At 36.3% G+C, this 62036-nt stretch overlaps 13 protein-coding genes and 1 long non-coding RNA gene across 19 annotated transcripts in view; 3 read left to right on the forward strand and 11 right to left on the reverse strand.

The window, feature by feature from the left end:
• LOC103856248 (gamma-tubulin complex component 2) overlaps nucleotides 1-1211 on the forward strand; it is a 4943-nt gene extending 3732 nt beyond the window's left edge. Inside the window, exons 17-21 of the mRNA XM_009133346.3 lie at nucleotides 1-107; nucleotides 248-310; nucleotides 391-465; nucleotides 585-724; nucleotides 871-1211. The exon at nucleotides 1-107 is cut by the window's left edge and continues 1 nt beyond it. Coding sequence (XP_009131594.1) covers nucleotides 1-107; nucleotides 248-310; nucleotides 391-465; nucleotides 585-724; nucleotides 871-994 — 509 coding nt within the window. The 3' untranslated portion in view covers nucleotides 995-1211. The remainder of the gene's footprint in view (nucleotides 108-247; nucleotides 311-390; nucleotides 466-584; nucleotides 725-870) is intronic.
• A 16-nt stretch (nucleotides 1212-1227) lies between these two features.
• Nucleotides 1228-6153, reverse strand: LOC103856249 (cellulose synthase A catalytic subunit 7 [UDP-forming]). Of its 2 annotated transcripts, none has more exons than XM_018657714.2 (12): nucleotides 5926-6153; nucleotides 5294-5489; nucleotides 5010-5209; nucleotides 4826-4916; nucleotides 4436-4553; nucleotides 4070-4336; nucleotides 3646-3991; nucleotides 3076-3552; nucleotides 2790-2991; nucleotides 2493-2683; nucleotides 2047-2400; nucleotides 1228-1973 (listed from the first exon to the last, which is right to left on the reverse strand). In XM_018657714.2, the coding sequence occupies exons 1-12, from the start codon at nucleotides 6148-6150 to the stop codon at nucleotides 1392-1394; spliced, it is 3249 nt and encodes a 1082-aa protein (XP_018513230.2). In that variant the 5' UTR covers nucleotides 6151-6153; the 3' UTR covers nucleotides 1228-1391. The 2 variants fall into 2 exon arrangements, with proteins under 2 accessions (XP_018513230.2, XP_009131595.2); XM_009133347.3 differs by having other exon boundaries at nucleotides 2493-2689.
• A 2700-nt stretch (nucleotides 6154-8853) lies between these two features.
• On the reverse strand, nucleotides 8854-9957 carry LOC103856251 (putative F-box protein At4g38870). The gene has a single exon (XM_018657574.2). The coding sequence runs from the start codon at nucleotides 9955-9957 to the stop codon at nucleotides 8854-8856; it is 1104 nt and encodes a 367-aa protein (XP_018513090.2).
• A 4492-nt stretch (nucleotides 9958-14449) lies between these two features.
• Nucleotides 14450-16628, forward strand: LOC103856253. Of its 3 annotated transcripts, none has more exons than XR_004456181.1 (7): nucleotides 14450-15090; nucleotides 15167-15214; nucleotides 15293-15449; nucleotides 15551-15621; nucleotides 15702-15797; nucleotides 15895-16009; nucleotides 16112-16628. It is a non-coding gene; the product is annotated as an uncharacterized LOC103856253 (long non-coding RNA). The 3 variants fall into 3 exon arrangements; XR_004456180.1 differs by having other exon boundaries at nucleotides 14456-15090; nucleotides 15338-15449; XR_004456179.1 differs by having other exon boundaries at nucleotides 14457-15090; nucleotides 15167-15260; nucleotides 15338-15449.
• A 5882-nt stretch (nucleotides 16629-22510) lies between these two features.
• On the reverse strand, nucleotides 22511-24997 carry LOC103856254 ((Z)-3-hexen-1-ol acetyltransferase). The gene is made up of 2 exons (XM_009133350.3): nucleotides 23980-24997; nucleotides 22511-23537 (listed from the first exon to the last, which is right to left on the reverse strand). The coding sequence occupies exons 1-2, from the start codon at nucleotides 24445-24447 to the stop codon at nucleotides 22587-22589; spliced, it is 1419 nt and encodes a 472-aa protein (XP_009131598.1). The 5' UTR covers nucleotides 24448-24997; the 3' UTR covers nucleotides 22511-22586.
• A 2632-nt stretch (nucleotides 24998-27629) lies between these two features.
• Nucleotides 27630-28997, forward strand: LOC103856255 (protein BOLA4, chloroplastic/mitochondrial). Its single transcript, XM_009133351.3, has 3 exons — nucleotides 27630-28014; nucleotides 28220-28287; nucleotides 28723-28997. The coding sequence occupies exons 1-3, from the start codon at nucleotides 27679-27681 to the stop codon at nucleotides 28862-28864; spliced, it is 546 nt and encodes a 181-aa protein (XP_009131599.1). The 5' UTR covers nucleotides 27630-27678; the 3' UTR covers nucleotides 28865-28997.
• A 569-nt stretch (nucleotides 28998-29566) lies between these two features.
• Nucleotides 29567-29923, reverse strand: LOC103856256. The gene has a single exon (XM_009133353.3). The coding sequence runs from the start codon at nucleotides 29921-29923 to the stop codon at nucleotides 29567-29569; it is 357 nt and encodes a 118-aa protein (XP_009131601.1).
• A 1868-nt stretch (nucleotides 29924-31791) lies between these two features.
• On the reverse strand, nucleotides 31792-34721 carry LOC103856257 (RING-H2 finger protein ATL52). Its single transcript, XM_009133354.3, has one exon. The coding sequence runs from the start codon at nucleotides 32870-32872 to the stop codon at nucleotides 31883-31885; it is 990 nt and encodes a 329-aa protein (XP_009131602.1). The 5' UTR covers nucleotides 32873-34721; the 3' UTR covers nucleotides 31792-31882.
• Nucleotides 34722-34967: 246 nt separating this feature from the next.
• Nucleotides 34968-38979, reverse strand: LOC103856258 (glycine-rich protein A3). Of its 3 annotated transcripts, XR_004456174.1 has the most exons (4): nucleotides 38430-38979; nucleotides 38280-38340; nucleotides 36460-38188; nucleotides 35899-35931 (listed from the first exon to the last, which is right to left on the reverse strand). XR_004456174.1 is itself a non-coding variant. In XM_009133355.3 (3 exons), exons 2-3 carry the CDS (start codon nucleotides 35890-35892, stop codon nucleotides 35217-35219), a joined length of 528 nt encoding a protein of 175 aa, XP_009131603.2. In that variant the 5' UTR covers nucleotides 35893-35931; nucleotides 36460-36715; the 3' UTR covers nucleotides 34968-35216. The 3 variants fall into 3 exon arrangements, 2 of the variants coding, with proteins under 2 accessions (XP_009131603.2, XP_009131604.2); XM_009133355.3 differs by lacking the exons at nucleotides 38280-38340; nucleotides 38430-38979 and adding an exon at nucleotides 34968-35458 and having other exon boundaries at nucleotides 35607-35931; nucleotides 36460-36715; XM_009133356.3 differs by lacking the exons at nucleotides 36460-38188; nucleotides 38280-38340; nucleotides 38430-38979 and adding exons at nucleotides 34968-35458; nucleotides 36113-36414 and having other exon boundaries at nucleotides 35607-35931.
• Nucleotides 38980-39101: 122 nt separating this feature from the next.
• On the reverse strand, nucleotides 39102-40259 carry LOC103856259 (chromo domain-containing protein LHP1). The gene is made up of 3 exons (XM_033287166.1): nucleotides 39507-40259; nucleotides 39304-39329; nucleotides 39102-39207 (listed from the first exon to the last, which is right to left on the reverse strand). The coding sequence occupies exons 1-3, from the start codon at nucleotides 39786-39788 to the stop codon at nucleotides 39102-39104; spliced, it is 414 nt and encodes a 137-aa protein (XP_033143057.1). The 5' UTR covers nucleotides 39789-40259.
• A 1558-nt stretch (nucleotides 40260-41817) lies between these two features.
• LOC103856260 (AAA-ATPase At5g17760) lies at nucleotides 41818-47125 on the reverse strand. Its single transcript, XM_009133358.2, has 2 exons — nucleotides 43627-47125; nucleotides 41818-42537 (listed from the first exon to the last, which is right to left on the reverse strand). The coding sequence occupies exons 1-2, from the start codon at nucleotides 44584-44586 to the stop codon at nucleotides 42031-42033; spliced, it is 1467 nt and encodes a 488-aa protein (XP_009131606.1). The 5' UTR covers nucleotides 44587-47125; the 3' UTR covers nucleotides 41818-42030.
• Nucleotides 47126-47344: 219 nt separating this feature from the next.
• On the reverse strand, nucleotides 47345-49704 carry LOC103856261 (NADH--cytochrome b5 reductase 1). Its single transcript, XM_009133359.3, has 10 exons — nucleotides 49602-49704; nucleotides 49355-49482; nucleotides 48999-49140; nucleotides 48730-48820; nucleotides 48555-48632; nucleotides 48392-48472; nucleotides 48206-48295; nucleotides 48032-48097; nucleotides 47790-47876; nucleotides 47345-47603 (listed from the first exon to the last, which is right to left on the reverse strand). Exons 2-10 carry the CDS (start codon nucleotides 49473-49475, stop codon nucleotides 47511-47513), a joined length of 849 nt encoding a protein of 282 aa, XP_009131607.2. The 5' UTR covers nucleotides 49476-49482; nucleotides 49602-49704; the 3' UTR covers nucleotides 47345-47510.
• Nucleotides 49705-50417: 713 nt separating this feature from the next.
• Nucleotides 50418-53386, reverse strand: LOC103856263 (zinc finger protein VAR3, chloroplastic). The gene is made up of 5 exons (XM_009133360.3): nucleotides 52734-53386; nucleotides 52540-52651; nucleotides 52150-52430; nucleotides 51881-51979; nucleotides 50418-51794 (listed from the first exon to the last, which is right to left on the reverse strand). Exons 1-5 carry the CDS (start codon nucleotides 53156-53158, stop codon nucleotides 50561-50563), a joined length of 2151 nt encoding a protein of 716 aa, XP_009131608.1. The 5' UTR covers nucleotides 53159-53386; the 3' UTR covers nucleotides 50418-50560.
• Nucleotides 53387-54727: 1341 nt separating this feature from the next.
• LOC103856264 (4-coumarate--CoA ligase-like 5) lies at nucleotides 54728-57170 on the reverse strand. Its single transcript, XM_033287165.1, has 7 exons — nucleotides 56964-57170; nucleotides 56812-56879; nucleotides 56548-56707; nucleotides 56266-56374; nucleotides 55916-56162; nucleotides 55714-55816; nucleotides 54728-55598 (listed from the first exon to the last, which is right to left on the reverse strand). The coding sequence occupies exons 1-5, from the start codon at nucleotides 57024-57026 to the stop codon at nucleotides 56125-56127; spliced, it is 438 nt and encodes a 145-aa protein (XP_033143056.1). The 5' UTR covers nucleotides 57027-57170; the 3' UTR covers nucleotides 54728-55598; nucleotides 55714-55816; nucleotides 55916-56124.
• Between the last annotated feature and the right edge of the window lie 4866 nt (nucleotides 57171-62036).

Consider the following 62036-nt stretch of genomic DNA (forward strand, 5'->3'; position numbering starts at 1 on the left):
GGATCCGGTCTATGAACTCTAACGGTACAGCAATTCGTAGATCATCACTTCTCTGTCGTAGCATGCTTAAATTCATCAGTAGCCTTCTACATTATCTTACTTTCGAGGCAAGTCGTGAACTTTCTTTTTCTTGTGTTTGTTTTAATTAGTTATGACATGATTTGATTGTTTCATTTAGCGCATTTTATGGCTCTCCAATTTTTTCCAATGTTGCATTTGCATGCATTTATGTGGAATAAATTTTCAGGTTCTCGAACCAAATTGGCATGTGATGCATGATAGACTACAATCGACAAAGAGCGTAGATGAGGTAAGTGTAGGAGGAGTCTGCTTTGTCATAATTGTATGAGAAAACATGCTTTATTGAAATAGTGTGCCCTCATCTTACAGGTGATACAGCATCACGACTTCTTTCTTGATAAATGTCTGAGAGGATGCTTGCTTCTTTTACCTGATGTCCTCAAGGTTCGTTGCTGTTCCAGTCAATTTATCTTTTCTCAGGATCAATCTAATGATATACTTCTCTATATAGTAGAAAATTTTGGATGCAGTAGTAACAGTGTGATGTTTTTCGATATCGACAGAAAATGGAGAAGTTGAAATCGGTGTGCCTGCAATATGCTGCTGCTACACAGTGGCTGATATCATCGTCCATCGACATCAATAGCCAGTCTCATTCCCAGAAGACAATGATAAGAGACGCAACCGTCACAGAGTCCATATTGTAAGTAGTAACCAGGAACTGTTTCTTTATTTTCTTGGTGAATCTTTACCCTTTTATCAACCTCTCCACAAAAGCTGTTTCCATCAATTACTTTCGAACTTCATAATACGGTTTGTTCTAATATACTGGTTTCGCATTTTTACCAGCAATTTCGAAAGGGAATTCAACTCGGAGTTGCAGAGCTTAGGACCAGTCTTGAGCAAAGGCTCTCAGGCTGAGCCATACTTGACTCATCTCTCCCAGTGGATCCTTGGTGTTTCGAAAGAATGAGACTCTTACTAAAAAAGCTCAGACAATTCAAAATTCTAAATGTTCTGTGACTTCTGTCAAATGATATTCAGGTTGAAAGTGTTGAAATGTGAGTGTGTTTAGCCTTTTGATGTGACTTTGTTTTTGTGAATTTACACGGTTAAAAAAAAACAACAAATTTCTCAGTCTCTCTTAAAGCCCTGCATTCAAGTACTTTCTCTGAGAAGTTATCTGTGAATTTTCTAATTTGCAACTCAAAAAGTAATTTTAGTCGAGCTTCTTTACCACAAATCCAGATGCATCTGTTTTGCTGGTTAATATACAATAAACAGAATCCATTTAAGAAATCCAAAACGAGAAGTGAAAACACTCTGGACAAAAGTACATAAAAGTTTCAGAAAAAAAAAAAGATTTTGCCTCAGCAGTTGATGCCACACATGGAAGTGTCAGGTCCTTTGGTCTTCATCACAAAAGGATCAATTCTCACCCAAAGCAAAGAGAAGATAGACGCCAACAAAATCGACCAAATCACCACAATAGTTGGTGTTCTGTTCTGTCTTCCCATCAGACCTTTGAGGAACGGGTAGAGATGAACAATCACCCAAAAGGAGAAGAAGAGTTTACCAAACAGAGGTCCCCAAGACTGATACCCATTGTTGATGGCATCCGAGATGCCTGCAACGACGCCAACAATGTTTATGATGAGGACTGTTGTTGGAGGGATAAGCAGAGTTGTCCATTTGAACGCGTAAAGTTCTCCAAAGTCATCATCATCTGTTGCCTTTGATGTGACTGTGAAGTTTGTGTCAATGCCTGCTAAGATTTTGAGGAGACCTTGGACAACCGCAAAGAGATGAGCTGAGATTCCTCCAATGACCCAGAACTGCTCGTTTCTCCACCATTCCTCAATGCTCACTCCGCTCCATCTCAGTTCCAAGATTCCCGTTGCAATGATAGACCCGAACAATGCGATGAAGAAGAGACTAGCAAATGTGCTTATCTGAAGGAAAAAAAAGATTGTTAGCAAAGTTAATGCAGATTTGTAAACTGATTTTGTTAAAAGAGTTACTAACCGGTGGCATGATGAATTTGTCGGTAAGGAGACAGATGGCTGGAAGAATACAGTAGGCAAGGAGTGGAATAGATGTGAACGGATAGATTGTTGTATTGGCGTAGGCGAAACGCTCAAGCCATTTGAGTTTGCCACCTTTGTAGCCATACCAGAGAGGGCTGTGCCGGCTGAAAAAGATTTCAACAGACCCGAGGGCCCAACGCAAAACCTGGTTTAACCTGTCTGATAGATTGATTGGAGCTGAACCTTTGAATGCAGCTCTCTTTGGCATGCAGTAAATAGATCTCCAGCCACGGCAATGCATCTTGAAACCCGTCAAAATATCCTCAGTGATAGAGCCATAGATCCAACCCAGCTGCATTTAAGAGATACACAAAAGTTTGTTAACAATGGCCAGCTTCGAAATCATAAATGAGAAGGTGACACCTAACGGTTCAGTGTTATTACCTCAGTTCCCCACTCAGTCTTGTCTTCATAACCGCAGCTTATGACGTGGATTGCCTCCTTAAGGAGCACTGCAGGACTTGATGACGGAGGAACACCACCGTCTTCCATCAAAGTTGAGGTTACAAAGATAGATGATTGCCCAAACTTTTTCTCAAAGTTCATCTCAGACATCAGATGCTCCTTGTCACCTTCAGCTCCTGCTAAGCAAACACTATCAGATCTGCAGCATTCCCATAGTATACTAAACCTACTTTAAGATTTGGAGCCATATTCTAAGTTTATGTTGGGATAGTTTACCTCCAAGGGATGCTATGTCGCCATTCGACTCATGCTTGGACTTTCTCCGGCGCCCAAAACAAGGACAACAACCACAGCTTATCATCTTGGGACGTTTAGGACCCTTTGGTGGTTCATAACCATACAGAGCTTGTCGTTTGAAAACACACCCAGTACCGACGTAAACTGGACCTTGGATTCCATCTAGACCTTTCATATTGATCTGTAACAAACACAGGAGTGTAAGAAAGATGATGCATTTATGTCATAGATCAGAAGTTGAAGAAAATGTAGATTGCGTCTTTACATCAAAGAAGACTGTGTTTCTGTTGGCGTAACGATCGTGCCTGTCAATACCATCGAACCTCTGAGGGAATTGAACATAGCAGACCTTCTTTCCAATCTGAGGATCCATCAAAAAGCACATTGCTTCCCTCACGGCCTTGCTGTTGTTAACATAGTGATCACAGTCCAAGTTCAGCATGAATGGAGCATTTGTGAGTACACCTGCTACTCTAACCAGAGCGTTCATGGCACCAGCTTTCTTGTGGTGCTGAAAACCAGGCCGCTTCTCACGTGACACGTACACAAGCCGTGGGAGCTCGTTTCCTTCCACATCAAATCCTCCGTTGCTGCCGAGGAAGACTTGGATCATACCTGGATGGTCCTTCGTGTTATTCCCTGGCCATGGCGTTCCGTCCGGCATGATCCAACCTTCTATAGGAGCCTTTGAGGCTTTCGCCACGAGAGCATTGATCCTCACCTTGAACTCCTCATACTCTCTCTGCCAAAAAATCAATTTACCGATTGGAAAATTTAGATTATAGTGAAGGCCTGAGTGATGATATAACTTGATCTCAAGTGAATAGACACTGACCTTCATGGCTCGGCGTTCCTTAACGAATGTTGGCTGGACTTTATCCTTAAGATAATCAATCTTCAACGTGAAGTACATCTCCGGTGCCCTTGGCTCTATGGAAAATTTCTTACAGAAGGGAACCCATTTTCTTGCAAACTCAGCAGTTTCTGCTAGAGAGTCGAATGTGAGCATGGAAGCACCATCGTCAGATACGTAGCAAGAGATTTTCTCAACTGGGTAGTCCATGGCCAAGATTGACAGCACGGTGTTGGATGTGACGAGGGGAGGCTCCTTCATCGGGTCCACCGTACTAACAAAGACATCCACAGGGGCAAGCATGTTTGGTTCACCTTCTCTCTCGTATCTGTATAAACAAAAATTATATTAAAACTCCAACTTCATAGATTTTATGGCGCTTCCATTTGTAATGTGTAGACTTTACCTGAGGGAGAGACGGTCTAGATAGGTCTCACGATCAATGGGGAACCACTTGGGAAACTGATCAAGAATCCAAGAGACAGCGAACCAGATTTCACAGATCACAGAGGTCAGCCATAACCCCAGAGCATCGTGCACGGGGTTCAAGAGCCTATACCGTAGGAAAACTGCTAGAATGACAAGCCTAGCGACGATGACCATCCGGTATGGATTGATCTTGCTTGAGGCAATGGGAACTTTCCGGGAGAGTGGCTGCCGCGCCTCGTCGATCCTGCATCCAATTCCAAAAAAAGCCAAAAGCTAATTGTAAGCATGAATACGAATCATTAAAAAAACTGATGTATTAGAGAAACGTTTGTGGAGGCATTACAGTCCCATCTCAGGATCATCATCTGGTTCTGGTCCTCCAAGATTTCCTTGCTGGAGCTTCCAGTCATCCATTCTTTCCCGCCATCCTCCCTCCTTCTTGTCATCCCATCTCTCGCTCCCTACCAAAATAAAAAGAGAAGTGTCGTCAGAAACCTCTACTTCATTTGATTTTCGCTTGTATCAGTTTCATTTTATATAAGCTAGAAAAAGTAGCTCGTTCTCAATCAAATAAGGCTCTCCTGATGAATTTCATATAACAATGTAAGAGCGTAAACTCCTTGTTTATAAAACTATGTACATATCTACTACTAAACTGTTCAATACCTAGCTGGCATGCCTCATAACTTTGTTTTTAAGCAAGTTACAGAGAACAATGAGTAGAGAGACTCACCAGCTTCAGATGATGCATATGGATGGACACGCTTATGAAGCCCATGTTCTCCATTCACATACCCTCCTCCAACTGGAAATTCTCCACTTACCTGCAGAGACCCAAAAGATTAACAAAAACTACACAAACTTGATCTCATATATGTATAAGAAAAAATAATCCTGTAAAGCATATATTATTGTACATGTCTACTATGGCCACCAGCTATAACAGGTGGGAATCTCCCGTTCTCATCATCCTCAGGGCCTCTTCCATAGCTCATCTTCCCATAAAGCATGGACTCAGCAGAATGCTTCTGCTTGTCTTGCCCATCATCGATGTTAAACTCGTCCTCAATATCATCAATATCCTCTTCATCCTCATCCCCTTCAACTCTCGGACTTCCTTTAGAAACCAAAAAAATAAATAAAAAGATTTAACTTTTTTGTTTCGTTCAGGCATTTCGTCGAACAACATGAGAGCAGTTACCTCTGAGACGCTTGTAACGAGTCTTGCATTGAGGACAGTTCTGTGACCCTTCTCTTCTCTCGTACTCGTAGCAAGGCCTGCACGCTGGAAAACCACACTCATTGCAAGCTACGAACAGGTCTCCTTCAACTGTCAGACCAATCTGGTCTCCGCATATCTCGCACACTTGTCCGTCTAGATTCTTTAGAGGCTTTGGCTGTAATAATTAATTAATTAATAACACTAATTTGTAAGTTTTATTTTTGAGAAATTTTTTTGTAAGTTTAAATCAACAAAGAATCATTTTTTATTCTATAGTTTTTAGGACGTATCTTTAACATGTTACAACTCTGGTTCTTTGTTTCTAAATATATTTAATTTGTTGTTACAATAATCATATAAATCCTAAATAATCAATTAGATAGACTAATTAAAATACTCTTGCAAATCAAACTATATAGTTATCAAAAATCAAGAAAATAATATAAATAAATAAATAGTAAACAATTAAATCCAACACTATTCTACATTTTTTTTTAAAAAAAGTTCACTATTCTAGATGTTATAATGATTCTGGACTTTAGCCTTGTGAATCTCTCTAGTTACTGAGTTAAGTCTTATTGTATTAAATATCAGACAACATCATCAGTTACCTCTTCGTGGTTGTGAATGACGACAAGTTCGTTACGGTTATGTGAACCGGCGACAAGACCGGCGCTGGCTTCCATGGCGGCGACGTCGGCAGTGAGAGAGAACAAAACCGTAGCTATGACATTCACGGTAAGAGGAAGGAGTTGGTTTTTATCAATGAAGATGATGCAAACCCTTTGTAAAGTTTCTCTCTCTGTATGGTACGTAGTTTGTTGTAGAGTCTCCATTGCCTTCAAGCTAAGCTTTCATTTTTATATTAATTTTATTTAATATATAGTTTCATGCAACAAACTCACTAGCATTTTTCAGCTGATATGTCTTCCTTTCATCGTTGCGGTTTACTTAAGCTTCATGACTCTCTCATTCATTCTACTGTCCTAATCTCTTACCCACTTACTTCTCATTCCTTCTGTTGACTAAATCTGTATACTAATAATAATAGTCGTAGATTAAAATTAGTTAGAAGATTTGGTGAGGTAGAGAGTGCAAGCCAAGTTACGTTCCCTGTCTCCTAACTCCCAAGTATAGCTCACAAGTCACCAATGATATCTAATCCATTTTTTGTCCAACACAAACTTGGCCTCTCTAAACTTAATTAGTTCTACCGTAAATAACAATTAACAAGTAATCCAGAAAAAGGCATTAATCAAATTTGAGCGTAAACCAAAAACATTCTACGATTGGTCAAGATCACAAAAATGCTTGCATGAAGCCCAAGTTTAGCCCGTAAAATTTCAAATCTAAACCCAGATTTGTGTCCATTCGAGTGGCGAAAACAAACCTTGTTGGGCTTTTTCCGAGTATTATTGTAAACATCGACTTATTTGTAAAGTTTCCTCGTTTCACACAAAAACCCCGATACGTTTAAAAAGTGACAATAAAACCAAAAAAGTTAGGGGACAATCTCAAACTTCTATAAATAACAAGGGACTATAATTATTGACCAAAAAAAAAAAAAAACAAAAAACAAGGGACTATAATTGTTGCTAATTTGGTTTATGAGTAGTCTTTGACTTTTTTTGTTGTTGTTATAATCAGAAAATGGATATTGGCCCCTGCCCAAAGGTGCACTCTTTGCAGCTGAGAAAAGAGTAACCTTTTTTTTAAGTATGGAGCTTGGCTAAAGATGCAGAGCAGTTCTTTAGTGGAGCTTTGCTTCTTTCATTGTACTGCTGTGTTTGTTGCTTTAACTCACTCTTTAGATATAAAGAAGCAAAGGCAAAAGGTGTTGACAACTACGATAGGGAATTGGAAGACGCGATAGATAGGCTTATCGTTGAGTGTGATAGGAAGATTGGTAGGGCTCTTAAGCGTCTTCAGGAGGAGGATGCCAAAGCTGCAATTGCTATTTCAGTCACTGAAGTTACTCAGGTGGATAATCTAATTTTGAATTCGTTTGTTTTTTTTTTTAACTCAGGGATTTTCCTCATTGTTTTATTGTTTTACTGCAGTCACCTGACATTCTCGAACTATCAAAGCAAATCAAAGAGAAGATGAAGGAAGCAGACCTGCATGGTAATTTTAAATATAAATTTTCTTTTTAAGCTGATTAATTGGCCAGTGCTTCTATAATCTTTAGAAATGATGCTGTCAAATTTTCTTCTGTAGTATTTGTGTTCGTTCTCAGTGTAGACTGTGTAGTTATCTTCTCTCTGTTTTCTTCAGGAGGAAAAGAACAAAGTTCACAAAGAAGGGGTCGAAGAAAGGAGGTTCACTTTCCTAAAGCTTTTAGATGAATTCTTGGTTTACTTCAATCCTCAATATTTTCGATGAAAAGCTACTAACCTCAGATCAAAGGAGAGGAGCAGAGAGCGAGAATCAAGTAAAGAGAGTGACAGAGGAGATAGCCGTGACCGTGGTAGAGATATTGACCGTAGAAGTAGAGATCGTGACAGGCATCATGACCACCGTGAACATGACGGACACTATAACCAGTCACGTGGGTATGACTCAAGAAGCAGGCGCAGTTCGCGTTCCCGGTCTAGGGAAAGACCAAGAGATTATGATCGCCGCAGGTAACTTAAGAAAACAGTCGCATCTTATTATTTACTGCATTTTCTAATTGCATTTAAACTATATGTTTTAATTATGTTACAGACGCCATGACCGCTACTAAGATGCTGCAAGAAATGGTTGCAGCACGAGGTCGTTACAGATGCGTTTAGGATCACTCTGGAGTTGCAAACACTCGTTTTTTCTTGTGTTAAAGATCTTTGAGTTTGTAAGTTGCTAAGAAGAGTTTCTTCGGATGTTTTTGTAACTTTTTTTTATATGTTGAGTAGAATATTGTCGTGACGGAATAGGACGGCGTATAAGTCCAGAATCACTCCAATGGAAAGTTGTTTGATCACACGATTATTTACTGGATTGGCATCAGGATGAAACAGTAACAAGAAACTTGAATCATTCTTGTCGAAGCTGTCTGGTGTGGTTGTCTTAGGATTTTTTTACCCCTTAAACAAGCATTTGTTTACCCCTTGAACAGCATTTTTTTTTGCTGAAGCTGTCCTTTAAGTACTATAGGTTCAGTATCTCGGGTCCACCTTTTATCATCTTAATATTCAGATCATAAAATAATGTTTTCCAACGCTCCAAATCACAATGTCTATATCGTGACCTTTGTTCAGTTTCTTCAGCGCGTTCTCAACAGCAAGGCCACTTTACCAAGTGAAAGCTCCTCAGGTTCATTTTCAGATTCAACAGCTTTGAGAGCGTCCTGTACTTTGGCTTTCATTTTTATACATATATCCCAACGAAGCATCTGATAAATACTAGTATAATTGACAATCATGTATAAAAATGAAAGCAAATAGAACTCAACAACAACTCAAGAATAAAGTTATGTTTAGACACGAACATCGATCATGGAGATTTTAATCATTGATGATCGTTTCCTCCGCTCTATTAACTAATCAAGTAAAACAAAACTCCTACAAAAACATGAGATTCTCTACCAAATTAGAGGAGACCGACTCTACGTAATAACCCTTATTGCCCTCTGTGTTTACTCGTATATAAACTGTTTTCTTGCTACTTGTCTTCATATCAAAATATACAAGGTCGTTAAATACTGATGCATGAAGAAATTGTGGTACAGTTATAGCCTCACCCGTGTCAGTCTCAGTGACCCAAGACTTGGATATATACCACTTAATAGCCGGGACTATTTTAGACAAAACAAAAGTCTTCGTCGACCATTCCTCCTTAGCAGCATCTTCAAGAACACACAATCTAAAGTTATTTTCATAGAAGACGACAGCTAGCTTTCCCTCGTAGCTTATCACCTTTGAACATAGCCTGCGCAGAAAAACACTAGGTCCTTTGATATGATAAAGTTTTTCTGACCTAACATCAAAACACATGATTACTAAATCATTCATCTTTGTGCCAGTAAAAGCTTGATAAAACAAAACACCACTTATACACAGCGCGTGTCCGAAAGGAGCGTGAGGAGTAATATTGTTTTCAGTAATCATCTTCCAAGAGTTCTCGGTTCCCACTGTCAAAACCCGAAACTCCTTAACTGAATCATGCGTACCTCCTAACATGGCGCACAACACTTTATAACCATTCTCCAAGGGATCATACCCCAAGTAGTAGCGTATAGGTCTCCTCCATGTATCGATCTCGGGCAAGGTAATGGATCGTCTAGTGCAAGGGTTATATATCACAAGTCTAGTGGCTTGTGCATAGCAAATCAAACCGTGGACAGAAGGAGAAACGGTAGACCATTGTGGAGAGTAGCAACTCACACGGAAAGCTGTGAAAGAAGATGTTTCATGCGTTTTTGGGGAAGGAACCAATCCGCAGTATCCATGTCTCAACAAGAAGAGGAGACCTTTTTGTCGAGTCAAAGACACGTTGAGGAATAACTTCATGAAATCTCGACTGCGGATGGTGGAAGCCCATAGCTTGGATACAGAGAGGAACCGGATTAGGGTTTTAACCGTCAATCTTTTGAGTATCTCTATTATGAGATCAAGTGGAAGCGAGTCTGACTTAATGTTGATAAGCTTCATCCTTTGTGTTTCCATGGCTGAGAGAAAAAAACGAATGAACACGTTTTTATTTTTGCGTTTTGACTTATATACATCCAACAAGGGTAATGCCCTAGACTCCTAGAGATTGTAAACGTGCTGCCGTTTTGGAATTGTAAATCGAGGATAGGTTCGTTTTCAGGGTTTACTTAAAAAAAGTTAGCAAAATCCGGTTTTCAAAAACTAACCAATCCAATACATAACAAATCTACATTACTAGAGTATATATAATCTCCTAAACATTATTTGCAAAGTGATTTTGACACATATCTTTTGCACAATCATTTTCACTAAAATAAATATGACATGACACGCTAAAAAAGATAACATGATTTATGGTTTAATGTGATATGGCTTATGGTTAAATATGACATGGACAAGTACATTCAATGCTTATTTATATTTTTGATAAACTTTTTAAAATATGATAGTAAATTATATATTATCATTAAAGTAAATCTATTCAAATATGACATTAAATAATATAATAATAAAATAAATAATATTTTAAAATTTTCAAAAAATTATTTACTTCTATTTTTATAATTAAACAATTTTATCATTAATTTTTTAAAAATTTTAACATTTTCTCAACAAACTATAAATTTTTAATCGTAATATCATAGTTTCTTTTATATATCTACAAATTTTAAAAATATTGTTTAGTTTACTTTTTGACAATTATATAACGTTTATATCAATTTTTTATTAATTTTGAACAAGTTGATTGAATATATTTTATCCAAAAAATAGATAAAAAAATATCTAAGATTATAATTTTGCATATATGCATATGTATTTTTAAATATAATTTAAATAAACAAAATTGTTTATTTATCTTAATTTTATGTTCAACTAAATCAAAATTTATACTAAATATTGTTAAAAAATAATAAAGTCTAAAATAATAATAAATTTTATTTTAAAATGTATTTAAATTTAAAAAAATTACTACTGCAAACACACATGTTCTTAGCTATTATAAGTTTTAGAACCTGAATCTCTTAGACCTTTGACAAGATTGGCTTATTAGATAACAAGTCATTCCATCTCCATGTATAATATGAAGAACTCTTTTCCTTTCAGGACTATGTTTAATAAAAATTAATACATATCTAATTTAAGATGCATAAACGCTAAAATCGATAAGTTTCTGAGCAATGCTGCCTTACTTCGCTTAACATCTGGTGGTTCAGTTATAGCGGCAGAGCCTGATCAACCCAGGCATATAACAGCTCAAATCTAGTTTTTATTGAATATCTGTGGAGCTGCGATGCAGGTAAAGCCATTTCATCGACTCTTACACTTGGCTGGTAAATGAGAGCTTTTTGGACAGATACTCGGCAAAACTCACTTGGAAGGTGCTTCGCCAACGTGCTCCTCTGCAAAGTTGGGCACCAAGCGTCTGGTTCAAGGGAGCTATCCCAAGACATGCATTCCTAATGTGGCTGGCACAGCTAGATATAGACTGCCTACTTGAGCTCATCTTGCTTGGACTGCATTTTCGGATTGGGAATCTATAACGGATTCCATGGCTGTTAAAAGCATATGCAAATGGAGCAGTCAATTAGGACCGGAATCTAAAAATATAAAAAAATTAGAATTTCTTGAAAATACTCAAAAAAAAAATTATGGTTTAAAACTTCAAAATTTTAGGTATAATATTTAATTTAGAGCTTATAAATTTTAGTGAGGCGTCAATTGTATATATAAATAGAGCTATAAACTTGTAAAACTACTCTATTGTATCGTTAAATATACTGTTAAAAAAATTGAACAGGACCTATAAATAATTTGAGACGGCACTGACGGATTCTGTCTCGCCAAAGCTTCTCAAGCGCCTTGTATCTCAATCTGGTCTACTGCATTTGGTCTGAGCGGAACAAGAGACTCCATGACAACATCTCCACTCCACCAGGGACCGTCTTCAAGCTCCTAAAGAGAAATCAAAACAGAGTAGAAGCCTCATGCAACACTGGCTGGTAATGTCGAAATCAAAAGAAGTGCCACATTTCTTTTTTAAAACTCTGTGCTTTACCTTTTTCGAATAGGTAAATCTAGTTGAGATTAAATCTTTTGTAACAAGTTACAAACTCTTCCCATTTTAATGAAATTCACATTTTTTTTTGTAAAATGAACTATGATTTCTCTATCTCTCTAAAACAGAGAGAGTTAAGAGAGAAAAAACTATTCACGGCTTAAATTCCATCTTTTTACTTACAAATAACTCAACTCATTATATATACTATAGTCGACCATCATGAAAACTTCTTAACCAGTTTGAATAACTGCAAGGGACAAAACTAATATTACATGATGTAGTTTTGGGCATGAAGATTACGGGTTTCGTCGCTGTATTAAAAGAAAACTGAAAAAGACGATTGTTCAAAAAACAACTTCTAAACAAGAAAACAAACTAGCTGAAGAACAAAGACAAACATCACGGAGTATTTAATCACTGATGATCCTTTCCTCTGTTCTATTAACTACTGATCAAAAACTGAACTCTTACAAAAACATGAGATTCTCTACCAGATTAGAGGAGACAGACTCTACAAAATAACAACACTCATGATAACCCTTAATACTCTCTGTGTTTCCTTGTGTGTTTCCTCGTATATAAACTGTGTTCTCACTCATTGTCTTCATATCATAATAGACAAGGTTAACTACTGATGTACGCAATAACAGTGGTGCAAGTATAATCTCACCGGTGTCAGTCTCAGTACACTTTCCATTCCAGTTAATAGGTGGGACTGCTGTAGACAAAACAAAAGTCTTCGTCGACCATTCCTCCTTAGCAGCATCTTCTAGAACACACAAACTAACGCCATTCTCTATATAGAAGATTACACCTAGCTTTCCCTCGTAGCTTATCAACTTTGAAGACTTACTGCACATCAAAGTATTAGGTCCTTTGATAGGATAAAGTTTTTCTGACCTAACATCAAAACTCATGATTGTCAAATCCTTCTTTCTGCCAGTGAAAGCTTGATAATACAAAATACCACTTATACACAACTCTCGTCCGAAAGGAGCGTGAGAAATAATATTGTTTTTAATCATCTTCCAAGAGCTCTCGGTTCCCACTGTCAAAACCCTAAACTCTTTAACTAAATCGTGCACCCCGCCACCTAACATGGCGCACAACACTTTATAACCATTTTCGATGGGATCATACCCCAAGTAGTAGCGTATGGGCCGTGTTCTCCATGTATTGATCTCAGGCAAGGTAATGGATCGTCTAGTGCACGGGTTATATATAACAAGTCTAGTGGCTTGTGCATAGCAAATCAAACCGTGGACAGAAGGAGAAACGGTAGACCATTGTGGAGAGTAGCAACTCACACGGAAAATTGTAACAAGAGATGATTCGTGCGTGTTTTGGGAAAGAACCAATCCGCAGCATCCACTACGTCCGAACAAGAAAAGGAGACCTTTCGGTCTAGTCAAAGACACATCCATAAATAACTTCATAAAGTCTCGACTGCGGATGGTGGAAGCCCATAGCTTAGATACGGACATGAACCGGATTAGGGTTTTAACCGGCAACCGTTTGAGTATCTCCATCATGAGATCAATTGGAAGCGAGTCTGTCTTGACGCTTCCCTTGGTAAGCTTCATCATTTGTGTTTCCATCGCTGAGAGAAGAAACGAATGAACACGTTTATTTTTGCTATCTGCCTTCTTCTTTATATACATCCAACAGGGGTAAAACCCTAGAGGATTGTAAACGTGCTGCCGTTTGGAATTGTAAACCAATAAAAGCTTGACGTTTTCAGGGTTTACTTAACAAAAGTTAGTAAATACGATTTCTAAAAACGACCAATCCAATAATCTACATTAGTATCTACTATCTTAAATAATAAAGTAGAGTTTTGTCTCTCATTCCTTGCGCCACGTCATCAGGTAGAGGAGGGCAAATTCTGACACGTGGCACTCCCAAATAAACGAACTGGGCTTTTATTAAATTTTGTTATTAAACCCAGAATTATGTCAAGTCCAAAATTATGTGACTAGGGTTATTCTTCTTCGTCGTTCTTCTTCTTCCCTGCCTCTTCGTTTCCTTTTCCCTGCCTCTTTGCTCTGACATTTATTCTGAGTTTTCCATTCATTTGCTCCTTCATCACCAAGTCTGAGTTATAGGTGAGAAGTAGAGTTTTGTCTCTCATTCCTTGCGCTACTATCTTAAATAATAAAGTAGAGTTTTGTCTCTCATTCCTTGCGCCACGTCATCAGGTAGAGGAGGGCAAATTCTGACACGTGGCACTCCCAAATAAACGAACTGGGCTTTTATTAAATTTTGTTATTAAGCCCAGAATTATGTCAAGTCCAAAATTATGTGACTAGGGTTATTCTTCTTCGTCGTTCTTCTTCCCTGCCTCTTCGTTTCCTTTTCCCTGCCTCTTTGCTCTGACATTTATTCTGAGTTTTCCATTCATTTGCTCCTTCATAACCAAGTCTGAGTTATAGGTGAGAAGTAGAGTTTTGTCTCTCATTCCTTGCGCTACTATCTTAAATAATAAAGTAGAGTTTTGTCTCTCATTCCTTGCGCCACGTCATCAGGTAGAGGAGGGCAAATTCTGACACGTGGCACTCCCAAATAAACGAACTGGGCTTTTATTAAATTTTGTTATTAAGCCCAGAATTATGTCAAGTCCAAAATTATGTGACTAGGGTTATTCTTCTTCGTCGTTCTTCTTCCCTGCCTCTTCGTTTCCTTTTCCCTGCCTCTTTGCTCTGACATTTATTCTGAGTTTTCCATTCATTTGCTCCTTCATCACCAAGTCTGAGTTATAGGTGAGAAGTAGAGTTTTGTCTCTCATTCCTTGCGCTACTATCTTAAATAATAAAGTAGAGTTTTGTCTCTCATTCCTTGCGCCACGTCATCAGGTAGAGGAGGGCAAATTCTGACACGTGGCACTCCCAAATAAACGAACTGGGCTTTTATTAAATTTTGTTATTAAGCCCAGAATTATGTCAAGTCCAAAATTATGTGACTAGGGTTATTCTTCTTCGTCGTTCTTCTTCTTCCCTGCCTCTTCGTTTCCTTTTCCCTGCCTCTTTGCTCTGACATTTATTCTGAGTTTTCCATTCATTTGCTCCTTCATCACCAAGTCTGAGTTATAGGTGAGAAAGTCGATGCTCTATCTATTGATTTATGTTTTGATTCAGATCTAATCCGACTTCTTTTATGGCTTCTTAGATAAGGATGAGAATTAGGAGAAGCACAAGCCAAGACCAAAACACTAAGGTTATCTCTCTTTGAAAAACCCTTGCAGAAACGTCTCACCCATTAGGTATATTGAAACCCATTTTCGCCTTTTCTTAGAGCATCGAACTTGAAGCTTGGATTTTTTTTGTTACCTTTCTTAAGGTTCACACAACAACTTAAAGGAGAGCCAGTGCCACAAGAACTGCTAGATAGACTGTGCGAGCTCATAGCTGTTCTTGCTGGTGGTGCAGCTGCAAAATATGAAGCACTGAAGGTACAAAAACTTTGCTACAAGCCTACAACTAAACTTTAAGTCTTCTTTATGTCCTTAATTTGTATCAAGGCTTTAGTTTGAATTTCTGCTTTTTGTTCCAGGAAGAAGTATTAGCAATGAGCCTTCTCGTAGACAATCCCCTAGCTAGCTGACAATAACAAACAGCTACCCGGTACCCCTCTAACCTTGTATAGCTACACTATCGCTTAAGCATATCTCTACTTAATTAACAGAGCTCCACTTTCATATTAGGAAGATGTTATTGGTGAGCTAAGTACAATCAGAAGAACGTTCAACACGATGGCAAATACCGGAAAATCGTATAATGGCAACTCTACGTATAGAAAGGTCCTTTGCATTGTTGATTCTATAGTGGTTGTCATTTTCTTCTACTTGGTATGCCATTTTTTCCCTCATGACGCCCTATATCATTGATTCTTTACAGGGATGTTACTCTGTGTGTTAGGGACTGGCTCTTGCATTCCATAGAAAATTGGAGAGCTATGAGTCGGAGCCCAATGTTGTGCTAGCTACCAGCATAATTTCCAAGACAGTTGGAGGTGAGAAAACTATAACATTCTTATCTCTGACATTTAGGAATAACTTATCCACTTTTTCATACACCGGTTGATTGTTATATTTCTCACCCTCTTTGTTTCCAGGTTCATCCAAAGATTGATAAGATTGGGAGAAAGGGTTTATGCAAAACCTTGGGCTGCAAGAAACTATCAGTATAAGCAAGCAAGAACGCTGCACAGAACCAGATGCTTCCACTGAGATTGATGGTTCAAATAATATTCTGGAGCTAGCACGAGCTGCGATACCCAGAACAACTAACACTGTTACCAAGAAGGAAACAACAGTTTTGAGAAGAAGCTTTGCAACAAAAAGAGAAGAAGACGATGGAGAAAGAGTTGAAATTCAACCTAACGATGATTTCAGAGCATCACTCCTTTGAGGTTTATGGCTTTGTGTTTGATCCCAAGGCAACCTATGAAAGCTATGGGTCTGAGCTGAAAGTAGTGTTACTCACTAGCATCAATTCTAAAGTTGTTGGAGCTAAGAAAACTGAATATATTGTCACATGTCTTGCATATCTATACCTAACGACGACCGCTATACGTGGATATGTTTTGCTTTAATAAAAAAAACACTACTATAAACTAAATTTCCATGATGCAGGCCGGTTATTTCTCAACGACACATCTGGAACCCATAACTACTCAACATATTTGTTAAACCTTTAATAAATGGTCCACCTCCAGTGCGTAAAATATTTGCCAATTGATATCATCATATTGGTACTGTGATGTCACCTTTAATATATTATATCTTCTCCAAATAGAAAGATTCACAGGAAAACATATAAACAATTTATTATCTTCTTTCAAACAAGATAATAAAAAAAAAAACACAAGCATTTACATTTTCTCTCTCGAACATCAACTTTACTTTATGCTTAAATTCCAATTAAATTAACTTTGTTATGACTATTCGGCTTTTTATTCTATTTTTATTGAATCGATTAGTCACAACCACTTTTGTTATTCTGGTTTGAACTAAGCAATTTCAAAACAAAATAATATACTTTAGTCGATAACCATTATCAAATAGATCACAAAATATAATTTTCTTTCAACATATTTTTATCTTCATATTTTTAAATATATTTTCTTTACTAATACCATAAAATAAATTATAAGTTCATTTAAAATAAAACATATGAACCCGGCGCGTAGCGCCGGAAGACCACTAGTAGTATACATAATCTTAGCTAAATCTGAATCTCTTATCTACATTAATAATCTCATAATCTACTAATCTACATTATAAATCTACATTATTAAATCTCATAAAATAAATCTTATTAGATTTATAAATCTACATTTATAAATCTAATAATGTATAAATCTCATAATCTCATAATTTACATTAGTAAATCTAATAATGTAGATTTATAAATCTCATAATTTACATTAGTAAATCTAATAATGAGATTTATAAATCTATAATCTCATAATCTACATTAGTATCTACTATAGTATACATAAGCTTTAGAACCTGAATCTCTTACACCTTTGACAAGACTGACTTATTAGATAACAAGCGACTCCATCTCTATGTGTATTGAAGAACTCTATTCCTTTCAGGGCACTATTCAATAAAAAAAATTAATACACATCTTACAGCATTCCTATAAACTCCCGACAAAAACTCTATACCGAAACTTACCAATTAGATACCGACAAAATTTGTTTATTCTCGGTAAATTGTCTGAATTCCATTGCTATTTTTTCGATAACAGAAATTTTCGGAAAGCTTTGTCGGAGTATAGATAGTTTTCTTGTAATGAAGCTACATAAACGTAAAAACCGATAAGTTTCTGACCAATGCTTACTTCGCTTAACATCTGGTTGGTACAGTTAGTGCCTTAGTGGCAGAGCCTGACCATGCCGGGCATGAATCTAGTTATTGTAGATCTCCAGTGATTGAAAAGAATCAGCGAGACACAAGCGATAGGATGTTAGTTAGTGCGTTTAATGTACCACAAGCGATAGGATGTTAGTTAGTGAGTTTAATGTACCACACAAGCGATAGGATGTTAGTGAGTGAGTTGCATCTCTGTCTGAGAAGAACTCAAAATATTTTTGATTTAACAGTCATGCCTTCTGTTTTTTTTTCTACTTCTATTTTTCCTCCTCTGTGTTCGATACATGAACCATGATGTAATTGCCATCGGTATAACTACTCACATACTCATACTTGTTGTGGACTTGTAAGTTACCTAGGAAAAAACTAAATATCTAACAATTTTTCTTTTTTGTCACTGAATATTTGTTTAGAAAACTAAGAACAAGAAATGAACCCAAAACGATGGCCCAAATCGTGATGTCCGTTACAAAGAGAAATATGCTTGAAGAACCTTTTTCCTAAATCATGGACAACCAAGTTGTCCGATCTAGAAACATATAGAAAGAAAAATATTGCAAACCCAGAAAGATCAGATGTCATTTACAATTCCAATGAATTTTTAGACTGGAGGTTACCGGAAATAGCTCTGATTAGGCGTGGGCAATCGGGTGACCATTCGGGTTCGGGTCGGTTCTAATCGGGTTTCGGTTTTTCGGGTTTACAAAAATCAGCCCCAATCGGGTATTATAAAAGTTCGGTTCGGTTTCGGTTCGGGTTTTGTCGGGTTCGGGTCGGATTCTGTAGCACATCCTAAACCCGGTTAAACCCATTTACTTTCCGGGTTCGGTTCTAAACCGGGTTTCGGTTATCCAAACTACTAATACTACCCGAAATACCTATCCCTACCCGAAAGAATGAACCTGTTATCTTGTTTCATGAAACACTTATAGACATAAACTAAAACACACTTCAAAAAATCAATCAAAGCATAGCATGCATTACACAAACACAAGTAATGGTGACGAAGAGTCTATAAGTGTTTCATCTTTAAGCAACACAAGTTATTTACACAACTATATCCAAATGGGGACGAAGACTAGAATAAATAATCAACAGAACAGTTACAATGGTGAAAATAAAACATATAAGAACCTTTATTAAACTTCAAAAGAAAGCAAACTTGTTCATAATGAACCTTAAAAGCAACACTCGAAACAGAGTACATCTCTAATGAGATCAAAGTTGAAATATAAAGCAAAGCCAACACCAAAACAGAAACAAAAAGACTTCCAAGTTCCAAAGCAATCTTCAGTCTTCAATCCTCACAGTCCCAAACTCTGAAGCGACAAACAAAAGCTTGGTTAAGTACACCAACAATCAAATGAAATGGTAAGAGAAACCAAGATAAATAATGCATACCTTTCTCAAGCTTGTCTAGCTACTCAATTTCAGCTAAAATCTGCTCATTTGTTTGGACTTTCTCAGAGAACTTAATATCAGCTTTCAGCCACTGCTCACTGCACATCAGAACCTCGATCAAGTAATGGGTTAAACAGCTCCTATATGGTTCCAAGATTCTGCCACTTGTGCTAAAAGCACTTTCTGAAGCCACTGATGAAACCTGCATCACAAGTAAATCCTCAAGTCAGCTAAGCATTCTAAAAAAAAAAAAATTAACTACCAACGGAACAACAGAAGTAATTAAACCTGCATCGCAAATAAATCCCTCGCCATCTCTGCTAGCACAGGAAACTTCATTTTGTGAACCTTCCACCAACCGAGTATGTCAAACTCGAATCCCATCATAAGCTTTTGATTCTCAACTGGTTCCTTTAAGTACATATCCAGCTCATCCCTTGGCTCATTTCCTGAATCAGCAACAAGATTCTTGTACTCGGAGTCCATTCTCAAATACCCAAAGTCTTCAACAACCAACTTGAGCCTGTCCAAATGATCTTGACTCTCCTGAACAGCCACCGTCTCAGTCTGCTTCGCCTGAGATGATTCGCTATTAGCCCCTTTGAACCGGCTAGCATACTCGTTGAACATTCTTGTAAGGAGATCAAGCACAGAGTCACTCATTTCTTTGGCTTCTGTACTGTCTTTTCCATACAGTGTCTCAAAACAGAAGCTTGGGTAAGTCATCTTCTTCCTGGGATCGAGTACTGCTGCAAGAATCAACATCTTGTTCACATTCTTCATGCCATCCCAATACTTCAAGAACTTCTGCAACATGTCTTCAGCTTTCAACTTTAAATCAAAGTCTAAGTTGCAAGCTAATGCGTTGAGATTCCTCTCAATTGTCACAATCTCACCATAGCATTTGTAGGAGTTCACCTTTGAGGAAGCTGAGACAACTAAAGTGCTATTATAAAAGATGACCAGGAACCTCCTTAGCTTCTCCACAGCATTCCAGTCACTAAGACCAGGCGGTCCACACCTCTTAACACCATTTTCTACTTCTAAAAAGTAGTCATTGTACAGTCTATCCTCTGCTTCCATCCTATCAAACGCCACTCTGAACTGCAAGGCTCTTGATAACATGAGAAAGGTTGAATTCCACCTAGTCTTAACATCCATCGGGAGACTTCCTCGTGTCATCTTACCAGTAGTAACCCTTTGGTCAAAGGCGTTTAACCTATTGGTAGAAGACCGGACATACTGGACTGCATTGCGGATTGCCAACACATTGTCACCTAAATCACCTAGACCCTCCCTAGCTATCAAGTTGATAATGTGTGCACAACACCTCATATGAAGAAAGTTACCATCTAATACCAAAGCATCAGGCGAGACTGACCTAAACTGACTATGGAAACGCCTAAGAGCAGAGGTGTTAGCAGTGGCATTGTCTACCGTAATGCAAAACAGTTTCTCAATTCCCCAGTCAGCTAAGCATTCTAAAAGAACTGTGGAAATCGTCTGACCTTTATGATCCATGACCAGTTTGAAACCAAGGATGATCTTCTTCAGCTGCCAAGTCGGGTCAACAAAATGTGCAGTTACAACCATGTAACTTGCACCTGAATTTTTTTTTTAAAAAACAATGCTATTAGTATAAATAAAAAATTAGATTGTTTTCACTTTTCAGAAAAGAAAAAACCTTACCTGTCACTTGAGAAACCCAAATGTCAGTAGTGAGAGAAACTCTTTGTTTGTTAGTCTGCAAATAATTCTTCAATGCTTCTTTCTTCTTCAGAAACATCTCCACAATGTCTCTAGTGGCAGTTCGCCTTGAATGAGGTTTGTAAAGGTTCACCTTCACGGAAAAAACAAATTGACGTTAGTTTCATAAATCAGAGAAATAATTTACAATTCAAAACTTTACCTTATTGCAGAAATACTTCCATCCTGTACTGTCTACGAAAGACAGAGGCAACTCAGCTAACACCAATAGCTCATTCGTAGCTTCTCTGACAACTTTCTCAGGTACCTTTAATGGCTTCAAACTCCCTTCATCATCGATGGAAGTTTGACTCTTTCCTTTGCTGATTAAGTGCGCCTGGTACTCTTTGCAGATGAGCAGGTGCTTCTGGAGATTGGAAGTTCCTGATTTTGTTGCACATGAAAACACCTTCTGGCAGTAGTGGCAAATGCACCTGTCACGGCTCTGCTTTGTCCTGGTGTAATGATTCCAGACATCTGATCTTGGCACAACAACTTTTTTCACCTTTTTTGCCTCAGGACTTTCTTCGCAAGGTGTACATGTCTCCTTCCTCTTTCCACACCTATCTGGTGTTTCAAAGTTCTCGTATTCGACCCCATCTTGCTTGTCAGCTCCACTGTTTGTGTTCTTGAATGTTGATGAATCCATTTGCTAAGAAGTGACAAACAATAGTCAGATTGAACAAAACAAAACAGACAAAACAACTAAAGATTAAATACATTTTAGAACATGAAAAAACAGAACATCAACATCATCGCATAGACATGAACACAAGTTAAAAAAACAATCATCTTTAAGGATCAATCAAGATAAATAAAACGTCACTTTTTATAAGAAAATGAAACAACTGCAGACGAACATCATCTAACAACAGAACATAACTCTATGAATTAAGAACATAAGACGTTGTTCTGTTCATGAAAACAACTAGCTGAATAGGAAACCCATAAACCCGACAAATCCGAATGACCCATAAACCCCAGAACATCTAGCCATTACTCGATTGCAGAGAAAAGGAGGAAGAGTATCTCACCTCTTAATGAAATCGTCGAAGGAGGAGGAGAGGAGTTTTGATGCTTTGTACTTCGGTGAAGAGCACAACTTATATAAGAAAGGAGATACAAGGGTTTGCGAATCACGGAACCGATCGGAAGAGAAATCGGAGAGGATATGTTTAGGAAAGAGGATCATGATTTAGGGAAATCTCAATATTGAGAAGAAACGATCAAATCGTAACAAGATCAAGAGAAATCGAAAGGGGGAAAAAATGGAAACCTAGACATATATCACTCGATGCTCGGGTATCCATTAACCCGATCGGGTTGGTGCTTTTTACCCGACCCGACCCGTAACCCATTATACCAAAAATATGTGACCATTCGGGTATTTCTCAAGATCCGAACCCGACCCGAACCGGTTTTATCGGACCGGGTTCGGTTCGGGTGATCGGGTTCGGTTTTAATGCCCTGCCCTAGCTCTGATGAGCATTAAACTGTCGGAAATAACTTTGAGTGTGGAGAACTCCTTAACAAATCTTACACTTAAATCATTACTATATTTTACAGACAAGACATGATCAGTTTACGATAGATTTTGTTTCCTCCACTGGACACAACAGACTGACCGTTAAACACGGCCTCAAGCTCTTCCACGAACCTCTGCATCGCCTTCTCCGGCAAACAAACCGGCACAAGAATCCCTCTCTCACCTTTCCTGTTCTCAGCCGAAACGTAGAAGCTAGACCCCAGAGAGTCCACAACCCCGGCCTTACCGATCCCTCCGTAAACCGGTTTACCCCAAACCCCGAGATCGATATCCGCAAAGTTTCTCACGTCAGATATCAAGTAGGCTCCGTCCGCCAAGAACTTTGGTCTCCCCTTAGTCACCATAAGATCCGCAAGCGATCGCATGTACTCTTCAGTCACGCTCGCTTTAGCTTCCTTCACTAGTCTCAGAGCGAACTCTAACGGTTTCTCCGTTAGGTCTCTGGCGTTTGCGATTGCGACTGGGAACGCAAACGCGTTTCCGTAGTATCCTCGAGGTAACGTTGGGTTTTTGAGCTTGGGACGCGCGTTGACGATGAATATGACTCGCATCTCCTTGTTCGCGTCGGGTCGTAGAGCGGCGGTGCGTTGACGCCACAGGAACGCCGTCAGCGTTTCTAAACCGGTGCTGCGGTTGGCGATGTCCGGTGGGAGGAGCTTCCGTATGGCTGACATCTCTGCGCCGCCGAAGAAGAATGATTTGCTGACAAGAGTTTCCCCGTCTCCAATGACGGGTTCTGCATCGGCTGCTGCCGATTCGTCGTACTCGCGGTGCGTTTGTGTCACACGTGGCGGGACTCTGGCGCTTAGAAGGTGACGTTCCCATGTGGGAGGGATCGTTGGAGCGTGACATCCACGTGCGAACTCGCCAATCGTTTTTATGAAGAGTGAGAGACCTCCAGCGTCGGCCATTACGTGGTTGAGACGGATGGCGAAGATAAACCCGCCACATTTCAGACGCGTGACCTGCAAGAAATTAGCATCACCCATAAATGTATTCTTGTTTTATTCTCTCTTTTTTTTTTAATTCTCTTTTATTGATACTAGGTAATATTTGGGTGTACTATATCTCTCCAGAATACAAATACTAGTTTTTTTTACAGCCAAAATATTCTCATGTTTTATTTGAAAAATCAATTTTAGCTGGCTCTTTTTTGTTTCATGATATAAGTTATTTTGAGTATAAGCACATGATTACAAAAATTCATTGTATTTTTCTACATTAATCATTGTATTTCAAAAATACATCATTTAATGTATTTATTAAATATAACTCAATTAATTATAGAAACGTTTGTAAAATTTTATTGAATGAAACAAAATAACAATTATATTATGATACAGTACTAAGTTTTAAAAACTTTTTGTTAACTTGAAAGTTGGATACTAAATATATGGTGAAACTGACCTGGATAAGAATCAAAGGTGCGTTGATAACCTCACTTGAACCTTCTACGTCAAAGAGAAGTTCTTCAAAGCAAGGGAAAGGAGGACTAAGAGCATCCTTTTCTTCAAACTCAGCTAGTGTAACGTCAGCATCTGCCTCTATGAATAAGACGCCTTGGCCTGTACAGTCCACTGCAAGTTTCCGGTTCGGTCCTTCTCGGAGCCTACCGGCTAACGGATAGTAGTAGACCAGCGTCTGGGCCAGGGCTCTCCGAATCACTGCGACCGGATCAGAGTAAACATTGGGGTTGTGTCTGTAGAAAAAGATAGAGGGAATATGGAATCTTAGTCCTTCTTGGTCATCAATGTCGGAGAGGAGTTTGAGCTCTCTCGGTGTTGGCTTGGCCGGGGATACTAACTCTGGCTCCCGTCGGTTCACCTTGAAGGTAAGTGAGCCGGAGGTTACTGGTGGAGCGATTTTCAGCTCCATGGTTTGAGATATGGTGGTGATATAACATCTCTTATTTATAGTGGCAGATGGAGAGAAAATCTTAATGACTAAAATAATATTGACGTGTAATTATGAGTGTTTTAAATAATTTAATCACCTTAGTTAATTATTAACTAAATAGTACTGTGTACGTACAAGGGAACTGACCCATGATCGAATATTAATTGATGGCATTATCAAAGTTTGGCATTTGTCTGATCGACCAAGAAGTTTGTTCACACCTAATTGCACAGTTTGTTACTTAATGAAACATGCTCTGTAATTTAAATTCCTTTTCCGTAACTAAAGAATTTGAATATGTTAAAACTAACGTTTTTCAATCGTCTTTTGACAACTTTGATTAAACTAACATTCATTTAGATATACACGAAACAGATAACATATTTTTTGAAATGAGTGAACGAAAAATAAATATAGCTCTGTATAAATTAAAATATTGTTCCTAGTTGTTTGAGCAGTCGTCTAAAAATAAATAAAATCTTAAAACTTGTCTTGTTTGTGACGGTTAGCAATGAAGAGGCAACACAAAATCGAAATGAACGTTTGATAAACAAACAGTTAGATATAAATTTAGAGTGGTTGGATTCATAACGTGTTATATTAAATCATAATATCAATAACGAATGCAAGAATGCAAGAATTGGCATAAACATTTTAAACTTAATTTCAATAAAAGTTTAATAACTTAAAAATCTTATGATCCATATAACATTTTAAAAGAATTATAGGTCAATGAAATATTTTATGCGGTTGTGCCAAGAGAAAATAAACAGTCAAAGACATCGTAATAATTTATTCTTTAAAATTATCATACCAACCCTAATGGATCAATTAAAAAAAGAGAGATTTGGTAAGAATTACCCAATGACTAAACCGGCTTATATATTTCTACTTTAAAACTTTTGACGGTTCTTAGAGACTAAAGTTATTTGTATGCAGCTTAATGTGTATTATAACATAAAGCATTCCTAACATCCACGGAACTACGCAATGACTAAACCCGGCTTAGAGTTTTATAGAACTTGGTTGAATACGGCTTATGCATGTAGTATACTAGTATACATATATGGACTACAAACGTACACGGGATATTACTGCAGTTTTGTTAGAATAAATCGCAGCCACTTTCCTAAAAGATTGGAAGTTCAGCAACACATATATTTTCGTTCAATAAAATTAAAAGCAACCATTATGAACCAAAATACATAAATTATAACCGGGGATATAAAGGAAACTGATTAATATATGGAGTATACAGCAGGTTGAACTGACTAGACCTGGTCTTAAATGGAGTGAGGGCCGGCTAAAAAGACTCATTCAACAATTTTTAAAAAGATTGTACAGCAGATTGAAGTGAATTCTTTGTAGTTATATGTGTATATTAAATTATCTAAACCAGCTTTATCAAATAATACAGTATTATCCGAAGAAATTATAAATAATTGGTTAAAACTGGTAAGTATTAACTTTGTACGATTAAAATCGGTCTTCAAATTTTGAGGACTATAATAATTTAATAAAGTATTTTTAAATTTTAAAGCAAATATTTATATAAATTAATTTAAAATTTTTGAAAATTTATAACAAATGTTTTACTTGCATATGCCCATGATCAATTATGTATACCACACTTCAATTATGTATACCACACGTATAATCACTAATCTTTTTTTGGTGTTCGTTATATTCTGCGTATTCAAATTGTTATGTTCGACTCACGATAGCCACATACTAATTCTGATTGTATCCCATCACCAATTTCATTGTTACCTGTCGATTCCTTTAGTGAAATATGAACGCAGTTAGAGCGACAACTAAACTTAAATTTATCTAATATAGTACGTTTGTTTTGTCCCATAGTTAAACTTGTCTCATTTAGCAAGTTTGTTTTACTCCACAATCATTTCGACCCCTATTGGAATTAAATGAATGGTGTTAATGAGAGCACTTTAGGTTTACTTACATCATCATTTTCATGGAAAATCTTCATTAATAAGGAACTGTAATCAGCTACTTAAACTGAACCACAATAGATGCGATGTTTAAGACTGAGCGACAAATTTATGAAGAAGCATATTTATCAGTGGATTGTCAGCTACAAATTCGGAGAAAACCCAAAGATTGTTCTTCTAAAATTCGTTATACTATTCAGGTTTTTTTTTTTTTTTTTTTTGCTACGAATGTTAATATCATTACGAAGATGAAAAAAGGTTCAGTTATTACAGAAATAAACCTAGATGAAAAAATGCTTCCAAGGCAAAAAAATAAAACAGGAAAGCATTATAAGTGGAAAAGAGCCTAATAAATTAAGCTAACCAAAGCGAGAGTAGATTTTTGAAAGCTAACCAAAGCTATTCAGGTTTATGTAAGCTTTGAAATAACATTCAGTTAAACAATATCTATACGATAATTTCACAATGAACATTGCGCCTGTGTGTTTCTGTATGATTTTTTTTTGTTAGTTAAAAGTTCACATGTTGTAAAACCCATCAAGACAAAATGTAAGATGTTGACGACATGTTTCACATACGATTCTTTTTTGGACCACCACCATGTCTAGTCGTACAACGATTATAACCAGTAAGAGGCAAAAAGAAAAAAAAACAACACAAGATATTTGTTCTACGGTCCTTCTATCATCTATGATTATCACTAGGCAGTGTGCAAACCCCACATAGTCATAAAAGTGAAACACATACAAGATATATGTTCTGTGATCGTTCTATCATCTATAATAACAACTACCGGTGCAAACCCCACAAAGTCACATGCCAGTTACTTGATTGAGCACAGCGGAATTGGACAAGAAAACAGATAAACAACTTTTACGAACGAGGTAGAAATAGTTCAGGTATTTTGTAAGATAATAACGTCAATAAATATTTGTACTTGATTGTCATCGGAATTGTTTGTTTTTCTTGTTTAACCGTTAACGTTTTCTACTGATGAGTTTCAAGAGTTACGTAACGAACCACCTATTTACAAAAATAATTGAATGATAATTATAGCACAAGAAGTATACAGAAATTTTTAGCAAAAAAAAAACAGGAAAAGAAACATAGAAAAAATTTGTTTTAGCACAACCGAAACAAGAAAAGTACAAGTGAATTAAACTTTACTGTGGTGTATAGCCCAGCCCAGCCCATATTCAACTTTTTTTTGTATGTTTCCCAAAACATTTTGCTCTCTTCCCCAACCCAACGCTCAGCAATGGCGACTACCTTGATGGCGACAACACGTCCGTACGTTCTTCTCTCCTCCACTAGAGCGAGCCTTCATCTCCTCTTCCAGTCTCCAAAGAGACCCTTCGCTTCGTTTCTATCAACTCTCTCATGTGCCGCCGCCGCGAGAAGCTCCAGCTCGAGATGTTTAAGCGCCGTTTTGTCTCGCGGAGAGACTGCTGCGCCGTCTTCGTCGATTTTCGGCAAAGGAGTTTCTGGGTTTGGTGTCGTGGACATTCGCAGCCGTGGGTTCAGTGCTAGATCCTCTCAAATCAACGATGCTGGGTCTATTGATCAAACCCTTATGCAGTCCATGGAGCTAAAGGTTCGATTTTTAAATCTTTGTGTGTTGTGGTTTCTGATGACTCTCACTCTTCTCAGTAGCTCAAATGATCGAAGATTAGGAAGTTAAGATCATAAAAGAGGAATCTTTGTCTCAGAAGGAATCTGTTTTGTTTATGTAAGTGTGAGTAAAGCTCGATTCTTTTTTTTCGGTTTATCAACACATATGGATTTGTTTTGTTGTGCAGATCAAAGAACAGTTGAATGCAGAGTCAGTTTCTGTCAAGGATATGTCTGGAGATGGACGTCATGTTTGGTAACTACTCTGCATAACTCGTATTATATTCCCAATCCATTCGTTATTAATTACTGATGTGTGAGTGCTAGGAGTAGTGTTTATTGAAGTTTGATAGATATAGAAACATATATCACTTTTTGAGATGTCTTTTTCTTCATAGCTTGGTAAGAATATTGATAATTAAGTTGCTCTGTACTGTGTGGAAAACAAAATCCAAAAAGCTTTCGAATTCAACCAGTATCATTCAATCTTTACTTTGTAGAATCATCAAAGTTGGGGTTTAAGTTAGAACTTGATCCATCATCTGTTCTCCTGGTGTTAAGATTTTGAATTCTTGTAGTAGCAGAAACAGATAAATATACCAAGCAAGAATCTTTACTTTTGCTTTTCATATTAGATGATTCTGTTACTGAACAACAGAATTGCTTAATGTATTATGTATGTTTTTTGTAGCATCAATGTGGTATCATCGGCTTTTGAGGGACAGTCTGCAGTGAACAGACAAAGGATGGTCTACAAAGCCATTTGGGAGGAGCTTCAGAACGTTGTTCATGCCGTTGATCAAATGACAACAAAGACTCCTTCTGAAGTTTGAAGCTTTTTTTTTTTTTGAAACACTACAAACATTGAATACCTATTATTTATTTGAAGGACAAAGCTATTTGTTTTTTAATCAAAAACGAATTTGAAATAAAGTTTATGGATCTTCTTTGATGGAGGTTATTTTTGTCCTAGTCAAAACTTTTTAAAAAATTGCTCAGGTTCTGTTTGTTTCTTGGCATCAGATAGTAGTAATACAGTGGCTAAAGAGATTAGGGCTATAGAAGATAAGAAGAAGAAGAGATTGGGGGTTCTGGTGATGATGATGATGAAATGGAGAAGACAAGTAAAAACTTAAAAGCTGTTAGGGCTTGAGATTTAGAATCATGAATGTGTTGTTCATCGTTTGGAAGAAGAAGATAAGTGTGTGGAGAGAAGTGAATAGGAAATTTGGTTGCTTGACATCTTCTTCTTCAGCTGATGCTTGCACCTCTGATGTCAGGAGGAAGAAGACGAATATTCATCTTCACTACAGATAAATGAAATAAATTAAAATACTCTGTTTCTTATTTAACTACTTTCAGTAAGTGCTATTGCTTTGTTGCTCTGTTTCTGAGAGATCTTTTGTTTTGGTTAATGATTTAATTTCTTAATTCATCAAAAACCATAAGAAAAGAAAAAACAAAAATTAAAGCCACAACAGAACAAATACTTCTTCTATGGGTCCTTCACATGGTAGCATTCCTTGTCTCACACGTCAATGAGAGTTGGCTTTCTCACTCGGCTCGGCCTCAGCCACAGGATCTGAAGCTGGCATTGCATTCTCCGACACATTCTTGTTGTTCTTCTCCTCGCCTTTCTCCGGATCAAAACTTGTAACGCTCTTCTTGCTCACAGAGACCGCGCAAGGCTTGAGGACGCAGGAGTAAACGTAAGCCAAGAGCCAGAAGAGCCAAGGGACACAAACGAAGAACATACCCGCTTGCAGAAACAGAGGATTCGGATCATGTTGGTGGAGGTAAAGTCCGAGAAGGACTCCTCCTGAGAGGATACATGACAGAAACAGAAGAGTGACGATGTATATTCTTGGATCACCTCTTCTTCTCTGATCCATTCAATCTGAAACACGATGAACAAGACCTAACAATCGTGTTTCTCTTGTCTTGTTTTTTTCTGTGTGTTCTTGATTTGTTATTTCCCCTTTTCTGTTTTGAAAAGACAGCTAAATGCGGACTTCTTTTTATTTATGTATTTCCCTTTTTAGCTAAATTACTGTGAATAAGTAGTCTCATTTGTGAAGTTGTTCTGCATGAAAGTAATGTTATCATAAGACCACGTAAAATTTGGATAATGTATTATACATATGGTGATCGTGTTATCAACGAAGATGCGATAAACGTTCACGATGTCTAATACATGATCTCCATTTTTTTGAATAGTAGTATAAAATAAATAAGTCATTGTGTAACCCGGATGTTTTTCACATTTTTCACATTCTTTGGCCAGTTCTCTAACATGTTTGTACACATTTTTTCTAGCCTTTAATATAGATCCCTGTTCTTTAACATATTGGTACATGTTTCTCTAGGCTTAGCGCATGTTTTTGTCTATATACATAGGGAAAGGTTTAATTATGTTACTAGTACATATTTTCAAATTGTTTATGAAGAATTATACTAACTCGAAAATAATTTCTATTTAGGTTAATAATCATATATTAGGTTTATTATGGATTGTGTATGAATATGCTTACACGCTCACAAAAAGGCAAAAACACTCAACAAAAATCATACACAACGTGAAAGAGAGACTCAAGCTCACGAAAAGATATCATGACAATTTCTTTGTGTGGTTATCGTTTTAAAGTCTTTGTTTTGAACAAAAAAAAGAGTCTTTGTGTGATATATTATCCCCGTGACTTCGTTTTAATTTATATTTCTATGAGATTCCTTCAGACATGATTCATGATCCAAAAAGATCATTGAGTTATTGTTTTTTTTTTCTAAATTTGTATAGTATTGAGTACTGACGAGTGGTTAATATGATTTTTGTTGGGTCCATAGGACCCATACCCGTACACGATTTTCTTCATTTTCTGCTCCACTCAGAAACTAGATGATCAATATTCAGAAGGAGTCTTGCATGTATCAAAGAGTCTTCTCTGCTCTCCAACTTTTCCTCTGTCAACAATGTTTCTTTTGGATTATGTATATGCAAAGGTCAACATGTACATTTACTTACCCCTTTTATGTATTTTAAAGGAAATGAAAGGTGCTATATATGTTTTGGAGTTGTGTTTTTAATATAGCGTAATACGACCTCTTTTCCTTGTAAACATGCAATGTTTCAAAAATGCAATGCAAACAAAATCTGAATATCTTTTTTCTTTGTAACACCATCTGAATAAGTATCTATTGTGTGGCAACACACTTAACAGATTCAGACGTGGGGTGCTGTAAAATCCAATAATACGACACGATGGCTTTGGAAGGGAAGGATAAGATTTTGACTGTTGGCTGGCTATATCAATTATCATCTGACATCTATATATGATCGATATATCCGATGACCTGGTTTTCACACTTTTAGTAAATTTAAAAGTTTGTCGATTAAGATATCAATAGCAGACCAGAAACGAAAGTACACAATGTTTTATAAACATTGTTTGCTAATAAATCATCAAATCCCTGTTACAGAAAATTTATAACAAAACTTATATCAATTATTAACTCACATTTAGTCACACATACACTACATTTTTTTCTTATTGATTATCAATGATTGATATTAAATATTTTTTTCTTATTAAAAAGTAATTTTATTCCCCCTCTCTCAAGTCTCACCGACGGTTTTCCTTAAAAATAAAATAAACCACATTGCTTTATAACTTGTACTATACGCTCCACAAATTTAGGAGGGAACAGAAGTACTTAAAGTAATGAACACTTTTACTTTCCAGCGTTTGAAAAAGTGATCACTAGATAGATCTTTGTAGTGAAGTGTATAAAAATCATCATTAATTTACTAATAAATACAGTAAAAAGGTTCATTAAGAAATAATGTTTCACAGTATTCAATTGGGTAAACTGTAATTTCTAGCTCGATCGTGCCTCGAGAAGATGAATCTTCCCGTCGATACCGATCTCTTCATCCCCATTGAACTCTTCGGCGTTTTTCCTTCGCCATCTCCATCTTCCTCTCGCTGCCGCTGCTGTGAAGTCCCGACTCCGGCAGATACTTCGTCGTCAATCTCCCGCAGTACATCAGCGATCAACGACACCGATCTCCGAATCCGCGGCGGAGGATCTTCTTCATCCTTCGTCGCGTCTCGCTGCTCCTCCGGCGGTTGCGATCTCAATCCAATTTCCAGATCCTCGACGACGACTACCGAGTCACCGGTTCGGTGATCGTAACCCGCCGCGGTTAAATTAACCTCCGCGGCTCCTCCTCCGCCGCGATTAACAGACTCCGTCGCGATCGGATGAACGGCGTTGGATTGGGTTATCGGATTATTGATTCCGGTGACGAAAGCGCGGCAGAGAGGGCAGTTAGAGTGAGACCTCAACCACGTGTCGATACACGGAAGGTGAAACGCGTGGTTACACTTCGGCAACAGCCTCAAGCTCTCGTCCTCTTCGAACTCACTCAAACAAACCGAGCAATCTGAACCGTCCACGTGTCCATCTCCCTTTTTGTACTTATAAACCGTTATCGATTTAATCAAAGCGTCGTTGAGACCATCTCCAGCCACCGCATTGGAGTTGGATTCAGTAATGTTACGGCCGTCGGAGGAGGTTTCGCGGCTGGGGCGGCGGCAGTATTTAGAGACGAGAGTGTAGTAGCTGACGAGGATGAAGGCGGTGACGAGGGTCACGATGAGGGCGATGAGGAGAGGGGAGAAGGATGAGGGAGAGTCTTCGTCTTCGTCGTTGAGGAAGGAAGGAGGAGGAGGAGGGAAGATTAGGTAGCACCATTGCGGGCAGTAGATGTTGCAGACTCCTTGAGAGCAGTCGTTGTAGGAGTCGTATGGAGACCATGGGTTGGGGTTTGACATTGAACCCATTGGGTTGTGTTTCTATTACAGAAGACAGAGAGATGATGAAGAAGAAGAAGAAGTAGAGAGAGGAGGTGGTGAGTTGAAATGTCTTTATCCTCCCTCCCTGCTTCCTTATCTTTTGGTTCTCTTTGATAAAGAGTGTATTTTTTCCTGTGTTGTTTAACTAATATATCTGTGGAGGAATAATAATTATTTATTTAAAAATAAAAGGACATGTGCTATTTTTATGATTATTAACATCATTTTAAAACCAACTTTCTTTATATTAAAATTAAAAAATAAATAATGTTTTAAAGATATTTGTCCACAGAATGTATGTTTCTTTTTTCATAGAGGTGGTTAGATGGTCTCGCTTTACGTGAAGCAAATGATTTGGCGGTAGCCTTGTTGGTCCCTTGTTATTGTAAACACAATGATCTTTTGTGGACAATAGCATTATTTGTATGAATGTTGAGCTAATAGACGACAGGGAGAAATGTATAAACAAAAATAGATGTATAAAATGTCCAGAATTTGATGTTTTATGCTTTAGCTTTATATTTATATTCTGGTCTTTTTCTTTTTCAAGTATTCCAGATTAATAAATGAACATTGTGTATATACATACACATAATAAAGATGAGAAGATGGTGTTCAAGAAAAGAAAAAAGATGAGTAGATAATACACTTTGTGTGTGTGTGTATTAATCTTTAAGCGTTGACGAAGGTGTTTGAGAATGATGTATAGATAAGAAGATAGGTTTGATGCTTATCAGTTTTATTATGGTTTGGTGATGGGAAAGTTACATAAAGAGGTTAAGTACCTTTCATTTAGTTGGTAATTGTTGGTGAAGAAGAGGACTACCTAAAGGAGGAGTACTCTTGACTCTCTTGAACATGGGCTGGAACTGCAAATAATTTGTTAATATTTGTGAGGTGGCACATCAAAATATTTGATTTTACAACCTCCAATAATTTGCATACGCCAAATATCTTGATGAACGATCGGGTCACATTCATCAGCAATTTCATTTTTGCACACAAACTAGAGAATTTTTTTACTTACTTTTTGTTCCGGAGTAAGGTCAATAAGAATTGGTAACTTAGAAAGAAATCTTGTAACTATTACTCACATGGCGAGGAATTCCAAGAAGCCTAATCTATTATTATAAAGAAGATAATGAAAAAAAGAGATTCTGATGCTTCAGCTTCAGTCCAAAGTTACTGTCTGTCATACCATTCGATTTGCAAAACAAATACTTACAGTATTGATTATTCTCTTCTCTTTATAAAATTTGTTTGTTTATTCCTTGACATTATAAGAGAGAAAAAAATGAAGGAAAATGTTTAGTACAATTTGAGTCAAGAAAATAATGGAGATTCAGGAGGTTGAAGAATATGGTATGTTGTTTCTCACATCGAAGAGGTGTATTGAGTTAAGACGGCATTAGGCTTTGTCTTTTTATGCTGTGTCTATCGAACGTCGACATTTTGTCATCCATAAGACTCGTCCACCACAATTCTGTCAATGCGTAACTATATCGCAACAAAGTTTGAAAACATTGTTTCTCACCGCTGCTTTAACATACTAGTGACACGTTCTTTTGGAGTCGGTGTGGATCAGCTAGTTTAGAAAATTACAATGATTCGTATTCGATTTAAATAGTTCAGATGTCACGGTCTTAGATTTTAGGTAGCAATCTCCAAAAAAATAATCCAGATATTAGTCAGTACATTACATACACATGTACAGATTTCAGTACGTAGTATATACACATGTACTTCCTTTTCAGTACATGTATTTGATATGAGACCAAAAAAGTTTGGAAACAAACTAGAACCCTGTACTTTTTTTTTGTAAAGTTGGTTGGATACATGTACTTACTTTTTCTTGTAAATATCAGGATTGGTCCTGATTACACAATAGATAAAAGTGGATAAGTATTAACAGGAGCAATCTTAATCATAAGTTATTAGCTCCAAAAGAAAAGAAATGATGAATAAAAAGATGAGGTTTATTGAAGATTCTCCATCAATTCATAAGAATCGAGAGTTTTCAAACAAAAGAAAAGCTTCACTATACATGCCAACGTAAAAAAACTGGTCCGGATCAGTTTCCGACTACCAAAAGGGATTTAACTTTATGCATGCCAATGTAAACAAAAGAAAAGCTTCTTTAAACCAAACCAAACCAAACCAAACCAAGAACGATCATTACTGTTTAAGCTCTTAAAAGTTAAGGCTCACAAATAACCATGTAACTTCCTCAGAGACGTCAATATTTGTTGTTATTACAAAATGATAATGTAGATATAGTCTCTGAGTTTGACAAAAAAAAAACTCTGAATATGATTAATCTTTTGGAAAACAATCACTTCCATTTTTTGAAGAATTTCCCCTTGTGCTTCCCACCAAACATGCCATGCTTCCCGAATTTCCCGTGCTTGAACTTGCCGTGTTTGAACTTACCGTGTCCATGATACCCGTGGCTAAAGCCGTGACCATGGTGGTGACCATAGTGTCCGTGGTGAGACATATGGTGAGCACCAGCTGCTGCAGCTGCCATAGCCGCTCCACCCGCTAGCATCGCTCCCATACCTCCGTGGTGGTGTCCTGTAACAATAAGTTGGTTTTCATTATCATGCCTAAATGTCTCAATTGTTTTCAAAAGCCTTTTTTTTTTGCATTACAATGCTAAAGATTGTGGCCCTTAATTGTGGAATCATAGGAGATAGAAAATAAATGTTGAGAATGAAATTACCAGAGTGAGATGGACCGGGATAACCGTGAGGTGGATAACCAGCTGGAGGGTAACCGGCTGGAGGGTAACCAGCTGGAGGATAACCGGCTGGAGGGTAACCACCGTGTGGAGGATAAGCAGCTGGTGGATAGCCATGAGGAGGAGGGGGAGGAGGGTATGGATGAGGAGCTCCATAACCGTGATGACCATAACCATGATTACCGTGAGGTGGGTAGTGTCCGGCAGCAAATCCAGCTAAGTGGTGAAAGATTCCTTTGTCATTGTGATTATTCTGATCCTCTCCCATTTTTTTCTCCAATTTGTTTTCCTCAAGAGTAATCAAACACTGTAAAGAAGAAAAACACCTTTTGTCACAAAGTTGTGAAGGAAAAATATATATTTTATTGCACCAACTCCTTGTGACGATCAGATTTGTTGTGGAAAAAAAAACAAGGTAACCTAGTTTGTAATAGATTTTGGTGTCTAGTCCAAATTTCAAAGCTAATGTCAGTTAAAAAAGTACTTACCTAGCTTCAAAAGAGAAATATTGAAGACGCAAATCGGTAAAAACATGCATACATACTCAAGATTCGTTCTCATCACCTCACATAGTCATCTCGGACAAACAAAAGGAATCAAGATTATTTTTAAATATTAATAACACTGATTTCTAGGGTTTTAAAACCCCATTAGCAAACTACTTCAATTTCTGTAACTAGATTCGCTGTTTCAGATCCGAAGAAACATTTATACATGGACATACGAGACTGTATTTGAATGCTGATCAGCATAAAGATTTTCATATAACACGTAAAAGCCAGAAAACAAAACAAGAATTCTAAACAAAAGATCTAACGATTGAAGAGGAGCTTACCAAAGAAGCTTAAGGGTTTTCTGATTCTCCGAAATTTTGCTTAGAAACGAAGGAAGAGATTTGATTTGATATTGAAATTTCTCAGATTGCGATTTATAATCGAAAGATCACGACGTGTGTCGGCTGCATAAATAGTTCCGCCCTTTTTATCGAAACAGAGGAAACGTCTGCTGATCCGAGCCGTACTTTCCACGCCACGCGGTTCCTTTTATATATTTGTTGTATCTCTATTTCCCCCACACAAGTCTTCAAGATAATGTATGTTAATTACGTGTGACGAATCATTTTTTATTATTGTTTTTCTTCTAAACCAATCAGAAATATTTGAGATCTTACACATGAAGAAAAAGAGTTGGATAAGATTTCTTCCTATATATTAAAAAATATTATGATAGGACCTGATTCTAGACTCTTTCTAGTCAAATTTAACGCACATAATTTATGGTTTCTTCTATCGCCTTCGTCAAAGCTGCCTTCTCAATCTACATAATATTCAGTTTTGTACTGACATGTTACATGTGGACGGTTCGGACACCAAACTTAATCTTATTCAGTATTTTTTTTAACCGGACTGATCTGATGAGTGAACCAGATTAAACTATATACCGGTCATGTAACCAAATTGAATTTTAAATTTATTGAACTAGACAAAACTATTAAAACTAGAAGTTTATTAACTGGATGAACAAAAAAGTTTAATTATATTTTTAATATATATTCATATTCTAATTAGTATTACATTTACAATAATTATCTTTAAGTTTATATATTAAAAATTAATATATATAAAAAAATTGTGAACAACATTCAGTCCGGTCAAACCATATCAAATAGTAATCCAAATAATTATTAGTTCAATTCGTGATCCGGGCATAACTTAATCTTTGAACAAGCAAGTTTAACAAAATTCTCCGTTACAAAAATATAAAATCCAAGAGACAAGATATAACTGAAAGTGACAAGAGAATAACAGAGAAAAAAGGTCCGAGCATGAACTTAATCTTTGAACAAGCAAGTTTAACAAAATTCTCGGTTAGAAAAATGTAAAGTTCAAGAGACAAGATTTGTTATAACAGAAACAAATGTCCGAGCTAGAACTTAATTTTTGAGAACAAACAAGTTTAACAAAATTCTCGGTTAAAAGAATATAAAGTCCAAAAGACAAGATATAACTGAAAGTGACAAGAGACAAGATTTGCTATAACAGAAGAAAAAATGGTCTGAGCATGAATTTAATCTTTGAACAAGCAAGTTTAACAAAATTCTCGTTTAGAAAAATATAAAGTCCAAGAGACAAGTTATAACTGAAAGTGGCAAGAGACAAGATTTGCTATAACAGAAAAAAAAAGGTCCGAGCATGAACTTAATCTTTGAACAAGCAAGTTTAACAAAATTCTCAGTTAGAAAAATGTAAAGTCCAAAGACAAAATATAACTGTAAGTAACAAGAGACAAGATTTGCTATAACTGAAAAAAAAAAAAAGTCCAAGATACAAGATTTGCTATAACAGAAAAATGTAAAGTCCAAGAGACATTGATATAACTGAAAGTGAACTCATAAACGAACCAGAGGAGATAAGAATACAATCTCACACCTCCAAGAATAACAGCTCTCCACTACCTCCATTCTACAGATCTAATCTCATTCTACCTACAAGCACCACTGTTTCCAAACATTTTCCTTAACTTTCGGAGTTGTATGTGATATGTTGCTCGTAGAAATCAAGCAGCTGGCGTTAAAAACAAAAACACAAATTAGTTGTTGTCAACCGATGATGATTATGAGCCCTGAGAAACTTGCATAAGAAAAAGCAATCTTACCAGATGATGATTATGAGCCCTGAGAAACTTGTTGTCAACCGTTACTTCCTCCCCATCAGCCCTTTAAGTAGTATAAAGCCAAAAATAAGCACAAACAATTTGAAACTGAAATGTGAACAACTAACCAAAGTGCAAAGAGAGACAACAAACCTCTGCACCGAGAAAGTTACCAACGAGTCTTGTACATTGTTTGTTATAGAAGTAATAACCTCCACTGGCTTGATGATCCTCACGATGTCCAAGTTTGGTGTCTCGTTTTGATCGGTAGCTGTTGTTGGCTGATTGTTACTTGTTGTGGTTTCATCTGGTATCGTGTATTTTTTCGCAATACTCTTCCTCCGCTTAGCACCTCTGACACCACTCTTCTCCTTACGCTTACCCTCGAGAAGGCCATTTGTTCTTGCATTATCACCCTCAGATCCGATGCCTTCTCCTCCCTCTTGGGAACTCCCCGCACCGTCACTGTTGATGACTGGTGGTCCCCTTAGCTCGTTGAGTGTCGGATCGGTTCTCTCAGAAGCATCAGGTGGTGTAGATGTTAACGGTTGCTGCTGCTTCTTCTTCGACTGAGAATTAGAACCTCCATACTGGCTCTTCCGCTTCTTATCAGCCTTCTTCAAACTTTGAAAACAAGAAAGCAAATCCATACATTAACGAAGGAAATAAACGAAACAAAGAGTAAAATATTTATGATATCACTATATTCTTAAGTTAAAAAAAAATATATATATGTATATATATATATATATATTATATATAGGTATTCTTAAGTTTGTAGAAGAAAAACAAAAACAAAAAGTATAACATCAAATGGCTGCTACATTAGATGCAACATATATACCGTTTTTCAAATGCATCTATAGAAGCAGAAAGAGACTGCAGATTCTCTAGAGGCTCCCAGGTGTTATCAGTTTCAGGCCATCCTTTCCTACAAAACAGATTTTACAACTTATGTCAGTGTAAAATAAAAAAACATATGATTGATCAAGAATGAAAAGAGAGTATAATGATTAGAAGAACTCACCATTTGATCAGATACTGCACCTCACCCTACAATCAATCAAAACCATTAATATTAGAGCGGCAGAACCAGTAAACAATAGACACAATCAAATCAATACGAGAAATTAAACAGACACAAGAAGATATCAAAACATTAAAAGCGAACAATAAATGTAGAAGCGAAGACGTTAACTACATGAAGATACTAATCAAAAAGAAGCTTACTTTGTGAACTCGCTTATGACGGATAGCTTCAACTTCGTAGAACTCTTCAGCCACCTTTGACCCGTCCTCTTTGCCCTCTTCTTCTTCTTCTTCGTCTTCTTTCTCTTCCACATCCTCCGTACGCCTATCATCACCTATCTCGCCAGGAATTGTCCCTCCACGTCCCCCTTCGTCACCAGTTCCTCCGACAGTTTCCACCGCCGTATCCGCCTCACCAGCGTCATTCTTAACACCTGCCCCTTCCATGTTTTGAGTATTCGAGTCTAAAGGCGTATCTGACATTCTGTTTGATGGAGTTCTCTCCTCTACTTATCCTTGTGCTTGTTCAATGTATCTGTAGGAATAAGGAGAAGAGAGAAATATTTTAAACTTTCCCTATTGCTTAGGCTTATTTTGGACAAGTTTGCAGGAATAAGACTTTGACCTTTGACCCTAAAGACTAGAGGGGAGACCAGTTGTCACTATCTTTTTTTTCTTCAGGATATCACATTAAGAAAAGAAAAAACAGCACATTTTTTTAGAGTATTCTGTAATAATAATAATTTAATAAATGTTGTTTTATAAATGACATCATGTGGATAATACTGAATAAAAAATTTGAAAAATAATCATTAAGAAAATAGAAAAATTATGGTATATCCAGGAAAGACAATGTATACTTTCTTTCACAAAATTAAAATACAATTTTCTTATTAGCAACCAGGACAAAATTAAAATGGAAACACAGACTAGCAAAATAAAAGGAATATATAAATTACATTTGAATAGAAAATAAAAGAAAGTCAGAAATGATGGGGAAAATGAAAAAGTTAAGGAAATATAAAAAATTATAGAATTGAAAGGAAAAAAAAACGAAATTGCACCATTACCCTATGAATTGTTCGAACTATGAACTTTGTACATGTGAAAGTTTTATGCAGAAAAATGTAAACCGGACAAATACCTTTGTCTGGATTGGTGATGAATATATGGCTCGCGATTTTCAAATGAATGTTGTAGTCATGTAAATATTATAGACAAAGATTAAAGTATTCTTTTTTTTTCTAGCTATGTCTCATAATATATATATACCGTTACAAAAAATGTTTCATAATATATACATTACCAAAAGGCACGTTGGAAAAAGTCACGTCTATTCATTTAGAAAGTCAAAAAATTTAAATTTTCATAACTTTTCTTTGGGCAAAAATTTTCATAACTATTAGTTGACTACGTTGGTATACTACCAAATCATGGGTTCAAACCTTAGATAATAATTGCACCCATAGTTTTCAAAACACAATGATTTGTATTGACTAATGTACTAAAAACGTTCTATACTGTTGTTTAAGCGGCACCAAAATGCTAATTTCTCTAAATTATAATGTTTATCTTTTAAACCGTCTAAAAAATTATAATAATAAATAATATATATTGTATTATTTGTAAATTTTAGTAATTGATATTTATAGTATGAAATCTTATGAAAGTAAAATAATATAAATATTAATAAATTACAATATCTAATGTTACATATTTAGAATATTGTTATATTCTGTAAACGCGTATAGGCTGTTATAACATGTATAGACTATTTTAAACGCGTATAGGTTGTCATAAGACTCATAACGCGTATAGAATATTCTAGACGTGTGTATGTTGTTCTAACACGTATAGACTTTCTAGACGTCTCATTTTTTTTAACACCAAACACTTATATTAAATTAAAAATCCAATAGATTTAGATGGTTACAACCGAAAATATACTCAACGGTACCAAATCTAAATATTCTAAATTTGTGCGTCTAGTCACGTCCAAAAGGTCTTCTTTTATCAACTATTTTATTTATATAAATTATAAAAATACATTACAAAGTACATAGAATAATAAACAACAGACATAATTAAAATAATACAAGTACAAAAAACAAACGAAGAAAATATAGATGGTTCTTTGTAGAAACCCATCACCACTACGTAAAGATTATTACCGAGATGTATGCCTAATACTACACACATGAACAATTATTTAGTGGTAAAAGACTCCTCTTGTTATGTTAACGATGGGGGAATTTCCTGCTCTAACATCTTCATTAACTAGACCAGTCTATGCCATGTCAACTCCTTGGTTTTCTGTTGCTGTAAACCGAGAGATAGCAAGATTCTTCCCGGAGAGGAAAGGATTAAGACCGGGAGACTCCAGTTCATCACCTCTGTTCGTACTAGAAATGGACGTATTCTCCAAAACTCTTGAAAGAGCAGAGACTTCAGTGGTTTGGGATGGTGGGGGCAGCTGCCCCCATGAAAATATCAACTAATGTAGCGTATCAAAGATAATAATTATTGCTCCCATTAGTGCTTTCATTTACTCTATTTGATCAAATTTCTTTCTACACAATTGAACTTTGTCCATCCAAATTCAATAGACAAACAGATTTACTTACTTTTTTCTACTAAAATCATAGTAAAGGCTTTCGGTCTATTTTTTCTCATTATCTTAATTATGTGAACTAATACTGGACCGTAGAAGTTTGTTGCGCACGTCTTAGGTCCAAAACAGAACAAGCTTCTTGATTCTTTTGCTGTTCTTCCTAGGAGACCCTTCAGTATCAGGCCTTGCTCTCATCTCATCCCTCTCCAATCTACTCTCTTTCTTCTTCAAAACCGGACTCAGTTCATTAGCTTTAAACCTCATCTTCTCTAAAACATTCACCAAACCCTCAAGCGCCACATCAGCATCCTCGCTTTTCATCAGCTCCTCTGCCACTTGTGCTGGTGTAATCACTTCCCCGTCCATCAATCGCTCGATCTCCGGGTGAAGACGGTGTGGCATTGTGGTGTCGTTTAAGCCTAAGTAGTTAGAGGCTAAGGTCTTGAAACCTTGAAAAGTACAATGTCCCATGTATATGTGCATGTCCATACGACCTGGACGTAGCAATGCCGGGTCAAGCCTATCTTTATGGTTCGTTGTGAATATTATAATGCGCTCGTCTCCACAGCTTGACCATAACCCGTCTATGAAATTCAGCAGCCCCGATAACGTCAAAGGTGCCTAAACACAAAAAAAAAAATGCTATTTAAATATACTAAGTAGGGTGTTGTAATGTTGTTTAATATATGACTTTAAATCCAAGTTAAATTATTTTTATTGGTTCTACGAATTCATAAAACATAATTTAAATCATGTATTATTTAGTTCTAGGGACTTATTAAGGTAATTGTTTATATTATTATTTGCTATTAGAGTCTCACATCGTTAAAAATGTGTGGTCCTTGGACATATATATATATGTATGGGCAATCTTCCATTCTTGAGTTAGCTTTTGGGTGTGAGTTAGGCCCATCACTAATATGGTATCAGAGCCCATGGTTAAGCCCAGCAGATGATTTCTCATATAAATAGTTGTCTACCTATGTAGCCTATAAAAATGGCCCATCTTGCTGTGGTATTTTCGAGATGTTGGACTTGGGCTGTTTCCGATTGGACCGTTTCCCATCCACATCTCGAGAGGGGCTATTAGAGTCTCACATCGTTAAAAATGTGTGGTCCTTAGGCATATATATATGTATGGGCAATCCTCTACTCTTGAGCTAGCTTTTGGGTGTGAGTTAGACCCATCACTAATATTTGCGTAGTGATTTTTCGCAACAGAGCTATCACGTTAAAAGTTATGCTGGTTGATGTCATTTTTACTTTTAATGAATTTTTATATATTGTATTATATATTTTATTGTATTTTATATGAATAATAATAACTTATCTAAACATTCGTCGAAGATTATGCTCGCATGTACGGACAAAATAATTAGTTTTACAAAAATTAGAAAAGACTTAGAAAGTTTTTTTGTTTGAAATACAAAAGATTTAAATCCGAAGAATATTTTTGGATATATTGATTAAAATAAGTATGTTAGATTTGAAAATTTAGTAAATTTTCATTACATTTATAAAATCCTATATGAGTTTTCAAATTAATTAAAATAGATAAACGAGTAATCAGATTCTGTTAGAGTTAGTTAATAAGTTAGATTTGGTTAAGATTGGTTTAGGTCCGGTTTGGTGCTTTGGTTAAAATGTACAATCTATTACCAAACCAATAATAGTAGAAGTCAAACACATCCCATAGAGACAGAACCAAACCTGAGAGTCGCCACAGTTCTTGCCTTCACCAGGCTGTTGTTGTTCCAACCTGTTGGGAAAATCGACCGCACAATCGATATCTTCAATCACAAGAATCGACCGGTTACGTGTCGCGAGTAATAGCCTCCTTAGATCAGAGTCACGCATCACACTCGCCAGCTGAAGATCATAGACATCAAACTTGAGGTAATTAGCCATAGCCGCAACCAGACTAGACTTCCCAGTTCCCGGTGGTCCGTACAACAGGTAACCCCTCTTCCAAGCTTTCCCTACTTTCTTGTAATAATCTTTCCTTCTAATGAACCGGTCAAGATCCTCCATGACGTCACGCTTGAGCTCATTTTCCATGGCTATTGTTTTGAAAGTCGAAGGATGCTCTAATATAACTGATTCCCATCGGAGACTGTTGAGAGAATGCAGCATCAAGATTCTCCTCTCGTCTCTAATCTCTTTAGCTTTGCTCTCCACGTGAGGAATATAAGAGTTTAAGATCAAGTCTTTGTGTTTCTTGTCGAAACTCAACTCGAAGTACTCGCTTCTACCGTCGTCATCGCCTTTCTTGTCTCCTCGGTCTGTGACAAACCTCCATTTTAGCTCCACGTTTTGGTACACATCGTTGACGGCTTCTCCGTCGCTGAGGTACAAGTTGACATGTTTGTCTCTATGGCCTTTGCTGATTCTGAGCCTGGCTTCTTCTGGACTGATCTTGGTCGAGAGATAAGTCTGCGCGGCTTGGTAGATCTCGTTGTGCATGCCCATGTTGTCGTCGTCGATGGTTAGAGTGAGAGTTGTGGAAGTAGAACGGAAGAGAAGAGAGTGTAGAGAAGAGTAAATGAAATCTTGGACAGGGCCTGGGATCAGCTGGTGAGTCATTGATCGTATCATCATCATGTAACCAGCCATTGATGCGTAAGCTGTGAAAAACGATGTAGGTGATGGAAGATCCTTGGAGAAAAACATTTTCACTCTTTTTTTCTGTCTGTTTTGTGTTTCTTGAAGATAAAGAGAGTGAAAATGAGATGTGAAAGAGATATATAAAAAAGAAGAGAAGCTTAAGGAAGAAGGTTTCACTAAACACTTAATATATCATTGTCTTTATTCAATGAATGCGTGTGTGATTATTAGAAAATTTGAGAATGACAAAAAGTGAAATAAGATAAAGTCGGGAGAGGACAAAATAAAACACTTGGAAATTTTCCACGTCCCTTTCCACGAAGGGCATGTCCATTTATTTTCCATTTTTAACTCATATTCACGTAAAGTAGAGAGACGATAAAATAAACTCTTGTAAAGTTTCCACGTCCCTTTCCACGAAGAGCATGTCCATTTGTTTTGGCAGCTAGCATGTCCATTTTTTTTTCCATTTTACTCGTATTCATCGTATTATTTAAATATCTATTGCTTGACCAATGAAGACTCGAGCAATATTAATGGAAAGGAGGGAATTTTGTAGTTTTGTATTTTTTGGCCAAGATTTGAAGTCGAATTTAATTCTATTCAGATAGTGATTCAAAACGATTTTTTTTCTTAAGGTTATTCAACATTTTTACAATAATATAAGAACTTAAATAGTTAAGACAAAGCCAAACTACGTACATAGTTGAACAATATCTATATTAATGTGATTTTTCCAATCCGACTTTTTACGTTAAAAAATTAGAATGATTAATATCGTTTATACACTTAATAAATAAAATATATAAATTACTTACAAAATAAAAAAAATATTAAAAATTAGAATGGTTAATATTGTTCATATTTTTAATGAATAACATATATATATTACCTACAAAATAAAAATAAATATAGGATATTTACAGAGAAAAATAATTACGTGACAGAAGATCATTGTAGCATTTGATTCATAACCAAGAAAAGAAAAGTTAAGCGTACTATGAATCATGGATTCATCATTCTTTCTTTGGACCGTGGCCTAATTTTGAATAAAACAAATGCTTAAAAGTTATTGAAACCACGCAAGCTCTCCATACCAAAACGTTATTAGTCAAATAACATCTTTAATCTTTACGGCAGGAAATAAACTAGAAGGTAAATGTGTATATATTAATATGATCAATGGAGGTTCTTTATCAACACTGCCAAATACTAAAACATTATATAATTCAACAAAAAAAAGTTTTGAAAAAGAACAAGCCGACTCTGTAATCGGCATGTATCATACAAGATGGCGGCAGTCGGCAGGCTAAAAGTTTATAATTTAAATCTATAGATCGACATGGGAAACGAATATGATTGATACATGGTATAGAAATATTCCCATTAATTAACAATTAGGTAAGTGACGTTTTCACATGGATAAAAGTTCTAGTTATGAACGATAGTATTTAATTATGTTGGAAACGTTATTAGTTGATGGCAAAAAAAAAAGGCAATGATGATGCAACTAACTTTACGCTGAATAATTTATGCGGGCGGCTATACATTTTTGAGCTTTGCTTAGTTTGTTGAGGTGGAAGATGACTCGTAAAATACACACGCACAGTTTTAAACAAGACTCACCTCACTCTCAAAACAGAAATGAGGAAGGTATGTTATTGGTTGGAGAAACATCCGGTTATAGCACAACTAGAGGAGGAAGACCAATAAAACCGACTCAAAAAGTTCAAGATATGGAATGAAAAACCGTTAGAGAAAGGGGTAAACGAGATCGTCGCGGTCGAGGGAACAACTATCACTAATGTTATCATGTTCTTTAACTTGCTCTTTACGATTCAATTTTGAATCGTCTGTTAGGGATATGTTTCCCTTTTTGTTGTTGCATATTTTATCAAACTTATGAGTGAAAATCTCATACTTATATTACTTTTGAATTTTAATATGAAAGCCTGTTACAAAAAAAAAAAAAAAGACTATTTATAAACTTGATTTTCTGAGACTCGATGATTACCAACATAACCTAATTTGTTTTTTTTTTCTTCTGAGTCATTTATAGTCTACAAGAACAATACACTTTTGTTTTAGACAACAACATTGAAGGCTTTAGTATGTGCGTACAAGTTTGGATTATACAGTCACTATTAATGGTCGGAATCTAAACCTTTGAACTTTAGCATATGCAGTATATGATCATGATATTTGATGATTGACCATAAAATACCAAAAATCAAAAAGATTCACTATATTGTCACCATGTGATGGGAGAGTTGCGTGTTGTAATTCTACTAGTAAATAAAAATTTAGAGAATGAGGTGCGTGACAGAAGATCATTGTAGCATTTGATTCATAACCAAGAAAAGAAAAGTTAAGTGTACTATGAATCATGGATTCATCGTTCTTTCTTTGGACCGTGGCCTAATTTTGAATAAAACAAATGCTTAAAAGTTATAGAAACCACGCAAGCTCTCCATACCAAAACATTTTTTTTTTCTTTTAATCGCCAATAACAAAGCATTATTAAACCCAATATGAAATACTAAAGCAACTTTTACGTCGTTATTAGGCAAATAACATCTTTAATCTTTACGGCGGGAAATAAACTAGAAGGTAAAACACTGCCAAACTCATTAAATCGTAAAGTACTAAACCATTATATAATTCAACAAAAAAAGTTTTCGAAAAGAACAAGCCGACTCTGTAATATCCTATATTAATCCACCAAAAATAAATTTCAATCACCCCTTTTTATAGCTATGCTTTTTAAAGTGACTCATGATTCATGTAAGTAGGCCAGTCACCCAAATTGATTGCAACATACAGAAACAAATAAAGTAGGTATTGTGGATGTCACTATCAAGTCCTTTATTGATACCAACCCAAACCGGTATAAGCAAACCATATGCTTAATCGGAACAAAGTTATTGATCAGATAAATAAGTTTTAATTAAATAATTCCATTTTAAGACAAAAAAATGCAGAAATTTAGATCAGAACTGGAACAGCATCTCTGGAGAGTAACCAAGAGCTTCAAGGTTTGCAGCCATGGCCTTGTTCATGGGAGGTGGTCCACATCTTAGGATCTGCAATTCAAATATAAACCGTATAAGAAAGATTGAAACGCCATAGAAAAATCATATCTTCGTCACTCAAATGTTTCATTCAATGTTGTTTTTCTTTAAACATTGGCAGAACTGATTCAAGATTTTGATTTAGAAACAGTAATGATCGAGTAAGTTCAAGATCAAGAGCAGAGAGGAAGGTTTTACCTGAATATCGGATGCTGGTGCAGGGCAATGAGCCTGGATCATTTCCTTGGTTACAAATCCAACACCACCATCCCATACTTCCGGAGGCTACTCACATTGCCACATAAGATATACCAAAGCACCAAGAGAAGAAAAAAAGGTATCAGAATGAGCTTTTAATGTATTTTTCTTTAAAGAAACGCCAAAAGATTTGGATTTATTTTAACACTTTACCCAAAAAAAAAAAAAACTATGTGGCTAACCTGGTTCAAAACATAGTAGATTTTGAATTGATCTGGGTAATTGGCGGTAAGACTATCCAACTCATCCTGAGAAAAAAAGGAAGTATTGTGATTCACATAATGATATTTAGAATTTGAAGATAGCATAGCTTGTTCTCAGACTCATAAGAAGCAGCAGGTAAGAGACATTTTTACCTTTAAGAGAATGTCATCGTATGTGACATTAGCATAAATGAGGTGCACCTTTGTCTTGTCTGTTGGGTTTTCAAGTATCGCTCTTGCAACCTTTCACAAATGCGAGTCAAAACGAGTTTTAAACATATGCATTGGCTTTAAATAAATAAATAAAAACTAAATACAATGCAAATGTAAGAGACATACTTGGAACATGGGAGTGATGCCTGAACCTCCAGCAAGCATTCCAAATGCCCTAAACTGACCTGGCTGATACTTGAACCTTCCCTGGCAAGTAAAAAAGTAACAAAACAACACAAAGATTTAAGATTGAAGAAGTATTTAAATAAACATCAAAGTTAAAAAGTACCTTTGGTCCTTTAACAGCAAGATGGTCTCCAACAAGCATCTCCCTGAAATGATGAGACATCCTTCCTTGCGGATACATCTACTTTGGCAACGGGAATTTCCAGCAATTTTTAGTTGAATTAGTGCAAGTAATATATATATTTTTTTAAAAGAAGAGTCAAGTAAAGCATATATACCTTAATAACAAGTTCAAAACGTCCAAGGTCAGAATCTAAGGTTGTAGGAGTGTAAGGCTTAATAACTTCCTCTCCTTGAGCATCCTTTCCCCTGTGGATAAAATAAATTCATTATATTTCATCAAAGCATCCATCTAAGCTCTCTAAAATGAATTTCAACACAGGAAAAACCTAACCTAAAGTTTACAAAATGAGTATATGTTCATAGGTTTACAGTATCTAGCAACTTGCAGAAAGTTTAAATTTTGATACGAAAGTTCAGACCAAACCTGCAGCTGATGTGTTGACCAATGGGAAGACCCAAGACGGAGGTAGGAGTAGGAAGCTCAAATACGAACTTAGCCACATTGTGACTAAGTTGTTGCTTCTTAACAAGCTTAAACTCTTTGAACTTCTCTGGATCCAAACACCCTATGAATCAACAAAGTTTAATCAATCATTCAAGTATAAACCCGTATCAAAAAGAAAGGCTCAATCTTTCATTTGCTGTGACCTTCTAAACAGATAGAATTCTACACAAATCTTCGCCTAAGTTCATGATAATAATCACTCAGTCAGCTACGCATTGTTAAACTAAAACCCAGAAAAAAAGAAGTATTGAAAGGTTGTGACTTTATGATCGAACCTCTACGTTTCTTGGAGGAGGAGGAAAGATAGTAAGCAGCACCGGCACCGATGGCGACGAGAGCCACGAAGACACCCAAGAGAATCTGAGGATCTAGTGTTCGGAGAAACTCAATATCCATTGGCTCTCTTAAACCCAAAATGCAATTGAAAGGAATAAAATAATCAAAAATAGCTCAATGAGAATTGACTAGTGTAAGAATAATATTTAAAGGTAGAAGAAGAAGTGTGTTTGGTAGCAGATTCACTTCTTGTCCGAGTAGTCCTTTTCCCTTGTTGTCTATGGTATGTGATCTGGTAGACCTCACCTAACTCCCACCAGCACGTTATACTTGCCTTGTTTGCAAATTGCAACACTAAATCATTTATTCCATAAAACACTAAGAGAAAAGGACCAAAATAGCACTAAATCAAGTTTTTGTTCCCAAACTAGCACTCAAGGTCAAAAATCACAAAAATAGCACTCAAGGGGTGGGGTTTAGGGTTTAGAATTTAGGGTTTAGGGTTTAGAGTTTAGGTTTTAGGGTTTAGAGTTGAGAAGTGAGGTTTTGGGGATAAGATTTCAAATTTTGAAAAATAAAAAAATTTAAATTTTTCAAAAGATAAAATGCTATTTTGGTCATTTTAGTTTTTGAGTGCTATTTTTGTGATATAAACTTAGAAAGGTGCTATTTTGGAGATTTGCCCTAAAACTAATCATATTTTATGTTGATCAAAATTAAAAAGAAATTAAAAAAAAAAAATCTCTGTTTTAAAATGAACCATGTTTTGATTTCATATATATTTTCATCACAAGTATAAAGTGTGTGGTTCTGTTTCTGATGCCTTGAGTAATTGTATTGGTTGAGATGTTATTTTAAACTTAGAAGATTAAGGATTTGCCACAAACTTTATCCTAAATGTTCACATGTTTGGTATGTGACTCAATTCTTCTAAACTGAATCATGCACACATGCTTAAATGGTATACTAGCTTCAAGAGTTAAGAAGGAAGCAGATGCTTTCTTCTAAGTTCAGCCTTACCTCTTTGTTTTGTGCAGGAGAAGAGATAATTCAAGAAGCTCATCAACTTCTAAAGCATGCTTTCATTGCTTTTTAGATGCACAACCGAGTTTCTTACCCATCGGTGGAAGTGAAACTTAAAAACAAGTAACAAAAACGGTATTGTAAAAATATTACTCTCAGCAAAAAATGTTATGCTACAAGGTTCATGTTGTATCTCCTCTACGGGCTGGATCATGGTCCGTGATCGGAGGAGGATTTATCTGCTGACGTTGAGAAGCTAGACGCCGTTCCAATGGAGTCTTCCTTTTGCTGATAACAAACCTATTCACTCCTTTCCTCATTGGCATTATCGACGGGAAGTCTTCGTCCGGGATCTGACTCAGCTCTGATATGTTCTTGATCTCAGCCACTCGCTTAAACCATCTCTCCGCTTTAGCTTCCTCTGACATGTCCAACAAGTCAGGCTCCTTCACTAACGAACCCTCCAAGCTCTTTCCATTTCTCATCTTCCCTGCCATTGGTTCCGGATTGTTCCTTGAAGGTTCTCCTGTCTCCTCTTGTACTGGGACTGGAATAGAATCTGTTGTTGTTGTTGTTGTTTCCTTCGGCTGTTTGTGTTTGGCGAAATAATCAGGTGGGAAAGGGACAAAAGGGACGAAGTCTGAATCTTTTGTTTCAACGGAGATGCGTCTCTTGTTTGCTGGAGAAGTCAGTGAACGGTCTTTCTTCCTGCTCACCACAAACTGATTCTCTCCTTTCCGCATTGGCATCTTCTCAGGAGAAGTCTCTTCCTGTAGATCTGACACGCTGTGCAGTTCTGTAATCCTCTTTAACCACCTCGCAGGCTTCTCCTCTGATTCTTTCTCATCTCTTTCAGGTTCATCTGTTTCTTTGCCAACAAGACTTGCACTTGACTTGTCCTCTGAGACACCGGCCATCATCTGGTTGTTGGCGGTCAGTGATTCCTCCTTATCAGGCTTCTTGGCAAACATATCAGACGGTAGTGGCACGAACGGGACAAAACCAGAGTTAACTATCTGAGAAGAAGCATTCTTATCATCAGATCGAGAAGCAAAAGAGGATGTAGAACCAAGAATCTCATTCAGGTTCCTATTCGTTTTAGTTCCATCTGTCTCAGCAGCATTAGACAACCTTCTCTCAAGAGGTGTTTTTCTCGTGTTCACAACATATCTGTTCACTCCTTTCCTCAAAGGCATAATCTCTGGAAAGTCTTCATCTGTATCAACACTGTTTGCATCAGAACCACCTTGTGCTACTTTACTAAACCACCTCTGTGCTTTCTCTTCATTTTCCACCAGTCTTCTCTCAAGTTCAGGATCCTTCGCAGAGTTGGCTGAATTGAGTGAGACGTCCCCGGGTCGCTTGCAGTCGCATCTTAAGCAGGCTATGTTCCTCCCATAGTTGTAGAAATCGCATCTGATGGGTGAAACAAACTGTTAAAACTCACTATTTGCGGTTGTATTGAGGATAAAGCAGCAGAGAAAAAAACATTAGTTGCTTACTGGGGACACTCCCATTCACTGCCAGTTAGCTGTCTTTTTGGTCTTGCTTCATCACACTGGAAACATTTGACATTTCTCGCAAAGTTCATACCACTGCACCTGTTTCAAGAAGTTCCCTCACCATATGAACAAGATGAAACAAAGACAGTTACAATTTACTGACTTCTAGCTCTAACGATACAATCTAACAACCCCAATTATAGCGTACAGTCAATCATACACCAACAGCAATCAAAAGGCTACTGAGAATCCAAGAAACTCATTCATACCTTGAGCAAATCCAGTCACCACGTTTCATCTCATTGTTCTTCTGAAAGGAACCGAGTCCTTGTCCATTTCCACCTGAGAACTGATGTTGCCTCGTACCATGAACATTAGACTCAGGAGTACGGAAGCTCATCTTCGCTATCTCTCTCAAAAGGTTTCGAACCGACGACTTCACATTCTCTCCCTCATGATGTTTCCTTCCCTCAGAAGAAGCAAAATCCACAACACAACTCAAAAGAAGCCTCATCAAATCCACCGTACTCGCCTTATCCACATCAAGTATCTAACACGCACAATCACAACATCAACACGAGGTTATATTATATCTAAGCTGCCACGTCACCATCAAGTAACTAAAAGAGTAAAGCTTTTTTCGCCTGAATAGAACTTACATCACCACTTGTTAAGTAAAGACTCATCCTTTTGAGTGAATCTGGACCTTCCCTGAACAAAAACGGCTTCCCATTCTCCACCACCACTTCAACGTCTCTCCTCGAAACCATTCTAATTAACATCCACAAAAGAACTTGAATTAGAGAGACACATCAAACATCAAGGACAGGTAATGGGAAAGAAGCTAACTTACGCGAGCAACTCGGGTCGATCACGAGCTAAGGCTAAGCAGGCGAGAGATGGAGGGATGAGTTCATCTGGAAACTCAGGAAAGAACTCTTTCTGAGATTCGGAAGTTAGAGCAGAGTCTGAGAAGTAGCCAGCTTTGGAGAGAGATTGGAGCAGCTCTCCCCATTCAGGTAGCTGGTGGTGATAAGAAGGGGCGGAATCGGAGGCGGAGAGACGGACTCGGTGAGTGTGGAAGCGTCCGAGAGGTGTCGTGTGGATAAACGGCGGCGGAGACACGGGTAGGCTGAGAGAACGGAGATTGGGCGAGATAACGGAGGGATGAGGAGACGCTAAGCGGTGGAGACGACGGAGATTGGATAAGCGGAGGGCACGGAGGAGGAAGAGAGGAGGAGGAGAAAGAAGAGAGAGGAGTCTGGTGGAGCTGTTCATCGTCTCCACTCTTCCACGGTGGCCGTTCTACTGCACGGCGGAAGATAGAAAAAAAAATTGGAGATGAGATTTTTCAGTTGGGCCTATTTGGGCTCAGATAAGTTTAATGGGCTTGTCGTTATGTATGTTTGATTGCTTATTAGTCTTTTTAACATTGTGAAGGTTTTAATTAAGGTAATCTGACTTCTGAAGAGCTCTTTGGACTGAACAGCATTACTATTTACAAGTTATTGAAGGAAGCTGTGGCATACTCTTGATGGTCGGTGTTTATTAATAACCACGATCAATAAATGTGGAATCATCTAATTAGAATCCAGTGGGTACAACTTATACAGATTTTTTTCATAAATGTTTTAGAGAAACAATGTACGAAAACTTAACTCGTTTATATACTACTAGGTTCAGCCCGTCCTACGGGCGGGATATATTTTACTTGTGATTTGGATTATTATTTTTTGTATGATTTTTTGAGTTGTGTTTTTGGTTTACATTTGCATTAGATGTATATGATAATAATTTTTGTCTCTTAGAAAGTTTGAGGTGAAGAAGAATTACATGTGATAACATATATTTTGCTTGTTTGCAAAAGTTGTTTCTTTATTAAAAAGTTGTGGCATTATTATGTTGTGAGGGCTTCAAATGTCTTCATGTTGTTTCATTTTACAAATAATTGATTTCGTAATTGGTATGTTATTTGTGATTTGTAATATTTAGGCTGTGAAGAATTTTGTTGTGGGTAATTTTCTATGTATGTTATAAAAGTAATTATCCTTTATGTTGAAATCATAGAATTTCTACATGCTATTGGAATGAAAGTGGTAATAATTTGAAGTTGCTTTTCTTTTTAAAAGTAAAATGTTAAATTAAATGAGAAGAAGGTATTAGTGCAAAGCTAATCAAATTAAGAACACATTAAAACTGGAAAGTGTGAAAACTGAGTAGTGGCCGATGAGTGTAGACACTTGTCAATCACCGTAAAACTAACACTAAGAACTTCTCCATTTGTTTATAGTAATAACAATCAATATATCGTTTTCGAGATTATTGAGATGTGGTGGCATTATAAAGATCATATTCGTCCCATAACACTTTTTTTTCAATATAGAAACACCGCATAAGGAACGTTTGATCTATCTCAGCATTTGTCTACCGAGACATGTTGGTTTTTGTTCATGACTATCCATAAATTTCATGCATTCTTCATGTTTGCTAATATGTGAAGATGTGTTAGTCTTATGGTAGTTTTGTTTCAAAGTCAAAATTATTTGTTTTTTCTAATAATAATTCTTGTATAGATTAAGTAAATATTTTCTTAATTAATCTCATACACTGACTTTTAGAGTTATTCATCTGAACTGAACGGTTTTGGGATATTTTAAATTCTTTATAAATTAAAAGCAAAGAAAAACACATTAGTTAAGTATGTATAATTGGTTTAATAGTTGTTCTTATTTGAGAAAGTTTGGATATATGTGCGTTGAATAATTATTTTTGTGGTTACTTTATTTTATAGGTTTTATTATGAATTTTCACTATTTTTTGAAATTAAGTAAATTTATGCGTTGATGGTTGAGATGATTTCAATAGAAATGTGTTCTTCTTCATTTTGGTAATATAAATATTTTGATTGGTTTATTTTATATTTTCTCCTTTCATTTATACTTCTATATCTTATCGTTTTTATTGCGTTTCAATTTAAAATTTATAATTACAAAAAAATTATTTTCATATTAGTATTAAATTAGTTGTATTGAAACTCTCTTTGAAATTCATGAAGTTACTACATTTAATTGCATATGGTTTCTTTAATGTGTTATTATATAAATACAATTTTCATTTATTTTTATAGTTAATTCTTTTAGTTCTATTTTATTATATTTTTCTCAATTAATTGTTAAAAATCTTTGAAAATTATGTGACTTCCATTTTATAATATTTTTTTAGTTTCTCGTATTTCTTGTGTTTCACTCGGAGTATTTGTTATTGTAAAATAAATTCTCATTTTCATAATTATTTTTATGTTATTAAATTATTTTTAAAAAAAATTCATATTCTTTTTATTAGTTATTTAAGAATTATATTTTTTGTTCGAGATATTTTCACAAACACTAATCACGTTTTGTAGTATATATACATGGAGAGAGAGGAAGGTATAGCTTCAGACCTTAACAGTCTAATAAATAGTATACACAATGGTATTATGTTGGTAACAGATCAAAGAGCAGAGACATCAGAGTCGAAACATATGAAGAAAGGATCTTGCAAGAGTCTTAAACTCACCAATATGATGGAGAAGTGGAGGCATTGTAAGAAAGGACACTTCTCTGTGTACACCAGAGAAGGCAGGGGGCTTGTTATGCCGTTGGATTATCTGAAACATCCAATCTTTAAGGTCTTATTGGAGATGGCGGAGGAAGAGTTCGGTTCCACAATAAATTTCCTTCATTTTGTCATTCAATACAAAACAAAATGATGCTATTTAACACGAAGGAATACTACATATTAACTTGTCTCAACCTTAGAAAATAAAAGGCTAATCAGATGTCCAAACTCACCAATGCCATGCTCATTAAGAGCTTCCATATGATGATCCACATCTCTTCCAGCGAGGATACCACCGTGTATGTTTGGGTGCAAACTCTTCACACGGCCATCAAGCTGCTTTTATGAGAAGAAAAAAAAACAAAATGAGAGGTAAGTTTAATATACCAAACACAACTGCTTAATCATTACCAGCAGATAAAGAATGAAACTTGCCATTTCAGGGAAATGAGTAAGCGTCTCCACTTTGGAAGTGACAGAGACTCCAGCATTCTCCAAGGTAGAGGCGTTCCTCCAGTAGAAACAATGAAAACAAAAGGAATCATTTTTCAATCCATAAACACTTATTAGAACAGAAACATAACTAAAAATTATGAAATAACACATACCTACTCTTGAAGACCGTTGCCAACAGTAGCTAAATCCTACTTGTCAGATGAAGATATCAAAGCTTGCTTCTTTCCTGATGTACACACGCCCATGTTACATTAAAAACCTTATTGTAAACAGAATATAATTGAAATCAATCTCTGAATATGAACTTGCAGGTTAACACAAAAACAAACCAGAGGAGGCCGAGGACTGTGGCTGATTCTTTAGAGCTGTCTGAGACTCTGACATGGCTCGGACCGTAACGAAACTCGGACGCAGCAACTTAGAATAGACCTGCTGCTTCTAGACAAAATCAACAATAGCAGATATGAGAAACAGAGACACCAAGAAGAGGAACACGTCGACACAGGGAGAGGAGAGAACTCACAGGCTGAGCAAAATCAATATTCAGTTTTGAAAGAGATTTCTATAAGAGAAATAAATAATCGGTTAACCAAATAAATGAGTTAACTAACAGTGAAGTGTAAGATAGAGTTGTTTGCTAGAGCTTCGAGTTTGTGAGCTTTATAAGTTCTCTTCTTAAAATTTTGCCAGAGGGATTTTTTGGATAAGTTACTTCTAGCTGTTCTTACGATATATGCCATTGGATATTGCCCAGCTTTCAAGTCAGGGATGCTTCAAAAAACATAAGAAATAAAAAGTAAAGAGCTACAGAAAAAAGGTCATTAAAAAGAGAAGAATTTAGCAATCTCTATCATGTTAAAAGAAAAAGTCCTTGCGGTATTACTGCTGCATCAGCAATCTCTGGATGAGCAAGCAACAATGCTTCAAGCTCAGCTGGAGCAACCTAACAAACATTTTAAACCACTACCAAAACACACCAACTTTACAAAAGATGATCCACACATTAAGAAAGATTTTTGTTTATTACCTGATAACGATTGCATTTGATAAGCTCCTTTAATCTATCAACAACAAAGACAAAAACCTTCATTGTCAATGTAACACAAATCTCCAGTCTTCAACTATCCTTCTGAATCAATAGTAGATGCAGTAGCTTCCTCGTTCTTAAAATAAGCTTTTAAAAACAACTCAAAACAGTTTCATACCAAAAACAAAAACACCTTTTCGAAAAGAATCAATCACCTTTCATCACGGTAGGACTCTGGAGGCAGAGCTCCCCGGTTCAATGCACCCCCAAGACTCAACCCGTATCCGGATCCACAATCTTACCATCCACGTTCGGAGCAAGCAAACCAGAGGATCCGTACCTCTCAGTCTCCTCTTTAGTAAACATAGAAGCAACTATAGCCGCCGTCTCAGTCAAGCCATAGCCTTGCAGAAATTTAATGTTACAGTATCTCTCAACGAACTTCTCCGTCACCTCTTTAATAGTTTACCCATTCTTCAATATACTCACATGCCAAACGGTTTCTGCATATAAAATTGTTTCATAAAGTCTCCTTCTTTACAATAGCACAACACAATAAACAGAATGGGAGCTTCTTTTTTTTTGATCAGCAAAAACATTGTATGAATGATGAGATTTGATGTTTTCACCTATCCATCTAAATTAAGAGAGCTGAGAAACCGTTTGTAGGATGAAGTGAAGGTAAGCTTGATTGGATCAGGAGGACTGAGAAACCGTTTGTAGAGGGAAGTGGATAAAAGCTTGATTGGATCAGGAGGACTATCGCTAATCCGTAGCTGCTTGCCCCTAAAAACGCAGAAGACTCGATCCCTCGCAGAAGATTTCCTTTACAGTTTTGGCAGCGGAGGTAAGGAGCAGAAGCATAATTAAGTTGATTGAAATGCACCCCTAAACCATCACGCCTTGATTGACCAGAGGTGGTGAAGTGAATATCGAACGTCACAGCAACGACTCCGTCTTCACGCAATGATCGCAGGTGAGAGACGGTGGATTGATTTCAGGTCCAATGAATAGATCGTGATTTTCAGAAGAGAAATAATGTCTTATTTATACATGATATCACAGATCCTCGCCGATGCAAACAAAGCATTGAAGAACTTGTACAAAACCATAACGCACTCAGTTTCAGAAACCGTGAGGAAGATCGATCGTCCCATACACATATGTTGAAGAGCTGTGTTTTGGATGTGAGTCACGTGTCAGATACATGATGCACGAATTAGTGACCTGTCATCCCATGTGGACATCCTAAGAGAGAAGGAAAGTCTCTTTTATATATAAAGAAGACTAGGGTTGGCCCGCCCTACGGACGGGATATACTTTACTTGTTATATAAATGATTATTTGTTATATAATTTTGTGGTTTGTGTTTTAATTTTACGTTTGTAAGAGGTGCGTATGAGATATACTATTTTATTAATTTAAGTTGTTGGTTACTTTGTAAGTAATTTGTGTTTTAACTCTTTTTTTATGACATCAGCATAATTAAGTTATGTCATTTTCAGTTGAATTTTTTTATAAAAATATTTTTTTTTAAAAAAAATCACATTTAGTTAAATACAATAACTTTACATTTGTGTTCACAATACTTATAAAATATATTTATTTTATGCTTAAAACTAATTTAATGTAATTTACCATTGACCTCACTAAATGTTAGTGATTTATTATATATTAACATCTAAACAATTTTAGTGTTTGTCCATTTTAAAGTAGGAGCCTGAGTCCGTGTACTGATCCTTATAGTTTGTCTTTTAAATGTTGTTTGGGTTAATATGACATTTTTTTAGTTTAAAAATTAAACAAACTTTAAGTTTTGGACCTTTAGTGTGAGGCCCATAAGTTAAAAGGCTTATCTAACTATTCGAGACACGTCCAACGAATCGGATGCAGAAGAAGTTTAGGAGTTACTCTCTAACAGATGGCTAGATTCCCCCTTCTCTGTTTTCTCTTTGCGGCGGCGCTAACGTCATCCCTGACATCTGCCGGCGACGAAAATCATGTATATTCGCCTTGTTCAGATTCCACCGCGCGGTCTGCAATGGATTCATTTTTGGAATTGCCTTCACGGCTAAAGATTTTTTTTTTTGGCACCAATCGTTCTGTTCAGTATTCTCCATGCGATCATTGCCGCCTCTCGCTCCATGCGATCGTCGCCGCCTCTCGCTCAACGGAAACTCTGAGCTCGTTGTGTTCAGACCCAAAGTCGATGAGATCACCCTTCTCACCATCAATACCGCTTCCAGTTCCTCTAGTTATTGTCCGGTTTGTTCTCGTCTCTCTTATCTATAATGGTGAATTTTGGGTTTTGATTGCAGATTTTGAGACCATCTTTATCCCATATACCCTATAAAGGTTTCTTATTTTTTTAACTTTTCTTTTTTTCTGATTTAAAAAAAAAAAAAAATTAAAATTCGAACCAATCGCGGGCCGCCACGTGTCGGTGGGGCCCGCGAACAGTTCAAAACACACACAGCAAACGTCTCTTATTCTGCCCACTTTGCATACGGTTTTTTCTAAAACATGGCCCCCCACCCCTTTAGAGACGCAAAAAGTGATGCGATAATGGTGCTCTGATCTATTGTTGATTGGATCGGAGTTTATATGCCCAGATTAGTTTAGTTTAGTTTTGCTACAAGAAAAAATGATTTTCTTAGCATAAAAAAAATGCTTTTCTTGCTATGACATGTCACTGTTAGCGTTATTGAAACCGCTATGTCTACCCAAGCTATAATAGGTCTCTCCTATTAATCATAACAGTTTTATAAATGCTATTATCCCTAAACAATATAATAGCTTTTTTATACTTTGCTATTGAGTAACATTATAATTAAAAAAATTAATCCAGAATTTGATTTATAATTAAAAATAAATAATAATTTATTATAATTTTATGATAATTAAAATAAAGAAATTTTTTATTTATAAATTAAAATGGAATTACAATTAAAATTCAGTTTACAAAACGAAACCAGAATTAACAAAAAAAATTAAACCATCACATCTACCCAAATAGGTTTACACTAAACCAAATCTTAGAAAAAAAAAACCTAAACCTAAAAAAGAGACAGCCTCCACGAGCCTTCCTCTTCCAGCCGCAATGAGATTTGCCTCCAGCTGCCTTGAGCCTTTCCTCCTCCAGCCGGCTCTACCATCTCACTCTCGTGAACTGCCGTAAACCACTGCCTCCTTCCTCCTCCGGCTCTACCTTCGCACTATCTTTCTCTGTATTCTCTCGATCTCCTTCTCCATCGATGACTTTTGGGGCGAGTTCGAGAGTGGTGGTGACAGAGCGAGCTTGAGACCATTGACGACGGAGCGAGCTCGATACATTGACGATGGAGCGAGCTCGATACAGTGACGACGGAGCGAGTTCGAGACTGTGACGACGGAGCGAGCTCGAGATGGTGACGACGGGGCGAGACGGTGCGAGCTTGAGACCAGTGACCATGGGGGCGAGCTCGAGACCATGACGACGGCGACGATGTCATCGAAAGAGACACAAAGAAAGTGGTGGTGATGAGCGTGACGGCTTTTCGAGATCTAAAACCCACATTGAAGCCCATGATTTTACAGACTAAATGAAACGCAGAGTATCAGTGGCCGAGACACGTGTCAACACCACAGAAGTCGACTTTCTGACCTGGATGCTGAGGTGGCGCAACAGGAGAGAGGCAAACAATTTTATATATATATAGACAAGGGATTAACCCGGGCTACGCCCGGGATTTTTATTTTTATTTTAATTTAAGTTGTTAAATTATTTATATTTAGATTATGATATATATTTATATAAATGTTAAGATACATGTCATAATTAAAATTTATTTTTAAATTTTAATACATTAAATTAAAATATTTTTTACTATTTAAATATTTTTTTGGAATTTTGTTGGCTATCTATTTATCATATTTAGAAAAACTATCTGTTGAGTGTTGGAATAAATGTTTTAGAAATTTAATCAAAAATGCAGAGTATTTTCGGATCGACCACATGCTCAACAATCGATCGATCCGTAAAAAGATGGTCGATCTCTTTAGCCAGGTAAGTAAAAATTTATCAAAAATATCTTTGATTTTTAAATATTAAGTATATAACTATTCTTTTAAATATTGTTTTTTTGAATTGTATTTTCTGATTAAATCATTGTATTATAATGTTTATGTAAATATTTTTTGTGATGTTTGAATTTGTGTTGTTCGTATACTTAACCTAGGTAATATTGATGTTTAACAATTTATTGTTTTCTGGAAATAAAAAATAATGATATATCAAAACGTATCTAATACTTATTAAATGATAGTATAATGTAAATTACATCCATTATTTGAAAATATCATTTGTTGTTTTTATTTTATTTTTAAATCAGAAATTATTTTTATTTAAAAACATTATTCATATATAATATAATAGTTTAAGTTTGGAAGATTAATATATATATATATATATAAATTATGTATATTTTTTAAAAAATAATTTAAGATATTATATATTGAGTAACTGAATAAAAGCTGAATTTCTTATATTGAAAATCAAATATTTATATTTTTGTCTTCGTGTTATACTCACCAATCCATCATTGATATTTATAACTCATTATGTTTTAAAAAAAAAGTTTTAAGTAATAAACAAATTTAATAAATTAAATTCATCACGTATAATGTTCTGTAAACTATATTTGAAAACTCTCTAAAATTGTATTTTAAGCATAATATTGCTATTATTTAATTTAAGTTATTTTAAGCATAATATATGCTAAACCAACTTAAATTATATTTACAATAGGACCATCCTAAACCGGTTAATAAACCAAAAATAATACTAAACCAATATGATGTAATGGTTTCGGGATAAACGCTTGAATGGTTATTAACTGTAATGGTTTGATCATGAAAGAGTTAGTATGAATATTAACAATAAATTATGGATTAGATTAATTTAAATTTGTAAGAATACCTTGAGTCTATGAAAAGCAATTCAATTCCCATGAATAAGTTTGGCTTTTGGAAGTTGCGGGTTTCCCAACAATGAATCCACCTAACAAAAAGTTCGTTGTTATAAAAAATCTTCTT

Source organism: Brassica rapa, chromosome A03 (assembly GCF_000309985.2).
Source record: "Brassica rapa cultivar Chiifu-401-42 chromosome A03, CAAS_Brap_v3.01, whole genome shotgun sequence".
Classification (NCBI taxonomy): domain Eukaryota; kingdom Viridiplantae; phylum Streptophyta; class Magnoliopsida; order Brassicales; family Brassicaceae; genus Brassica; species Brassica rapa.

Coding starts and splice junctions, on each gene's coding strand:
- LOC103856249 (XM_009133347.3), bottom strand. CDS start 6,150: ATGGAGACTCTACAACAAACTACGTACCATACAGAGAGAGAAACTTTA. Junction 4,337..4,435: donor GATGATCCTGAGATGGGACT/GTAATGCCTCCA, acceptor AATTGGATGCAG/GATCGACGAGGCGCGGCAGC. Junction 3,992..4,069: donor CTAGACCGTCTCTCCCTCAG/GTAAAGTCTACA, acceptor TTGTTTATACAG/ATACGAGAGAGAAGGTGAAC.
- LOC103856257 (XM_009133354.3), bottom strand. CDS start 32,872: ATGGGTTCAATGTCAAACCCCAACCCATGGTCTCCATACGACTCCTAC.
- LOC103856251 (XM_018657574.2), bottom strand. CDS start 9,957: ATGGAAACACAAAGGATGAAGCTTATCAACATTAAGTCAGACTCGCTT.
- LOC103856259 (XM_033287166.1), bottom strand. CDS start 39,788: ATGTCAGATACGCCTTTAGACTCGAATACTCAAAACATGGAAGGGGCA. Junction 39,330..39,506: donor GTCATAAGCGAGTTCACAAA/GTAAGCTTCTTT, acceptor GATTGATTGTAG/GGTGAGGTGCAGTATCTGAT. Junction 39,208..39,303: donor GTGCAGTATCTGATCAAATG/GTGAGTTCTTCT, acceptor TCTGTTTTGTAG/GAAAGGATGGCCTGAAACTG.
- LOC103856263 (XM_009133360.3), bottom strand. CDS start 53,158: ATGAACAGCTCCACCAGACTCCTCTCTCTTCTTTCTCCTCCTCCTCTC. Junction 51,980..52,149: donor GGTGACTGGATTTGCTCAAG/GTATGAATGAGT, acceptor TTCTTGAAACAG/GTGCAGTGGTATGAACTTTG. Junction 51,795..51,880: donor AGTGAATGGGAGTGTCCCCA/GTAAGCAACTAA, acceptor TTCACCCATCAG/ATGCGATTTCTACAACTATG.
- LOC103856264 (XM_033287165.1), bottom strand. CDS start 57,026: ATGAAGGTTTTTGTCTTTGTTGTTGATAGATTAAAGGAGCTTATCAAA. Junction 56,708..56,811: donor GCTGATGCAGCAGTAATACC/GCAAGGACTTTT, acceptor TGTTTTTTGAAG/CATCCCTGACTTGAAAGCTG. Junction 56,375..56,547: donor ACTCTATCTTACACTTCACT/GTTAGTTAACTC, acceptor GATTTTGTCTAG/AAGCAGCAGGTCTATTCTAA.
- LOC103856258 (XM_009133355.3), bottom strand. CDS start 35,892: ATGGGAGAGGATCAGAATAATCACAATGACAAAGGAATCTTTCACCAC. Junction 35,459..35,606: donor TCCCGGTCCATCTCACTCTG/GTAATTTCATTC, acceptor TTATTGTTACAG/GACACCACCACGGAGGTATG.
- LOC103856260 (XM_009133358.2), bottom strand. CDS start 44,586: ATGTTTTTCTCCAAGGATCTTCCATCACCTACATCGTTTTTCACAGCT. Junction 42,538..43,626: donor AGAACTGTGGCGACTCTCAG/GTTTGGTTCTGT, acceptor TTTTGTGTTTAG/GCACCTTTGACGTTATCGGG.
- LOC103856254 (XM_009133350.3), bottom strand. CDS start 24,447: ATGGAGCTGAAAATCGCTCCACCAGTAACCTCCGGCTCACTTACCTTC. Junction 23,538..23,979: donor CACCTTTGATTCTTATCCAG/GTCAGTTTCACC, acceptor AATTTCTTGCAG/GTCACGCGTCTGAAATGTGG.
- LOC103856255 (XM_009133351.3), top strand. CDS start 27,679: ATGGCGACTACCTTGATGGCGACAACACGTCCGTACGTTCTTCTCTCC. Junction 28,015..28,219: donor TGCAGTCCATGGAGCTAAAG/GTTCGATTTTTA, acceptor TTTGTTGTGCAG/ATCAAAGAACAGTTGAATGC. Junction 28,288..28,722: donor GGAGATGGACGTCATGTTTG/GTAACTACTCTG, acceptor TGTTTTTTGTAG/CATCAATGTGGTATCATCGG.
- LOC103856261 (XM_009133359.3), bottom strand. CDS start 49,475: ATGGATATTGAGTTTCTCCGAACACTAGATCCTCAGATTCTCTTGGGT. Junction 48,821..48,998: donor GGTCAACACATCAGCTGCAG/GTTTGGTCTGAA, acceptor TTTTATCCACAG/GGGAAAGGATGCTCAAGGAG. Junction 48,098..48,205: donor ACGATGACATTCTCTTAAAG/GTAAAAATGTCT, acceptor TTTTTTTCTCAG/GATGAGTTGGATAGTCTTAC.
- LOC103856256 (XM_009133353.3), bottom strand. CDS start 29,923: ATGGATCAGAGAAGAAGAGGTGATCCAAGAATATACATCGTCACTCTT.